Raw genomic sequence first — 69487 nt, 5'->3', positions numbered from 1 at the left:
GCAGGCAGGCAGGAAGACAGGATCGACTGCACAGTGGTCCACAGTGTTCTAAGAAGATGGATTCTGTGCTCTCTCTTGGCTCTCTCCAGGCATTCTTCCCTGTTGAATTGTACTCCTCTGGTCTTTGTGCATCTCCATGCTAGATTTCCAGCCGATGCCTTGGGGAATTGGTTATAGTCAGGCTGATCATCCTGGGCGGCTCCTGGAACACCTGCCCAGTCTAACGCACATCTCCGCTCTGTCTCCCATACTTACTCAGCCTTAAGTTCAGCCCTTGGCAGAGAAGACCACTTCAGAGACTTCTGTTATCATCATCATCATCATCACTATCCTTAAGTAGTTATACATGGAGTTTCAATCTAACATGTCAGTTTGTGAGTACGATGGGTTTTGGCCAACATCACTCCTTCTATCATTCTCCCCCATTTCCCCTTAAGTTCCCTGGCTCCATTTTCACATATGTGTGTTGAATATTATGACCGCATTCGCCCACCCTCCTCTCTCCATTTCTCTGCCCTCACCCCTGACCTCACCACCACCTACATCACACACATACACACACACACTCACACATTCCAGCTCTCTGGTGTTCATTTTGTTCGACTGTAAGCTAGTTGTTCAAAGGGCTTACACCATTGGAATCTGCTCCTGTGCATACCACACTTTAATTTGTGTATATGTGCACTCGACCCTTTGTAGGTATATATATATATATATATATATATATATATATATGTTTATAATTTGGAGGTAATTTCCACATAAGAGGCAAAATATGGTATACAATGGAATGCTACCTATCCATCAGGAAGAATAACAGTCCATCATTTGCTGGGAAATGGATGGACCTGGGCAGGAGGTGGGAATCATGCTAAGTGAAGTAAGTCAGGCTCAGAGGGACCAAGGGTGCATGTTTTTTTCATATGTGGAAGTTAGATACAAATTATAAATACATATGTATGTGTGGATACATAGCCAGCCAATGAGATTTTGGCCCCAGGATCTTACTTTGCAAGCTGGCAGAGCCTGTCTGGCTCACGAGGAGCTGGAATTCATCTCGTGTGTGCCAGAGGCCTCTGAGGTGGTGAAAACAAGGGCTGAGTCTAAGCACTGGGCACTGGACACTTTTTAAAACCATCACCACCTGGCTGAAAGGCCTGTCTACAGCAGTGGAGCACTTGCTAGCAAAGGTAAGGCCCTGGGTTCAAGCTCCGATAGAGCAAAGAACGAAACATGAAATCACCACCACATTGGTACACGGAGTGGTGCTCATACACCCTCACCCCTCTAGTCCTGGCAGGAAATGGGGGCTAACGGCCTTTCCTGATACTGGAACCTGGGTGGGAAAGTCCATGATTCGCTGATCTCCAATGAACCACCAAAAATCCCGAAGTGCAGCTGTGGCACAAGTGGAAGAGCACCAGCCTTGAACACAAAAGCTCACAAACAGGCATGTAGGCTTTGAGTTCAAGTCCCAGGACACACACACACACACACACGAGAAAAAGAAAAGAAATATGAACTTGGATCAACTCCTTAAGGTGAAGGGAAACGCTCCCTGGTGTGATGTCAAACATGCCACGTGGACCTGGGCACTGCTATCGAAGGCCTCAGTGCCTAGCCCTGTGCTGGGGGCAGGTCCTTTCCTCTTCTTGAATATTCCTCCTGGAAACCTACATGGCACAGGTCAGGCTTGGGGTGGAGGTGTGAAGGGAATGTTTTAAAAGATACATGCCCTGGCTCTCCTCTCCATCGACTAGCAGTGTACATTATTCAACAGAGCGATCTTGCCAGGGGAGATCCCATAGCCAGATAAACAGAGGGACTCAGCTCATTGCCCGGGGATCAGGGCTCAAAGACACCCAGGCCAAGGTGCCAACTTCTCCGGTGTCTGTTTCCAGATCATTAACTACTTAGCAGAGGGAGAGACTGTGTATGGTAAACCACTGCAGATGAACTATCTACCAGAAATTGTGATGGACCAAGTCAGAAATTGTTCATCTCCTTGGAAGGGCAGGTCTGTGTCTAACTCCATGGTTTATGGATTAAAACATAAATGTGGCCAGTCACCAGGGGCTTATACCTATAACGCTAGTTACTCTGGTTTAAGGATCAGAGTTCAAAGCCAGCACAAGCAGGAAAAAAGTCCAAAAGACTCTGACCTCCAATGAACCAGAGAAAATCCAGAAATGGAGCTATGGTTTAAGTGGAAGAGTGCCAGTCTTGAGTGAAAAAGCTCAGGGACAGTATCTAGGCCCTGAGTTCAAGTCCTAGGACTGCCACAAAAGAGGAGAGAAAGGAGAGGAGAGAAAGAAGAGGGAAAAAGAGGAGAGGACAGGAGAGCAGAGAAGAGGAGAAGAGAGGAGAGGGGAGAGGGCAAGGGAGGGGAGAGGAGAAGAGAAGAGAAGAGGAGAGAAGAGAAGAGAAGAGGAGGGAAAGGAAGGGAAGGGAAGGGAAATGGAGGGAAGGGGAGGGAGGTGGAGGGGAGGAGAGGAGAGAGGAGAAGAGAGGAGAAGAAACGAGGTGTAAATGGATCTATAATTTGGGGGCATGGGGAGTACTGGGATAGATAGGGAAGAATGATAAAGGGATGACATTGGTCAAGAGGCATTGGGCTCATAGACTCATTTGTTAAAACACTTCTGTACAACTACTGAATGATAATTTTTTTAAAGAAATCACAGAAAAAAACCTTGCCTAGATAGATGAAACATGCGTAAAGAGAAGGCCCTGGAGACCTGGGCATAGGTGCACGGGACAGGTACCTGCCACCTCCCATCTTACAGAGGGGAAACCTGATGGGTCTCCTCAGACTATGCTGGTGCCTGAGTCACAGGGGCCCTGGAGGGATGGTTAGACCTCAGGAGAGGATCTGGGACATCTAAGGCTGGTCCTGGCTCCAGGCAGAGTGCACCGTGCGATGGACAGCCATGCTTGCTTCTCCTCGACCTGCACGCAGTGGGGCTACATAGGTTCAAGTCCTCTTCTCTCCTGTGGCTTTCTGGGAGATTCCTGAGTGGTTAACCAGCGATTCCTACTGGTTAATATCCAGCGCATACTTTCTGTGCATTTTCTGTGTTTGAAGCTCCAGTTTTCATGACCCATACCATGTGATCATCATTGTCACCAGCAGATGACAAAATAGGGACCAGCAGGCACCCCATACACCGATCAGAGACCACTTGGGCTTGTATAGGCCAAGCAATCTGTCCAATACACCTGCACGGACATGTAAGTCCTAGCCTAGAACCCAGCCAGCTCACTCCAAAGCCCCCAAAATAGACCTCTGGGTGGAACCTTAGGTCCTCTTCTGGCTGCAGACCAGGTCCCAGGCCTCTCTATGCCCATAATCCCTCCCTCCTGCTCTGAAAATGAGGTGCCAGCCCTGTCTGCTTCATTTCAAGGATTGCTGCCTCTCCCCCAGAGGCCCCAGCATCAGAGGTTAACCGGTCCCTCAGGAAGGGCAAACTAAGCAGAGGCCAGATTGGAGATGTACAGTCCTGTGGCCCAGTCACTTTGGCACTTAATTGCGTATTATTTAATGGCTGTATTGGGGAACACAAATAGATCTACTGCAAATTTATTAACAGATTCCAGTTTTAAGGAAATAATTGTTGGATTCTCCCTGCCTGGGTTGAATAATTCCTTTCATGATGCTCAATGACATTAAGCATTTTTACCAGGGCCCCTAGCAGCTCTGTGATATGCAAATAAAGTGACTCTGTAATTACCAATAAAATGCTTACTGAAGTGACAAATTTTTACTCCACAGTGAGTTGGGGGGAGGTAGCTTCATTTGTTTTTAAGGCTCCTTTAACCTCTTTCATTGACATTGATTTCCATGCCGTTTTATGGTCATTTAAAAAGACAAGGAAGCCAGCAGGCCTCCCTAGTGGGAGCAGACCCTCCTGGGAAATCCCTCTTCCAACCAGTTTTGTGAAGGCACAGATGGGCCATTCAGGGTGCATGTGGATTCTGTGCATTCGGCAGTTTGGATCAGGAGTGCTCAGGGAGAGTTTTGCTAGATGGACCACTAGAGAATGAGTCAATACCAGCAGATCCCCCTGAAAGCCTGAATCTCACTGCTGCTTCTCTGTGCTCTAGGTCCACTTGTTCCTCTTGATCTCTTATAATCAGTCAGGGAATAATGTCTGCAGCTCCCTCTTCTCCGGGGTTACCTAGGCCTCTCCACAAACCTCAATTTCCTCATTGGTGAAACACTGTGAGAGTGAGGAAACAGAGCAGAAACAAATAGGTCCAAACTCTCATTGCTTAAACCGATCAAAATGCATGTCCCTGAATTCCTTGTCTAACATGACTCAGGGCAAAAAAAAAAAGCAGGTCGAAGAAGTAGCCATCTACTCAACTCTGCTGATCTGTCACTACATTACTCCCTCTCACAGGTCTTTGGCTAGCTCTGTTCACAAGTTACTCCCTCCCAGAAATCATTGGCCAGAACTATTCACAAGCCACTCCTTCTCACAGGTCATTGGCCAGAACTGTTCATAGGGCCACTCCCATTCATGATCATTGGCTAGAACTGTTTGCATGATCCTGCCCAATCATCTGGATATCAGGAAGTTAAATTCTACTTTGCACCTGGAAGATGGAGAACCAGGATTGTAAAATGGGGGTGCTGGGGATTACTAGAAACATGGGATTTAATGCAGGTTAAGAATAATACCCTTTGCCAGGATGTGGTGAAAGCTAGTCCTGTGCCTGCACACACTAGTTAGTGAGTTCTGCCCTGAGCAGGACCATTGTAGGATGCTAGTGGTGCTCAGTAGATGAACATCAATGTAACCCTGAGTAGCTTCAGTGCTCTGTCTTCGTCTTGATCCCTCTCCCTGCTGCTCTTGTTTTCTCTGGATCCCCTAAATCAGAGAAAGCATCAAAGACAGGGTAAAGATGGGGCCTAGTGTATGAAGTCAGGGGACCGCACTACAAAAGAGAGGATTGGGAGAAATTGAATCTAGGTGCATGTGGCTGTGGACTGCTCTATTGGGGACAGTGTTTGATTCAAGAGATGGGTCCCCACAGTGAAGGAGAAAAGGGGCTTCATTCTGCAGCAGTTTACCCATCCGGAAAATCCCTTAGTATGCCCTGAATGTAATTCTAGGTTCAAAAACACTGCTAAGAAGGAAGGCTCTAGAATAAAGTCAGCAGAAACCTTGATCTGAAATCCAGCTCCCCACTGAAGCCTGGGGACCTCCTGACTCCCAGCCCTGGAAAACCTCTTTTTCTTTTTCTTTCTTTTTTCTCCTCCTTGTTGCCACAGGTTCCATTTCTGGGGTGAGCACATTTGCTCTTGGGATAAGTCTTTTTTCCTTCTATTTGCATTTGTAACTGCTCAGAGTCCCACGAGGCCTTGGAAGGCGGCCAGCCACATCCTCTCACACTGGTCCAATTGTTTGTGGCAAAAGCCTGGCTTTTGAACTCTGGAACTTGTAGAGGAAAGGCTTTCAATGGGACAAACTGGGAACTCTCCCCGGCCTGCCATCTGGGCCTCTGGAACGGAATATCCAGAATCTGTGGCTCTTTTGAAGGATATCCATTCAGCTGGTGACTGTTCCTATTTAGCATTTCTGGGGCGGGGTGGCTTTTTCTTTTCATTCAACAAACAATTACTGATCTCCTGCTGTGACTTAGACCCTGAGTATGGGCCCAGAGGGGGAGGAGAGCATGGACTCAAAATGACTTGGAAGGTTCTAGCATGGTAACTCACACTTGCAATCCCACCTTCTCCAGAGGTAGATTGCAATTTGAGGCCAACCTGGACCAAAAGAGACCACATAAAGAATAACACGAGATAACTTCTTCAGTGTCCTTAAGTAGGGTAAGCAAGGGGCACCAAGGAGTCCTGGCTCTGAAATGCAGAGGTATTAGAATGGAAAAGGGGGCTCTCAAAGATGGTGTACTGATCTCGGCCTTTCTCTCTGGCTGCCTTTCAGATGAAGGAGCTGGACAGACAGAAGTCTGGTCATGGTCAGCTCAGAGACAGAGTGACCCATCGTTGTAAAGGAGATCTATTGGATTACCATTGTCAGAAGATGCCAAGGGCCCACAGAGGCAGATCAGCCGCCAAATAGCATAGAGGGTGGTGGTTCTCTGGGTGGAACTCCAATCCTGGGGGGGGGGATGAGAAGGGATACAGGAGGCCCTGTCCTCCTTCTGGAGCCTAACACGTCTCTCTACTTCCAGCCTTCCTAGATCCAATCCACCAGCAGCCCTTCCTCCCTCCCGCCCCCCCCCCCCCCCCCCCCCCCGCCGGCTCTACCTCTTACCTCCTAGGTTCCTGACCATTTGAAAGGGGCTTTGTCACCTCCTCTCCCACAGAGACTCAGGTGGTTGGTTGTCTGGGGCAGGACCCACACATTCAGGACTGTCTGCTTCTAGATTCTCTTTGTACTATCTTACTACGGTGGACAGGGCTCCTACCTGCTTTTTCAGCCACCCTAACAAGAAAGGAGAAGCCCAGGGCCTTGGTGTCCATGAGAAGAAGATTCTAGAACACAGGACTGTTCCATTTTCCCCCTCAGACTTTTGCTCAGCTTTGTACCCCTAAGAGAAGTCCTTAGTCTCTCCTGAATTCTCCCTTCCTAGCCTGAGAACACTTGTCTCCATCACCCTGGGCAGGAAAGGGGGCTAATTACCAGCTAGAGGAGGCTTTGAAGATCAAAGCAGCCTTCCAGCAGCTTGTTAACACTGGCAAGGCTGGGGGGTGGGGAGGGGGAGGATGCTCTGGGCTCCAGACTGGGAGGGGAGGGGGGACATGTCTGTAACAGGCAGTACTATAGGCGGATGGGGGGGGGGCTGCAGTTTCTATGCCCCAGGCCAGGCCGGCCCTAGGAAGACCTCATGAGGACTGGCTGAGAACACTGCTCAGGTCCCTGGGGGCAAGGGACCCTGAGGGCACACAGGGAAGGTGGGAGGGGCTCAGGACCCCATTTCTAGTCTAGTGCTGCCATTCCCACTGCTGGAAGGTCCCACCTTATCTGAAGAACTGACTTCCATGTCCGCCCTTCCCCACCCCAGACTGCCCCCCAGCTGTTCCTCGAGGCTGGAGCTTTACCCTCTCCACTATACCCGGAGTATCAGACATGTAGGACACATGTTAGAGACTAGGGACCAGGACTGCACAAGTGACAGGCTGATTTTCTGGACTTCCACAACTGGCCCGGGATTAGCTCCATTGGCAGAGCTCCTAGGGAGATTCCTGACTGGCTGAGGAAGCTGACACACAAGTGCATGCACGTGTGCGTGTGCACACACACACACCACATGCACACCGGTGCTCTGGCATGCACATACACACCTGTGGATACATGGCCACTGGTACCCACTGGCCAGGGTCTCCGGTGCATCCCCACTTCCCTACACCCCCAGCCCTGTGTGTATCCCCACTTCCCTGCACCCCTTGCCCTATATATCCCCCACTTCCCCTGCACCTCCTGGCGGGTCCCCCTCCTATGTGGTGAGGTTCTTGGGAGCCAGGAACAGCCCTTCTTTTGCCTCTGGGTTTCCAGTGCCTGCCACAGGGCAAAGTCAAGCTCAGACACCAACCCTGAGGTTAAACATGCCAAGAAGACACAATGGGATTGAACTGGCCACATTTATAGATGAAGGGGAGTTGGAAAAGACCCATCCAAAGCTAACCCCTAGGTCAGGCAGGTGCTGGTGGCTCACCCCTGTAATCCCAGCTACTTAAGAGGTCCAAAGCAAGAAAGTAGGTGAGACTTATCTCCAATCAATCACCAATACCAGTTCTCCCTTCTTCTTTCCCTCCCCCCCACCTCTCTGTCTCTGTCTCTCTCTGTCTCTCTCTCTCTCTCTCTCACACACACACACACCATCTCTGCCACCTGGACAGGTTCTCCTGTGTGTGTGTGTGTGTCTGTTTCCTCACCTGAACAATTGGGCCAGGACAGGAGGGGGAGGGCGAGGGGGGGTAGGGAGAGAGGAGGGGATCTCAGGATTTCATTCCCAGCAGATCCCACCATTCCCCACAGCACTTAGCAGAAAGAACTTTCCTTATTGTTACTTATTTGGTTAGCCTGTTACTTTTATTAGCTGGTTGTTTCTCCCCTGGCTTTTCTTTGCAGCCGCCTGGGGCTCTTTTGACCCCTCACCCACAGAGGAGAGAGGCCGGTTGCCTTTCACAGTCACTAAGACTCCTGGCACTGGGCAGATGCCAGGCCGCCTACCAGAGGGCTGGAAACTCACAGGGATGATGCAGTTGGGGGGGGAAGGAGGAGGGGTGCACAGAGGACAGTGACAGGTGCAAAGGGCCAGGAGAGGCCATGACCCAGCTGGGCAGGGCCTGCGGATGGATTTCCACGTGGTTGAGCAATCACTGAGCCTTAGTCCCAGATCTGCTCCCATAGCTGGTCAGGTCAATGGCACAGGGCTGGTAGCTTCCTACAGTGATCCCCCCAAACTGAACCTCACCACCACCCCTCCCTCATCACCCAAGCCTGCCATTTCAGCTACTGAGGAGGCAGGGAACACTAGATGATACTAGAGCCAGCAGTGGAGAGGTGGGGGTGGGTGGGGAGGGGCACGGAGGAGGGGAGGATCTGGAGATCAGGCAGGAGCTGCTTTAGCAGCAGCTGGAGACCAGTGAGCCAAGTCACTTGATCTGGAAGAATGGATGGGATTTCACCAGCACAAGTAGAGGAGAGGGGGTCATTCAGGTGCAGGCAAGCAGGTGTGTGAGGGGGCTGGGCCCTGGCTACCTGAAGCTACTGAAGGGTTGGAGGGGATGTAAGGAAAGTGGGACCCCCAATTTGTTCTGGGGGGAGGTGGTAACCTGGCCCAGGAGGCAGGAACGGCCAGGCTCAGCCACACAGAACTCTCTTAGGACAGCGGCAAGTGAGAGGAGGAGAGGCAAGATGGATGAGGGAGGCTGGGGGGGGGCGGGGTCAGGCCAGGCTGGGCCAGCTGGCTGCCACCTCCCTCTCCCCCCCTCCCCCGTCCCCCAGGGGCCCCCTCTGCCCTGATGCCCCCAGCCCCTGGGAGCCCAGAGACCTGTTTGTTTTCCATGTAGAAAAGGAGCCATCCCCTTTGTGGGATTTCTGCTGGATAGGACGAGATGTCTACTTGTGCTTGCCGCCTGGATTTCCAGCTATTGACACAGACTCTGACAATGAAAGCAAAGGCCAGGAGAGGCCGAGTCTAGGAGGCTGATTAAAACGTTGGGGGGTGGGGAAGGGGGGGGAAAATGTTCAAGCCAGCCACAGAGACTGGTTGGAAAACCCGGACTGGAGCCAGGTCCTCCAGGGCTCAGAGTTACTTACGAAGGAGACCTCTGATTAGCCTGAATGTCTAGTGTTCAGGCTTCTGAGTGTTTATTGGGCTTTCTTTCATCCCAGTCCGTTTATTGGCTGAAATGGGATCTTGCTAGTTTTTGTTTTTGTTACCCAGGCTGGCTTCAAACTGTGATCTTCCTGATCTCTGCCTCCCGAGTAGCTGGGATTACAGGCATCAGTCACAAGGCCAGGCCTGTATTTTCTTTTTCTGTTTATGCCCTAACCAAGGGGGGAGAGGGGGGTGCTGCTTCCTCATGCTGCTGAATAATACTTCAGTAAACTGTGGCTGTGCGGGGCCAAGCTCTTCTGCGATTCTGCTTTCAGTTCCTTTGGGAAAAGGCAATTCTATTTTTACCACTTTTGAGGACCTGCCCTGTTCTCTCACATCTCCACCAGCGGTTGGGGGTGGAGGGCCCCCCCTCCATGTTCTCCACATCTTCACCAGCTTTCCTTACTGTTTTTTCCCATAGCCTTTCTCCCTGTGGGTAGGGGCAGAGCCTCTTTGCAGCTGTGACTGAGGGCAAACACCTTATTTACATGCTTTTATGGCCATTTTGGTATCTCCTTTGAGAAATCTTCCCAGCCCTCTGCCTATTCCTCCCCCTCCTCCACCCCCCTCCCCCCAAATCATAGGGCTCCAACTCAGGGGCCCAGGAACTGCCCCTGAGCTTTTATGCTCAAGGCTAGTGCCCTACCACATTGAGCCACAGCTCTACTTCTGGTTTTCCGGTGGTTCATCGGACATAAGTCTCATGGACTTTCCTGTTCCATGCTGGCTTCAAAGCATGATCCTCAGATCTCAGTCTCCTGAGTAGCTAGGATGACAGGCATGATCCACCAGTGCCCTGTTTCTTTGACTATTTTTACAGTGAGTTAAAAGTCTGACTGGTTTGTGCAGTCTGATGCTAGTGACTCACACCTATCATCCTAGCTACTCAGGAGGCTGAGAAATGAGCACCACAGTGTTCAAAGCCAGTCTGGGCAGAAAACCTAGTGGAGATTCTAATTTCCAATTTAACCACCGAAAGAATCCGAAGTGGAGGTTTGCTTGCTCAAGTGGTAGAGTGCTGGCCTTGAGTGGAAAGCTAAGTGGAACATGAGGCCCTGAGTTCAAGCCCCACTTCTGGCCCCCAAATAAACACACACACACACACACACACAAACAGAAGGAAGACATGTTTAGTTGTTACACCCTGCTCCTGTCTCCATAGGTTTTATGGGTAGACCAGTTGTCAATAGTAAACCTGGCCTCCATGTTTCCTATATGAATTTTTCCTATTTGGTTTTTTTATTTTTTTTTGCAATCTTGCTCCAGTATCAAAATCTGTCATCATCTGTAAGTCCTATGTCCCACCTGCTTACAAAACGGAAGCCCTCAGACATCTTTTCTTCCTCCATTTCTTTGTCCCCTCATCCTTGGGGTTTACAGAAGCTAAACCTTCCAAGTCCACATCACCCTCTGCCTAGGTACCCTACATCCCTGCCCCAGTGCAGAGCCCCACTCTCCTTCTAATCTGAATCAGGGCGGCAAAAAAGAGCTGCCCACCAGGCCCCTCTCTCTTACCACTCCTCACTCAACTTTCTCCACTGTCACCTCCCACGTGACCTCAGAATGAGGCCCTTGTTGCTCCAGCCTCTCCCTTGGGTGACTCAGACCCTGGTGGGCCCAGACCTGTTGTCCCCGCCTGTAGGAATCCAAGGGGACCCAAGTTGCCTAGAACCAGCCCTTTGCACAGAGATTTTATGATGAAGTTGATGAGTTAAAATGCTAGAACTCTGAGCATACGAGGATCCTAGGAGGGCCATTGAGAACAGAGGAAAGAATGAGCTTTGGGGGCCAAGGGTTCTGGGGCCAGTATCCTGCTCCTTCTCCACCTGTGATTGCTTTTTGTGTTTCAGTTGATTCATTGGTAATAGGACCTAGAGAATTACCCACCGGTATGTGGTGTAGAGTGTGCGTGTGCATGTGTATATGTGCAGGTGTGGGTATGTGTGTGCATGCCAATACTGGGGCTTGAACTCAGGGCCTGGGTGCTGTCCCTTAGCATTGTCACTCAAGGCTAGTGCTCTACCACCACTTGAGCCACAGGCTCCACTTATGGCATTTTGGTAGGAGATAAGAATCACATGGGCTTTCCTGCCTGGGCTGGCTTTGAACTATGATCCTCAGATCTCAGCCTCCTGAGTAGCTAGGACGAGCTGCCAGGCCCCGCACTCTGGATTGTTAAGGTTAGATGAGGTGACACGTGGTGTGGGCATTCCTCAGATTGTATTTGGGGGCAGATACATCTGTGGCAGGGCTCCTCTGGGCAATGCAGGACTGTTAGAGGTGCTTCTGACTATAACCCACTGCAGTACCTTATTTATGAATTGTAACAACCAGAAATGTCTACAAATATTGCCCAATCCCGTGCCCTCGTGGGGGGGGGGGCAAAGTAAACCTCAGCTGACAAGCACTGATATGTTGAACACAACTGAAAAACAATCAAACTCTGGCTGTGTGAGTGTATGTATGTGTGTATGAGAGAGAGAGCGCCCCATCTATAAATTCATTTAATAGGAAGGTAGGAAGCTGAGAGCAACTACCTTCCTCTTCTCATTTCTGTCATGACAACACAGATTCACCATCAAATAACTAGGCAGACAAGGCCAGCCCTGCTCACCCCTTTACCGGGGGCTCCAGGTTGACCACTCTCAGCTCAGCCCTCCCACCCTACCAGCCTGGCCTGGCTAATTCTTTTGTGTAGTGAAGGTTTTCAGCCTCTTGAAGTTGGATGTATTAATACTAGCAAACTATTTCTTAATCTCCTAAGCCTCCGCTTTGAATCCTTACAAAAGAAAGAAAGAATCAGGGGCAAATCTCTTAATTAGGAAGCCCAATCACTTCGATAAATATTTACCGGGTTCCAGCAGGAGGCGTGGAAACCCTCGGCCATTGTCAATACAGTTCAGCTAGGAGCACCTTGGAATCTGGTCTGTTATTCTGCCTGACTTTGGAGGGGCATCAAGAGAATACCTTCTATCTCCTGTGCCTGCTACTGGCAGGTAAACAAACACTTGGCACCCCCAAAGCAAGGGAGGGGGAACACCACCAGGGTATCCTTGTAAATCATCACAGGTATTCTGGCTGCCAGAGAGGGAGTGCTTTCCTCTACCTGTTGGGTCACCAGGCAAATAGAATGTCTCCAGGCCTCTGGGGTGTCCTAGCTGAATGGTGGGCTGGAAGCTCTCTTCTCTCCTCTCCTCCCAGCCACACCTAGGGTGGGATGCTGCAGGCTGCTTCCCAGACTCTCCCTCCCCACCCCCAGGTCTCCTAAGGACCAGAGGAAGGAATGGGCACTACAGAGAAGGACAGAGAGAAGGCACCAATGACCCTGGAAGTCTCATTGAGTCTGGGTAACTCCATCTGGGCTTGGATAGAGATGTAGAGAGTAAGTTTGGGGTGATCACTTGGTTTATGGCCGCTAGAGCTGGAAAGAGGCCTTGTGTCTCTCCAGGCACTCAGACAACTTGGGAAGAGGCCATTCTTCAGCTAGCTCTATGACCACACCATCATCATCATCATCATCATCATCATCATCATCATCATCATCATCATCACCATCCATAACCACCATCATCACTGCCATCATCATCATCACCATCATTGTGATAGCTGTTATTGATCACTTAAAGGGGCCACTTTATACTCAGCACATACACGCACTGTCTCTAGGGACCTCAGAACAATCTCTGAGGTGGGCCGGTGGCTTTCTCGGCATCACAGATGAGACTGAGTAAGAAGATACCTCAAGTTCCTGTTGCTGGGGCCAGGCAGAGTGTTGGGAGGGTTGGGAGACCTAGGAAGTCTTCCTACCTCCAAGAGCCTGTCCTCCTTCCCTGAAATGAAGTGGCCCCCAGTGTAGCTCCAGAAGGGTTCCCTCTGTGGCCCTTGAGGGCTCTTTAGATTCTGGAGGTTCATCCTGCAGCCCTGTCCACATTACCAGGAAAGCCAGGTCCACTGAGACAGTATGTGTGTGTGTGTGTGTGTGTGTGTGTGTGTGTGTGTACTCTGCAGCTCAATGGACTCTGTTTAATTCATCTCAAGCTGACCTGGCCTTGAGCAAGTCATCCAATCAATGTGAGTCCTCTTTGGTAAAATGGTCAGGACATTAATGGTGCCCACTTTGTTCTTTGGGAAAAGATGAAACGTGTTCGATTTGTGTCCACCAAGTGTTCTGAACACTAGGAAAGTTTGTTAAACAAATACAAATCCCCCTTGAGGGTGGCTCCATGCTACGAAGACTGGTGAAGGAAGGACTGGGATGATGAGTGGATGGAGGATGGGGCAAAATCATTCCAGGGATGAAAACAAAAGCCTCCAAATCAGAGAAACCTTGATAGAACCAACCAGAGGGAGGTGGGGAGTGAGGCTGGCGACGAAAATTTCTTCTTTCCTCTTCAGGGTTTGGGCAGTTCCAGCCAGAGGCTTTGGGTAGTGGGGGGAATCAAAGTCAAGGAAGAAGTTGGTTTAAGGTTTACACCCCACCCAAGACACTGCATCGGTCAGTTCCTCAAATAGCTAGCCACAGCCTGGTGGCTGACCAGAGGCTAGACCCTTTAATTCTCAAGAAAAGGGAGATAAACATACACTCACCTAAACTGCCTGCCACTTATTTATTTTTTTAAAAAAGAATCCAGAGGGTTGGCTCTTGGCAGAAGCTGCTCCCTCATCATCCGGAACCCCCAAATGAGGGATTTGGGGGGGAACCTCCATTCTGGAAATCCAGTCCATACTTTCTGTCTCACCCTGGTGACTTTTTTTTTTTTAATGTGCCAGGAATTCCTCTCCCACGTGGGGTGGACTCCGAGGTACTCAATTAAGCAGCCAATGAAAAGTCAGCTCTCCGGTAGCAAATGACCCTGACACTTCTTGTAACATAAACAGTTGAAACGTTTCCAATTAGAACTGGAGACAGAGACGTTTGAACTCTTTCTCTCCTCTCCTCTCTCCTCTCTCCCCTCCTCCTTTTAAAATAATTGTCAAGCGCTTTGGACAGGGTGTTGTGGACCATGTTTTTCAAATTTTTCTTTTCCTCTTTCTGGAAGCATAAAAGAAATACTTTTTTTTCTTCTTCTCCTCCTCCTTGTTTTTCTTAATTTGTGGGCTGGCATAGGGGTGGGGGTTGGCTCAGGCCCGCTTGGAGTTAAAGAGGTGCTGGCTTGGTTCCTCACTTCGCCCCTCGGATAGGGGAGGGGGATTCCCCCCACCCCAACAAGAGGGAGGGCTGGGGAAATGCATGAATGAATGAGTGAATGGATGAATGCATGCAGGCTTGCGGGGCTGGGAATGAAGGACTGCTTTCGCAAACGTCCCCGCAGACAGCCCGCCCGGTGCGGGGCGCAAAGCTGCGTGTGAAGGTTGGCAGCGGAGCCGGTTGCTCTGGATTCCGGTTCTGACCTCACTGCCCAAGCTCAGAGCTCGCCCGGCCCGGCCTTTTCTACGGGGTTATAACACGGGCCACCATCCAGGCCTCCCCCCCACCCCGCCAGCCCCCCCTCCCCAGGCGGGGAGGGCGCCGAGCCTGGCCCCGGAGGTGGGGATGGTGCGGGGGGGGGGGTCGGAGCTCCAGGGCTGAGTGAACTGGATGTGGGGTCGTCGGGATCGTGGGGATCCCCGGTGCCCCGCAATCGGGGCATCGAAGGAGGAGGGGAAGGAGGGCAGGACCCAAGGCATCCCCGAGGAGCCAAGGAGCCGGTGAGGGGGGGGGGGAAGGGGAGGGGAAGGAGGGAGGGAGGCCGGGGCCGCCCAGTCCCCAGCATCTTGAAGGCATTGTGTTTAATAAATCTGGACGAAACGCACACCCGCTCTCTCTCCCCTCGGCTCCCAAATCGAGACCTGCTGTGGGACCCCCAGTTTAAGGGGTCTTCCCGTCCCCCCCCTGCACTTTGATTAGCAGCTTCAAAGAGATCCCGTCGGGGGCCCGTCCTCACCCCACTCCTCCCCTGCACTGCAGCCAGGCCCCACGAGGACCACAAAACACCCAAAGCGGGGCTCAAGCGGGCCGGGGGAGGGTGGGGGGGAAGTCTTCAGACTCCCTCCAGAAAGTGATCCGGAGAATTTACCTATTTTCAGGCTTGCGAAGGAGTCGGGATGCGGTGGAGTTTGGGTTTTCTTTTCCTTTCTTTTCTTCTTCTCTTTTTCTTCTTCTTTTTTTTTTTAGTTTTTCATCTTTCTCTTTTTCTTCTCTTTTTCATTCTTTTAATCCCCCCCCCACCCCGCTCGGGTTTGTGTGTGTTTTTACCTTTTATTATTTAAATTGATACGTTTCATTACTAGGGAGAAAAATAAAATATTCCTTTGATACACAAAATCAAATTGATATTTAGCCTCTGCTTACTTTTTTATGCACGGCTCCTTTCTACCACATGGTAGTGACAGATTGTTTGAGCTGGAAGGAAAAGCCATTCAAAGCTAATTAAGCAGCCATTCCAAGCACTATTTGCAAGCGGGAGGCTCTGAAGCCGCGGCATTTGTCAGCGCTCCCCCATCCCGCGTGGTTTTGACTGACAGCTCTGGCCCAGGACTGACAGCTCCCGGCCCCTTCGCCAATCAGTAGCGAGTAGCTCTTCTGCTTACCTGTGATTGGTCCTGTGGGCTTGCTGATGGGCGTGGCCCGCGTTTCCCACGTGGGGGGCCAAGGGGAGAAGGGGGCGGGGCGTCTGGGATGCGGGTGCGCCCTCCCGTGACGTCAGGGGAGGGCGGTGAAGGGGGCGGGGACAAGGAAGCTCCGGAGAGGAGCCATTTTGTGTCTAATGAATGCCGAGGCCAGATGCTCGCATCTGTCGAGCTGGGCTTTTCCCTAACCCTCCCCCCACCTTCCCCTTTACCGTGCGCGCCGCACACGATTTATGTTTTTATTTGGGGGGAGTAAACAAAAAGGGGAGCAGGGTCGGCGGCCGGAGCGGGGCCTCCCGCGCTCGGGCCTCCGAGCTCCGGCTCCTCATTAAGATGCAAACGCGAACCTCGGGCTCCTAATGGGGGCGTGGGGGGGGGGGAGAATGCAGATCGCCGGGCGCGCGGCCGCGTGCGCGCGCTGGCCGCCGCCTAGGGGCGCGCGCGGGCCGGGGAGGGGACGGGGAGGGCCGGGGACCCCTGATCCCTGCCGTCGGTGTCCTGATCTGACCCGGGTCGCCCGGGAACCGCGCTGTCCGCTGTGGGCAAACGGGCCCCGGGGTCAGTGCGTCCGCGCAGGGGGCCTACGGGGTGCACGCGGGGGCCTGAAGCATCCGCGGAGACGGGCGGCCCGCGTGGGGCTGCGGCAGCCTGGGGCCGGCCCAGTAAACCCTGTCGGAACTCTGAGCTCCCGGGTCGCGGTCGGCTAGGCCCTGACCCCGTTCTGCTCTCCAGTCCCTCGGGCCAGGAGCGCAGCCAGGAGCCCTTCCGGCCGGGCTGCGGCCGGGACGTCGCGGTCACCGACGGGGAAGGAGCCCCGAGTGAGGGCCGGCGGTGTTCGGAGCCTGGGCGGGCGGGCAGCCGGGCCTCCATCTGTGCTGCCCGCCCAGCCAGACCTCAGCTTCCCCTCTCAGGCAGCCGCTGTTTACTTGGCTTTCGGTGAAGAAAGGCGAATGAACAAAGGAGCAGAGCTGGGGGCTGGAAGAGGGGGGCAGGGAAGGGGCGAAGAAAGGGACCCCCACCCCCAGTTCGAAGCAAGGTGGGAGGCAACTTTGAGGAACCACCATTTTATCGGTCCTAAATCTTCTGAAGTGAAAACAAAGTGACAAAGTGATTCTGTTTGTTTTATAGTACCTAATTGGGCCGCTTTGCAGACCTAATGAGATTAGAGGGAGAACGGTTCGCCTGCACGGCACAACAAACTGATACATTACTACCAGCCACAGGTTTTGAGGATTGTACAGCTTGTCTTTTTTTTTTTTCTTCTTTTTCTTTTGTTGTTATTCCTCTGTCTTCTCTTTCTGCCTCCCGCCAAATAATTATTTGCTAGCAGATCGTGGGAAAAAAAGTAGAGGGGAGGAAACAAAAAAAAACACAAACCTCTAGCAGTCCAGGCCTATAATATATATCTATTTATTATATGTCTTTCGGTTAATTCCTGATCTGAGGAGCGCTGTTTTTCACTCCCCTGCGAAAGTCACCAGCGGGTAGGGCCTGATTGCTACTTTTCATGCATAGTTTTAGACACAAGAGGGCATTGTGACGTCGCGCCCGGCAGCATCCAATCCCCGGCCGTCTCTCGCGGCCCCACGTGGGATCCTCGAGCTCCCATTGGCCAGCTCCAGGAGAAGCTGCCACATTATTTTGTTACTTTTTAGTCCCTATTTGGAACTGCTCTCGCGGCAGTTCGGACCTCGTGCTCGTCCCCCGCGCCTGTCTGTGTGTGGTATCCGCAAGTCCAGGCCACTTTCCCCCCCCCACCCCCCTCTCTGGTGTGTGTGTGCTGGGGGCTCGTCGGGCCGCGTTTAGAAGAGTGCCGGGCCGAAGGGAAGGAAGAAGGAAGGAGAAGGAAGGAAGAAGCCACAGAGCTCCGGGTCTCGGCTGCGTCTCTTCCCCGCCCGCGGTCTCCAAGCCCTGCTCGCTCCGAGGCAGCCGCGGCGGTGGCTTCGGGCGTCCCTCGCCGGGGACGCGGCACTCGAGCCGGGCGCAGCGAAGATCCCCGTTGGCCGAGGCCTCCCGTGCCCGCTTGGAGTTAGGATGCCCGGGTGGTGGATTTGCACCCGCTGAGCCCAGAGTTGCTCCTCGGCCCTGGGAAGAAGGGCTGGCGGCGGCCGGAACCGCAGGCGCTCGTCTTCGAGGGAAGAGGGGTGTCGGGGCGTCCTCGCCGGGCTTTGGGCCTCACCCCCGCTCCCCTGCGGCTCCGCGCCGCCGCCGCCCCAGAGCCCGTCCGCTTCCTTCTCTGGCCACCCGGCCCCGGCCCCCGCCGCCTCTGGGGTCGGACCCGCGCTCCCCGGATGCCCGGGGTGGTCTTGGATACCTCCGCGCCCTGAGCGGCCTCGGACCCCGCACCGGACTCATCGGAGAGCCCACGATGTCCGCGCAGCCCAGGGCCCTGACGCCGTCCACGCAGCCGGGGAAGGGCGGCCGGCCGCAGCCCGCCGAGCCCTAGGAGCACAAAGCCCGCGCCTGCCGCGGGCCTCGGCGCCAGCCGGCGACTTTGCCGCCCGTTCCGCGGCTCTTTGTCTGCACTTGGGGCGGGCGCCCGGCTGTGGGATTTCCCAGTGAGAGCGGGCTGGGGGGGCCGGGGCCGAGCTCCCGGTTCCCCGGCCGGCCCCCGCTCGGGCTCGGCTCCCCGCTCCCCCGCGCCTCCCCGGCGCGGGCTCCCGGCGCCTCCCCGCCCTCGGAACCGCGACCCCTCCCTGCCATGTATCCGCAAGGCCGACATCCGGTAAGCACCGCACAGTGGGGTGAGCCCGGCCGGGCTGTGCGCCGCGGCCCCGCTCCTCCGGCTGCTCGGTGCCTGTACGGGCGCCGCGCGTTCGTGTGCGTGTAGTTGTTGGTGTGTGTGCTCGTGTGTGTGTGTGTATGTACTTGGGTGCGTGGTTGTGTGCCTGGGCGCGCGCGCGCGTGTGCGTGTGTATACGTGTGCGTGTGTATACGTGTGCGCAGTGCGCGCGCACACACAAAGGGGCGGCTCGGGGGGCGCCGTGGAGAGCCGGGGTAGTTGCGCCCGAGGGGTTGGGGCGGCCTTTGCGGCGGGGTGTGGGAGGGGAGGTGCGCCCCCCTCTCCCGAGCCTCCCCGCCCCCTCCGGCTTGGGAACTGGAGCCCCGGCCGCGGCGGGGTCACGGGGGTCGGGAGGACCTGTGGAGGGTAGGAGAAACTTGCCGGGAAGGGGTCGGGGCTGCGGGGTGGCATTTCCGGGGGGCTCGGGCCGGGGAGTGCGTCTAATATCCCGGCCCTCTCTGTCTGCTCCCCCCGGGCTCCAGGCTCCCCATCAACCCGGGCAGCCCGGATTTAAATTCACGGTGGCCGAGTCTTGTGACCGGATCAAAGACGAGTTCCAGTTCCTGCAAGCTCAGTATCACAGGTGAGGGGCGGGGGGTGTCCCCAGTCCCTGCGAAGCGTAGTATCCTAGGTGGAGGTGCCTCATCTCCTGTAGCCCGGCCTGAGGGAAGTTGTTTAAAATCCCCCCTGGTCTTGGGATAACGAGGTCCCCCTGGGGAGGGGACGGGCCCCTTGCTGTGCGGGCCCCAGGCCTGAGCGGGCCTCCTCTTGCCCTCACAGCCTCAAAGTGGAGTACGACAAGCTGGCCAACGAGAAGACCGAGATGCAGCGCCATTATGTGATGGTGAGGAGGCCCGGAGGGCAGGATGGGCAGGGTGGGGGTCCTTGGGACTTGGCCACAGGGTAGCTGGGTCAGTGGGGCACCCTCAGCCCTCTTCCCTTCTCCATCCCCGGCACCCGCATCCAGGCCGCCCAAGGCCTCTCTGCTCTACCTCGTAGGCCTGTCATTTGTGTTTTGCAGATTTGGGGGTAGGAGGTGGGGGTGGGGAAGCAGCCGGCTCTACTGTGGCTGGGGTGGTGGGTAGGACCTGTAGGCAGGGAATGATGAGCTCCTGGACCTCCTGGGACAATGTTGGGAAACTTTTCTCTGCCTGGGATCTAGCCAGCAGGGATGAGGCATCCTCCTCCCCCCCGGGTGTCTGACCAGTCAGTACTAGGGCCTTCTGAAAGCCCTGAGCTTTTTCCTCTCCTCCCTAAGGGGTTGAGATTTCACTCAACCTTAAACCTCTCAGGGGGTTGACCTGAAACTTCAATATCATAAAACTATAATTGGTCCAAAAACTTCTCCAGAAAGAAAGAAAAAAAAAACCCAACAGATTTTGAAAAACCGAGTGGATTTCTGTGTTTGTTTATGGCTCTTCTTTTTTGCTTTTAGTATTATGAGATGTCCTACGGCTTGAATATTGAAATGCACAAACAGGTAAGTGCTTTTCTCTTTAAGGAATGCATTTCCCAGGGGATGCTCTATGTTTCTCCCCTGCCCCCCATTCTTCTGTTTCTTCTGCTGCTTGAGGGCCCAAATGGTTCCAGTCCTTGAAGCACGCAGGTGCTGAGATTTTGCTGGTTGCTAGGACTGTGGAGGTTTTGAGCTTGTGGAGTTCAGTCCTGGTCTTGGATCTTGGTGGCAGATAAAAGATCAAAAGAGAAAGTTGTACCTCAGGATCTGCTTTACAAACTAGAATCTAGAGTGGCAGGCTGCTTTCATCTGTGCTAATGTAAAATTCTCAAGAGGAAATGCTGGAGGGGTCTCTCTCCCTGTCTTTGACTTGGTGTCTCTCTGTCTCTGCCTCTCAATCTCTCAGTGTTTCTGTCTCTGCCTGTCTCTCACTGCTTTTCTCTCTCTCTCTCTCTCTCTCTGCAAAAATATGATGTCCTGCCTTGATAAGATTAAACTCGGAGGAACTTAAAAGCCAGGCTGAGCTGTCGAAATGTAAGGGAATGAAGTCACTAACGGCTTAATAACATAAGAAGCCAGAGTGGAGGGTAGCTAGCCAGTGTCACTTTGTACATAGGAGACAGCTTTCTCATCTCTTCCTAATTGAAGGTCGTGGTGTCCCCATTTCACAGAAGGAAGCTGAAGCTCCCTGCCCTGGCCTGGCCTGGCCTGGCCTGGCCTGGGGACAGCTTAGCCAAGGAAGCCTTGGAGGCTGAGCTGGCTGGGATTGAGCTCAGCTTTGAAATCCTGAAGTCAAACCAGTTTAGCTAGCTAGTGTGGTGCGCTCTGATGGATATGTAAACTCCCTCCCATTGTCACTCTTGTAATAACAGTCTACCTCAAACCGAGCAAATACAAACACCCTTTATCTGGGTGCCTATCAGTAACCAGTCCAGTGCCGGGCTAGGCTGTGGGAGAGGCCTGTTTGTGTATTTGTGTTCTGAGGAGAGGCTGCCTATAATTTGGCTTGGCCATGATTAGCGGTGACTTGGCACGGATAAATGGCACAGGCTGGCTGTTCTTTTTAACAATTGGTGTTCTTGAAATCTCAGAAGGCTGTTGACTCATTCTAGCCTTTGGTGACCGTGACTTGAATGGATTTTCTGCTCTAAATTAACAAGTCATTTACAAGGTTTAAGTTTTGCTTTTTAAAGTGGGGGGGGGAGAAGGGGACCTGTGGCTGGTGAGGTGGGCAGGTGTCCCTCCCTGCCGCACCTTCCCCTCTGCCCAGGGAAGGAGAAACAGATTCCTGCTTGCTCCAGTGACTTTGGACAGAGCCTTTTTGAATCTGTAGTTTTTGTGTTCCTCTGGGATGGGGGGGTGGGGGCGCCTTGGCCATTGGCTGTTGGGTGAAGGATAGCCAGAAAGGGGCTTGAGTTTATTGGGAAGCCAGCTTGTGACTTTCCGGCTGATTAGTTCTCTAGGAAGGCACAGGAGGGCGGCCATGGTTCTGCTGCTCCTGTCCCCAGGAATAATAAATAGATATTGCTTTGGATGTAAAGTTTCTCCTGGGAGAATATTAGATGGAGGTAGTTTTGACCTCATGCTGGACAGAACTGACCAGGTTTGACTAGCCACAGGGAGAAATATGGGTGATGAAACCTGAGGGGGGGGTGTCCCACGTGTTTTAGGAACCTTGGGGTGTTACGCAAGGTTGCCACTTCCTCCTCTCCCTGCCCCTGCTTAGTATCTTGGGTGTGTTTAGAGAGGATAATTGCACCCAGGTTTAAAATTTATAGCAGCAGTTATTCTAAGAGCTTTGTAATGAAGGTGTAATATGTCTTTGCATGTTGAGGTCTGTGTGGGCGGGGTCCTTCAAGTCTGGGGGTGTGGATCGCTCTTGGCCGCAGGAGGAAGCTACCTCAGCCGGCTGGCCTATGTTCCGCGCTCTCAGAAGGGTTAAACGTCCTAGCACGGTTGGCAGGGTAGTTTGTGTACCCAGAAACGGAGCAGCTGTGTGCGTCTGGGATTTGTGGCCATTCTCCAGAACATCCTCTTAGGAGGAGCATGCCTGGGTTTGGCCACTTTGGACTCCATCCTCTTCAGCCTCCAAGTGATTGGGGAGGGATTCCAGGTCTTCTTTTGACTGGCAGAGAAACTGAGGCACCAGGGAAGCTGAGCCTGGACTCAGATTCCAGCCCCAGCCTCCTGAAAGCAGCCTCACCTTTTTCCTCCAGTCCCTTCCTGGCCCACTTGAGTGTTCCGGGGCTGGGTGAGAAGAGCCTGTGGTAGGGAGAGGAGTGGGGGTGGAGGAAGCCTGACCTAATGGCTTTGGCCACTCCCTAGGTGTGTGAGGTTCTGCAGGCAGAAAACCCCACCACTAATTGTAGTGTGGGCCCTGAGTGCATCTGGGGGGGGGGAGAGGGTGGTTAGGCCTGAGCAAACAAGTTTTATCAGCTGACCTGTTTAGCGGTTGACTTGGTGTTTTATCTGCAGGCACAATCAAGTGACTCGAGTGCTTGAATTATTCATGCAGTGTCCTGCCCTCTAGACTTGACTGTTCGTGTGGTGTGATTAGATCTGCCTGGAACAAACAGGCTGGATGCTTCATCTCTGAGCACAGGGTGGGGGCGGGGGACGGGACAGCCTGTACTAGAGAAGTGTGTGGTGGTCCTGAGCTCAGATTTATAGGAAATGACGATTAGCTGGGAGTCTCCATTCTACCAGACAAGCCCCCAAGTATTAACCAAGGTGCCTCAGGCCAGTTGTGCTGGAAGTTGACACTAAACTGTCTGTGTCTCTCTGTCTCCCTCTCTCCTTTTTCCCCCCGCCCCCCTAAGCTGTTAAACCCCAGAGGAGTAATAAGTGGTTTCTCCTTCTACTCTTCTGCCTCCCTCCTTAATTATGGCACAGCAGAGATTATAGAATCACAGGCCTGGCCTGGAACTTCCAGAGGTCACCGTCTCTTCCAGGCTAGGCCTTTCAGGCCAGGGTGTTTCAGCCATGGGGTAGGGAGGCCGGGGAGGGCTGGGGTAGGGCCAAAAGGGCTGACCTGTTGCTGTCATTTTCTGCCCTGTTCCTACGGTAACTGCCCAGACAACAAGACCAGCTTAAAAAAAAACCCAGCCATGGAGGTACCTGGGCAGTGCCTTGGTGCTGATGCTGCTGGAAGAGTCTGCCAGTCTGACCTTACTCTCTGTTGGCAAGCACCAACGTGTGCAAAGCATGCTGAGGTGTGGGGATCTGGGGGGGGGGTGCCATGCACACTAGGTGCCCACATTTACCTGCTCACCATGCAGTCTTGCTTTCCTTCCCTGTCTGGAAGCTTGATCAGCCCTTTGGCTTCTCATCTGCACTTTTCAACTCACAAGTAGGGAAACTGAGGCATGGGAAGGGGGAAGAGAAGGCCTTCCAGTCCCAGAGCTCTTTTTAGCAAGACTCCAGAAGCCCGATCCCAACTTATATATGGAGGTTCGCACTCCTGCCTGCCCGCCTACCTGATCGCTCCTCCTCTGATCTTTCGCTGGGTGCCAGCCTTCTCTAGCTCAGGACTACTGAGCCCATCCTGTCCTGTCCACCTGGGGAGAGGCCACCACCTCTCAAGACCACCTGCCCCCCCTTTCAGCCACCCCTGTGGGCTCCTTTTGTTCAGCTGATGGTAGACACCCACAGTGTGTGTTTCTTTGTTTCCTGGGCATTGGCTTCTCTAGATGACCCTGGCTATGGGGCAGATGAACCCTTTCCACTTTACAGAGGGAGAGAACAGGCAGTACTAGGACTCAGAACCTTGCATTCTTGATTGCGTTTGTTGTTGTTGTGGTTGTTTTGTTTTTCCCACTCTAGGCTGGTGGTTTACTATGTTGGCTACACTTCCACTCTTGGCTTTTTGCTGGTTCATTGGATATGAGTGTTTTGGATTTGCCTGCCCAGGCTGGAGGCTGGCTTTGAATTGTGATCCTCAGATCTCAGCCTCCTGATGAATAGCCAGGATTACAGGCATGAGTTGTGGTGTGTGTGTGTGTGTGTGTGTGTGTGTGTGTGTGTTGAACCTAGGACCCTGTGCTCTTGTTTAGCTTTTTTGCTGTAGGCTGGCACTTTTCTTCCCCATCCCATGAGGTGTTGAAAGGGGCAATTTCCTGAGTCCTTTTTTGTTTTTGTCCAGCTTGGGAGTTGAACTCTAGGTCTGGGCCCTGTCCTTGAGCTTTTGCTAAAGGCTAGCACTCTACCACTTGAGCCACAGCTCCACTTTTGGCTTTTTGGTGGTTAATTGGAGATAAAAGTCTCTTGGACTGGCTTTGAATCTCAATCCTCAGATGGCAGCCTCCTGAGTAGCTGGGATTACAGGCATGAGCCAACGGTGTCTAGGGCTTTTTCCCCCCCATTTTGTTGAAAGAAGGGAGGCATTCATGGAACAAATTCCTTTTTTAGTATGCAAGGATGTTTTTCTGTGTCTGTACGAAATAAATCCTGGGCCACTGGGAGCTGAAAGGTAACCGAGAACACTTTAACCTGCCTGGCCTCTGAGCGCCTGGTCTCGGTACTCTCCTCTGGTTGGGTGGCAGGGGCAGAAGCTGGTGCTTTGTGTGGCCAGGGGGCCTGGCCACAGCAAGCACTGGGTTCCCCACTCAGAGATAGCAGGCGGTTGAGCCCCAGTTCTGAGGTAGGAAGTGGGGTTTTCATCAGATGCGGCAGACTGCTGGTCTGCACACTGTTTTCTGCCTCCAGTGTCCTCATCAGTGAAATGTTGGGGTGGGGGGCTTGGATTCGTTTCCCCAAATGGCTATTGGAGGGCCTTGGGTGGGGGGTGGGTCACCCAGAGAAATAGGCAGAATAAGTTGCCTGGGATGGGGGAAGGGGGCCGTGGTAGAGAATGATGACCTTCAACCTGCCTGCTTCTCTCCAACTGGGAAAGGGGCGGGGTCTCAGTCCTGTTAAAGTGGGGGATCAGGCCCTCAAGCTGGGGAAGCCACCATGTTCTCTAAAGTGGCCCGAGGCAGGGAACGGAGTGAGGTGGTGACATTTTGAAGCCCCAGCTGTCTCTGAGGCCTCTGTCCACACTTCTACCTTTCACCACGCCACCCTGCTGGGGGGCGGGGTAGGGGGGGCTCCCGCTGTTTGTGGCTCTCCAGGGCTGGCCCCAGTCCATCTGCTGCAGGCTGGGGTGGGGGACACCCCAGGCGGGCATCTGTGGCTCCCCCCCTTCCCCCCCCCCTGGTAATGTGCCGGCTTGAGAGTGGCCTCGTCTCTCCGTCTCATCCTGGTAATTCCCTAATGACTGGGTCTGGCCGGCCCTTCCCCCAGGTTTAATTCCCATCCGCCCGGGCTCTCCACTTCACTATTAATGATAGCAGCCAGCAAAATAGCTTTCAACACGCCATTGACAGCCTGGCTTAAGAGCTCACTTGAAGCGGTGCTAGACGGCTAGAAGCACCCATAATTGTGTGCAGAGCAGGGCCTGCTCAAGGGCCTTGTTTTTATATGCTTAAAGGCACAATATGGTGTTTTCAACAAATGCTCTCCCAGACACTTCCAAGGGGCTTTCTTCCTTTCTCCCTTTCCTCTTCCCGCTTGGCTTTTTTGTCTCTTTCTCTTGTCTTTCGAAGGCAGTGTTCCCCTGGGGTTGGATCTTGGGGACCGCCCTGCCTCCACCTGTCTGATTGGCTGGTTGCTCTGATTTGTTGTGCGCGTGTGTGTGTTCATGTGCCAGTCCTGGCGCTTGAACTCGGCGCCCGGGGGGGAGCTGATCCTGAGATTTATTTTTTATTTTTATTTTTGGCTCCAGGCTGGTGCTCTCGCATTTGAATTACTTCCAGCTTTTTTGGTGCCCCAACTTCACTGCCTGGGCTGGCTTTGACCATAATCCTGAGATCTCAGCCTCCTGAGTAGCTGGGATTACAGGTGTGGGCCACCAGTGGCAGGTTTTGAGGCACACCCCCTGTGCAGTAATGGAGAATGCTCTGTTCTCACCAACCCTAATTTTGAGCTTTTTGTCCGCTGAAGATATTACTCAGTGAGCCAAGAGGGCTGGGGTCTGGGTTGTGGGGCTGCCTGGTGATGGGACATGGGGGCGGGGGTGAAGGGGGTCAGGTCTGTGTGTTAGATTCCCATGGGCACCAGGCCCTATCCTGGTCAGCGTCCAAGAAGAAGAGTTTGTTCTGCAGACACTGAGCCTCCTGCCTGGAAACCATGAGGGTAGGTGGGGCAGGGTTTGTGTCTGTCAGTGGGGTCCTGCCAGGCTTGGAGATGTTGAGGGCTGTATCCTGGAACTGGGGGCTCCCTTCTCTTTTCCCAAGCTGGGCATCATTATGGGGTCCCTTTGGCCAATGGAAGCAGAATCAACCTGTGAGAAGGGTGGAGTGAGGCCAGAGAACCTTGGAAGCCAGCTGCTCCGGCAGGGGGTTGGAACCTGGGTCGGCCTGGTATCCCCCCCCTGCCCCCTATGTGAGTGATGGACCCATGTGACGTGTGAGTGATCGACTTCACCTTCCTGTAATCCCATGGGAGCTTTTACCGAGAAGGAAGTGGCTGGAAAATGTGACCTTGCAAACACACTGCACTGTAAAAATATCCATCACATGCAATCCTTGACACCCGCCCCCCCATCCTGAATCCTGGGAGTGGAGTTCTTGGGTACCCAGCCTGTGGAGCACTGGCTTCTCAATTTGGGTGTGGGAGAGGGGTAGAAAGGGTCAGGCTGATCCCTGCAGACCACTAGGGGCCCTGGTACTGCTGTGTTCATTGGGTCCTTGGGGATGATGGGTGGGGTGTAACGGGGCAGTTTCTGGCCCTTCCTGACTGCAGGTAGCATTTGTGTACTCTTATGTAGAAGGCTGCAGAAGTTGTGATTGCGGGAAGGGCAGCTGATGCGTCTGTGCCTTTGTTTGGAAAGTGCCTTTCATGTATCAGAGCGTTTGTTTTTCCTTTTTTGTCCCACATGCTTGTAGACAGTTTCAAGTGCAAAGGGGACTGGGATAAGATGGAGGGGGAGGGGCCAGGACTGAGGAGGAGAAGGTGAGCTGGGCCTGGTGTAGGATTGGGGGGGGGGAAGGAAGGGGAGGAGCAGGAAGCTCCGCCCCCTGGGCTATGTGTCTGAGGCTCACATCTCACAGACAGCTGGTTCTCCCCATTGTGCTGTAAGGCACCTTGGGCAGGGCAGGGACCTCCCCATGCCCATCAGTCCATACAGGTGTGTGACTGTAGGGCTGGATAGGAGCTCATCCACCCAATCCTGCCCCAGAGAGAGTCCTCACTCCTCTGCTGACCGAGGCGGGAAGAGGAGGAAGATCAGCACACCACAGGTAGAGGGACAGTACCTCCACCATCCTGGCCTCTGTCCAGGAATGGGGCAGTCACAGACTTTAGAGCACCTGCAGGTGGCAGTGTGTTCTGGAAAGGGAGGGGGGCAGTCCTCCTATTTGCCCTAGGAGAGGCCTGTCCGTGCCTGCTGAGCCCCATTCATCAGTCCTGGGCATGTCAGAGGACCTAGGTGACAGTACTGCCTCAGAGGAACTAAGGTGACAGTACCCTGTCTCTGAGGAACTGAGGTGGCAGTACCCTGTCTCAGAGGAACTAAAGTGACAGTACCCTGTCTCTGAGGAACTGAGGTGACAGTACCCTGCCCTCATTGGGTTTTCTCAGGGTGCACCATGTTGCCTGAAGCCAGACTCTTGATGTTCACCCTGACTGTGGGTCACCCAGTACCTATGTATGTCTCCCTGGAGGAACCCTAAGGGGCTGTGTGGACCCCTCTACTTCCTACACGGGCCTGCTCCTCGCTATGTGGGCCCATCAGGGGACTTTGGCCTGACCCCATTTGTCATGTCCGTTAAAGGCACAGAGGCCCCTTCCAGGTCTGTGATGGGAAGGGGCAGTGGGTAACGGCTCTGGTAAGCACAGGCCCTCGTTCAAGTTCATCCCCAACAGGCAGTTCAGAGTCCTGGGTTCTGAAGTGCCAGGTTTTAGAGTTGCACAGACAAGGTTTTGTGTCGTAGATCTGCCCTGGGGTGACCTGAGCTTTGTAACGGCATAGTAATAATGGTTGTCACAGGAGTAGTAATAACAGTTGTTACAGGGATTGGGTAGTACTAGCCATGGGTCCCCTCAGTACTGGCAGGCTGTGGTCACAGGAGATGCAAACTGGGACAGACATTGAATGCTCAGTGATGCACAGGGGTTCAGACCCCCAAGCCACTCGGCATAGCCTCCACCCATGACTTGAAACCACCGGGGGCCAGGCTATCTTACAGTCAGGAAAGTTCCTGCTATACAGCATTCGTACTGCCCGCCAAAACTCAGAACTTTGTTGATGCCCTCTATCTCAAATACTGCCCATGTCTGGTTCATTTTTCCCACAGCACCGCCCAACTCCTAGCTAAAGAGCCACTGCCTTCCCATAAATCTCAGACTTCCACTTCGGCTGCATGACCCAGGGCAGCTTCTGGCCCTCTCTGGGCCTTGTATTCCATCTGTAAGAGGAGAGGTTGAATTGAAGGTGTTGGTCCTTTGAGCCGAGGTGGGCTGGAAGGGAGGGGAGAAGATGGCAGAAGACAGATTTCTAAATAATGAAGCTTGATTTCCATAGCTTCTGGAATGCCCCAACTTCTTCAGTTCTTATTTAGGGGAAGTGTATCCTCTCTGATCTGTGTGTGTGTGTGTGTGTACTGGGGCTTGAACTCAGGGCCCGGGCATTGTTTCTGCCAAGGCTGGTGCTCAACTACTTGAACCACAACTCCACTCCCAGCTTTTTTGTGGTTGATTGGAGAAAGGAGTCGCAGGGACTTTCCTGCTTGGGCTTGCGTCGAACTTGCTCCCATCCTGAGCAGCTGGGACTTACCAGCATGAGCGACTGGGGCCTGGCAAGCTCCCTTTTTTAAGCTGAAGGAGAGATGTGTTCTGTGGTTGTGATTGAGGGTGGCTGGACCCGTCAGTGTGTTCTCTGCTGGACTTCACCTAGTGTTCTCAAAGCGCCTTGTCCTCAGATGTCCTGTTCCTCCTTTCATTTGTAGCCCCGACCTGACCCCCAGAATTTAACGAGCAACCCCTGCGACTGTAATGTGACTCTCACAGCCTGTGGAGGGCCAGGGAGATTTGCATAATGCTCTGAGGGGGATTAGGGGAGGGGGGAGTTGCCATGGCAACCCCTCAGGGATGAATTGAGGATTTTTCTTCCTGGCAGGAGTTGGCCAGTAGAGTCTGGGAAGGTGGGGGAAAGAGGGAGGGGGTTTCTCAGAGGGGGGTTGGGTGGGAAGGTTGGGCAGGGGGGGGCACCTGGGATGAATGGCCAGTAGAAGGGGAAGGTGTCCTCTGAACAGCTTGCTCTGTTCCCTCCCTACAAGCAAGCTCTGTGAGAGCCACCCCCCTCCCCGCATGGGGGGCGGGAGCCAAGCTGAGTTTAATGTGTTTGGGAACCGAGAAATTAAAGTGAACAAATATTTAAAGATTATTGGATCTTGTTAACAGGGAGCCTGGTGGATGGAGACTGAGAATGTGAGAAATGAAAGTCTTAAGAGTCTCAGAGCAGCGGCGGGGGCCATGTGTGGGAAGGGGAGGGAATGTGGGCACCAGCCAGGCCTGGTCCCCCACCCCTTCCGGGGGAATGGGGTGTGCCTCCGCCATCCTGTAGGTGCCCCCAGGGCAGAGCACTCGGTGCCCACACCCCCTGTCTCCTCTCTGGGTCTGCCTTTCCCCATGTACCCATGCCAAAGCAGGCTCCGGCAAAAGGCACGGGGGTTGGCACACAGGGTGCCCATCCAGGCCAGCCTGAATCCCAGGAGACAGATGGCCAGGGTCAGCCTGAGGGCTGAGGCATGAAGAATTCAGCAGGCTTCCTCTGCAGGCATGCATCTTTAATGATGACGTCGTAGTCGTCTGTAATCTGACCAATATGTCAGTGCTGGAGACAGACCCATCAGCCAGCCCTGAAACTCAGCCTCTCCCCATCTGGGGCCTAGTCTCTAGGACTGCTAGCTGGTTATAGCGGCCAGTAGATGGGGCCTGGGAACCCCTCCCTGGCTTTTTGTTGGCTGTCTCCCCCTTGTCTCCCCTGGATTTTCTTTTCTGGGTTGATAAATAATTACTGGCTGGGTCCAGGGAGAAACTGGCAAAGAATATCATCTTAGTTGATCATTGACAAGCTATTGATTTAGAATCTCCTAGGAAATAACACTGGAATATTTTTTGAAGTTAAAATTGCCCAAACAACATTGTTCTGGAATCTTCCAATATTTGGTGCCTGGTTGATGGTAGTGCCTGGAAACAGGAGAGGGAGCTTCTTATAAAGCCCCAAAACCTCAATCCTTCCTGCACCTCTGATTTTAGTTCAAAATGAAGTAGATTCTCTAGGTGCCAGTGACTCACGTGTAATTCTAGCTACTAAGATCTGGAAGATCGCAGTTCAAAGCTAGCCACAGGCAGAAAAAAAAAAACATCCTTGTGACTCTACCTCTGTAATAACCAGCAAAAAGCAGAGCTGGAGGCTTGGCTCAAGTGGTAGAGTGTGAACAGAGCAGGCCCCGAGTTTAAAGCCCAGTACTCCCCCACCCAGTACTCCCCCACCCAGTACTCCCTTCCCAGTGCTCCCCTCCCCCCATCCAGAATGAAGCAGATGTACTTCCACACTGGAGTTGTTAGGGGATGAGGTAAAAATCCAGTTTCAGATCTCTGCCTCCCAGACACACAGGATTCTAGATCTTGAGGCACAGAGCCCAGGGCCTATTTTCCAAGGCTCTTGGCATGTTAGATAGAACTGGGATGGGAACCCTGTCTGCCCTATGGCTGCAAAGAGACAAGGATCATCTCATGCTTTTCCCTTCTTCCTCATCCATCCTCATTTAGAACTGGAGCCTCTTAGCAAGGGGCATGGGGTGCCCCTTGCCCCCAGCCTGACACGGAAGTGCTTCCAGGTAAGAGAAGCTTGGTGAATGCAGGGTCCTCATCTCCATGTGTCTCGCTGAGTCTGCCCATGTCACGTGCAGCTTTGCTGTTGGACAGATTAGAGTAGTCCATGCCCTGAATCCAGACCCTTGGGCCTGGCTCAAGGGTGGTGCTCTACTGCTCGAGCTATACCTCTACTTCTGGCTTTTTGCTGAGTCTTTGGACTTACATGAAAATGTCATGGACTTTTCTGCCCAGACTGGCTTTGAACTGGGATCTTCTTCAGATCTCAGCTCCTGAGTAGCCGGGATTACAGGCATGAGTCACCAGTGCCCATCCCTGTGGTTCTTTTAAATTCCCATCATGGCTGTTTTATGGAGCTGGATGGAGGGAGCTGGTGGTAGTTTCTCAGAGCAAGTCAACAAGCAGTCCATGAAATGGGGGAGGAAGGGATGTTCTGGAGCTAGGATTTAGACTGAATACATTACTGGCCTGGTCCCTTTTGCGTGTATTAGAAGCCCACAGGAGAGAAGTGATTTGCTTGTGGTCTCCATTGCCACACATCCATGTAGAAGCTGAGCTGGGAACAGAAGCCAGGTCTTGTGTGTGGCTTTGGACTGTAAGACGCACTTTACCACTATGAGCCACAGCTCCACTTCTGGTTTTCTGGTGGTTCATTGGAGATAAGAGTCTCACGGACTTTCCTGCCCGGGCTGGTTTTGAACCTCAATCCTCAGATCTCAGCCTCCTGAGTAGCTATGATTACAGCTGTGAGCCACTATCAACCTGTTGTAGGATGCTCTTTACAGTGACAGGATTTCCTCTCGCCTGGTTTAGGTTTGGCTGAGATTAAAAGGAGTGTGTGCTCAGAGTCCTCAGGTGCTGGGTGAATTAGGTCATACAGGTGCAGCACCCCAGGTATTGGTCAAAGTGGCTGTAAAGTGTGTTATGTTGCAGGAAGAAGTAGGTAAAAACTGGGTAGGGGGGAGCTGTGACTCAGCCTGTAATCCTACCTATCAGGAGGCTGAAACCCAAGGATCAAAGATGAAGGAAGGGCCAGCAGCAAGCAGTATTTGGGGGTGAGGACCAGGGACAAGCTGTCCACATGACTCCAGGATGGCCAGAAGTCAGCCACAGCGCAGGGGGATCCTTACCGTATGGGAGGCGTCTGCATTCAGAAAGTTCCAGTAACCCAGGCTGAGGGTGTGATGGTCAGAGGGGAGTAGAATGAGGTGATCCACAGACAGGTCACACTTCCTTTGGGGAGATTATGGCTTGCCCCCACATCTAGGTCTCAAATGCCATTATTTTCCCCCCACCATCTCTATGGCAACACAGGGCAGGTAACATTCTCTGCCCATCTCCTCAGAACTGCTTCCTCCCAGCCCTGTGTATGAGTTACTCCTGACAACGGCGCTGCCTTTGAACCATGCTTCAAAAGCATCTCTGAAAGGCCTCAGCAGGAGGCCAGACTCTCCTCCTGTCACCCCTGGGGGCTTCAGAAGTCCTGCCTTGTAGCCTGGGTGGAGGGGTGTGTGGAGGAGGGTCTCCTGCACCTCCATGTCCAGGCTGATTAACCGATTTCTGCTCCGTGGACAAGAGTTTTCCCCGCATGCCTTCATCCAGTTCCAGTTTGTGATGTGTGACCTGCCTCCCTGTGCAAATCACTTTGCCTTGATTCTTTTTTTTTTTTTTTTCCTGCTCTTCCTTCTTGTTTGGAGCTGATGCTTTGAGGCTGTTTGAGTTGGACTCAACACTGTTTGGGCAGCTGGTCTAATCAGAAGTGCTTGTCGATCATTAACCTCGACAGTCATTTGTCTTTCAAAAAGATATTTTTCTCTGAGCTCTCTCAAAACACCCCAAATTGGCTGGGAGTCATTGAATGGAGTTGCCTAATGAGTTGTTGAGCCTCAGTTTCCCCCACTTAAGACATAGAGATTGTAATGGGTGTGTGTTTTCAGGAGTTTTCTGTTACCTGTCTTGATGATTGTTCTTCATTTTGGGGGGGGGCTGGTCCTGGTGCTTGAACTTAGGGCCTGCACACCATCCTTCATTTTTCTTGCTTAAGGCTGGTGCTCTACCACTTTTGGCTTTTCGGTGGGACTTTCTGGCCATCCTCTTATCCAACCTCCTGAGTAGCTGGGATTACAGGAATTACAGATACCATTCTTGTTAAGCAGTAATTCTCTCTGGCCACCTTCTATGATCAGTTTTCCTCTCTGTCTGCCACCACCCTCAAAAAAAAAAGTCATTCATTCTTTGGCTTTCAGAGTAAGCAGAGCCCCCCCACCTCAGGGGCTTAGTTCTTGTGTTTTGGGGGAGACCAAGAAAGGATTATTCACAACACCACACGAAGACAGACTTAAAACCGGCCAGATGGGGTTTGCATGCATTTGCTGTATCCCACTCCACGCTCAAGACCTAAGGACAGGAAAGTTCCCGTTATTATAAAGATGGCATGTAACCCTGGCTCCCCACCTGCTGGTCGCAGCTCCTGCGATCTTGAGCATCAGGTGTGTCTCACTTGGGCACAAGAGAGGAGGTACTCAGGCCACCTTCCCCATTGTCTGGTTGTTCCTGTTTCTTGTGGCCATTGGCAGTGTCTGAATCAGGCCGTGAGCTGCCCACAGGGCTTCTGAGCAATTCAACCATAGTCACTTTGTGGCCTGGGTATCCAGCCTTGGACCACCAGGCCAGACCCTGTGTGTGTGTGTGTGTGTGTGTGTGTGTGTGTGTGTGTGTGTTTTGGAGAGAAGGGGGGGTCAGCTCCCTTTTGTTTGCTTCTAAGGTTGAGACCCTGACCTATGACCCGTTGCCTAGAGGAAATAGATACCCTGACCTCTGACGTATCACCTAGAGGAGAAGTAGACCAGGATCCAGCAGGCCAGGATCCCTTGCTTACCTCCAGCGTAGGAGGTAGAGGGTTCAGGCCCTCCCCTCAGGGCCACAGCCACAGGACGCAGGGTGATGAGCAAAGTCTTTCAGGTTCCTCAGTTCAAGGCCTGCTCCCTCACTGTCTCTGTTTCTCTCTTAGTGCTGGTCCTGGGGCTTGACCTCAACCAGGGCCTGGATACTGTCCCTGAGCTGCTTTTGCTCAAAGGTGGCCCTCTACCACTTGAACCATAGCACCACTTACAGCTTTTTTTTTTTGAGTAGTTTATTGGAGATAAGAGTCTCTCTGATTTTCCTGCACGAGCTACCTTTGAGCCAAGATCCTCAGCTCTCAGCCTCCTGAGTGGGTAGGATTACAATTGTGAGCCACCAGTGCCCAGCCTGCTCTTATCTTCCCTCCTTCCTTCCCTCTCCCTCCCACCCCTCTGCTTCCCTCCATACTTCTTCCTTCCTTCCCTCCCTCCTCCTCTTCCCTCTAATTCAGAAGCATCATCTTTCCTGGCCGGGGTGGAGGGGAGTTGGCCCTGAGAACTTTCCCTGAGGCCCAGACCAATTAGATGACACTATCGTATTATAAGTGCACCGGGCTGGATTTCCCATCCAGGATGACTGGGTGCACACTCAGCGCAGATTGCTGCAAGGCCTTTGGCCTGTTGTCATGGTTTTGTCTAGCAAAGATCGCCCCGCGTGCTGAGGGCAGCTTTGATGCCCATTCTGACACGCAGCCCGGCCTTTCCCATGGTGCTGGGCCCTTCTCTCTGCACTCAGTGAACCATGTCTCATACTCGAGACCTGAGAGCTGGGTTTGCAGAGAGCTCTGGTTTTCTCCAGAGTGGCCTAGGAAGGCTCCATATATGTGCAGGGTTATTTAGAGAGCTTTAAGACCGGATGTTGCTCTTGCAGGATGGGTAGCATGTGTATGGGAGGGACAGGCAACATGGAGGCAGAGAGGGAGGTATTGAAAAGGAGGAAGCCTCCTGTCACGGGAAGGCCCTGGAGGCCATGAATCACTTTCCACGTGTGAGGCTTGCTCAAGGCTACCCTTCCCTGTGCTGTGCAAGGTGTTCACCCACTCTGGTCAGGTGGAGCCCCATGCCTTGCTACCAGTCTGCTTTTCCCTCGTGCCAAAAGGGCTTTTCTGGAATACGGGGTGGTTTTGTTTTGCTTTGTCTGGATTTAATGGCGAGGGAGACGGGGTTCCCCCCCATCCATGGATAATCTGAATCAAAAGGGGAAGACCCCTGAAAGGTGGTACGCGTGGTGGCTGGGGAGTTGGCCGAGCTCACTCCAAGCCGTGGCTTTGGTTAAGACTGGAGAGGGGAGGGGTCATGCAGTCCCTCAGCTCACGCTTGAACTTGCGACTTCGATGTGTTACCTATGACCTACGTCACCCTCACGGGGACTTTTTTTTTTTAATTTCCCCTTCTGCAGACAGAGATCGCGAAGAGACTGAACACCATTTTAGCCCAGATCATGCCTTTCCTGTCACAAGAGGTGAGGAGTCTTCTCTCATAGTCTACCCCCTCCCATGGCAGTCCCCCCTCCCCGCCCCCCATGGATGTGTCTAACCCAACCCCCCCCATCCGTTTCCCCAGCACCAGCAGCAGGTGGCTCAGGCGGTGGAACGCGCCAAGCAGGTTACCATGACGGAGCTGAACGCCATCATCGGGGTACGTGGACTCCCCAGTCTTCCATTCACCGTGTGTATAGCCCTTTAATTCCTCTCATGTACTGAAGCAGAGATAGACCCTGACTTTGGCTGGCCTCAAAGAATGGCATTCTCCTCCCCCCCTTCCCCACCCCACCCCCGCCCCACAACTTCCTAAACATCCTGGGAGATTGTATCTATTTGGGAGGTCTCCCCAGTAGCACCCCCAATTGCTTCCTAGTCCCCAGTGTAAGTCCTGCCATTGAGGAGTGGGGGTGCTGGGATCACCCCAGCCCAGGCCAGCTGGGCCTCCTCAGCCTCCCACCTTCTCCAGGCCTCCTGCTCCCTCCCACCAGTGGTCTGCCCTTCTTTGGCTGCCGAGATCAGAGCTGTCTCTGTTCACTGTGTGCACTGTGCTGCGGAGTTGTGGGTTTGGGTCTTGCTGTCCCACGCGCCAGGCTGCATGGCTTTCTCACCTACCTTTGTGAATTCCAGAGGGGGCCCCCTAGACATCACCCCAGCCTTCCAGAAGTCCCATTCCAGCCAGACACGGGACAGACGGTGCTTTGCAAGGCCCATGGCCACCTCATCAACTCATCAGCAGAGACTGGGCCCCATGGTGGCCCCTCTGTGTGTGTTTTGCTTTGCTTTGTTGAGACAGGGTCTCACTTGCATAGCCCAGGCTGTGATCCCCAGCCCTCCCCTGTGCTGGGATTGTAGAAGTGTGCCATCATACCTGGTAAACTTGGGTATTTAGACAGACCCATTGTTGTGCTGTGAAGCAAAGAATATTGTTGATATTTTCTTTGTGACTTTGGGGCTGTAGCTGTCTACCTTTTGTTCCTAAAATGAGTCTGGTAGGAAGGATCCATTACAGCTACCTGAAGGAGCCCATGAATACTCAGCTCTGTTCCTTAGGCCAGGCAGTGGGACTCAGGGTCTGCTCCAGAGGCCAGGAGGCGGGGTTCAGGGTCTGCTCCAGAGGCCAGGAGGCGGGGTTCAGGGTCTGCTCCAGAGGCCAGGAGGCGGGGCTCAGGGTCTGCTCCAGAGGCCAGGAGGCGGGGCTCAGGGTCTGCTCCAGAGGCCAGGAGGCGGGGCTCAGGGTCTGCTCCATAGGCCGGGAGGTGAGGCTCAGGGTCTGCTCCATATGGGGCTCAGTTTTCCAGGTTGGCTGAGGCCCCACCCACACTCATACATATGGTGATACTGGTGTCTTTGTATCCTTTGGTTCTCTATAAGGCTATTGGAAGGAGCAACTGAAGTCTGCCTCCTGCTCACAAACCAGGACTCAGACCCCTGTCATAGCTGTGGGACTTTACAGAGGGCCCCTTCATCCCCAGACCCCACTCTGTAGCTGTGAAAGGAGACTGGGGACCAGACAGAGTCACAGGACACTGGTGGATTCCTCCCTCTGACCCACTGTGGGAACCCAGGATGGTCACTGCCTGGGAAGGCTTCTAAGGCTGCTGTGAGGGGTGGAAACAAGTCACGCCGGGCCTTGGTGGGGTGAGGAAGGGGGACCTTGCCTACCCTGTGGGGTGGGAGCAGGAGAAAGTTGGTGTGTGTGTGTGTGTGTGTGTGTGTGTGTATGCACGCACTGCTTCTAGGGCTTGAACTCAGGGTCTGGTTCTCTCCCTGAGCTTTTTGGCTCAAGGCTGGTGCTCTACCACCCCTTGAGCTGCAGCTCTACTTGTTATTTTTGATGGTTAACAAGCATCTTATGGCTTTCCTGCCTGGGCTAACAGTGATCCTAGATCTCAACTTCCTGCGTAGCTGAGATTATAAGCCTGAGCCGCTGGTGCTGGGCTACAAGGAAGGGTCTGGTGCTGGAGAGGAGAGTCCATTCTACTGTAATGCTGAGCATCCCCAGCCCGCATCTAGCCAGGGTTCTTCGCCTGTTTCACTGGAGACTTGGGACCAGACAGCTCTTTGCTACCTTATGTACTGAAGGATATAGTAGCATTCCTTGCCTGACCCCACTGGCTGTCAGCACCCCCATGCACACACATGACACCCCACAGAAGCTGATTTGAGTTTGGATCTAGCCCAGGGCCCTTGGTTTGGAGATGTGTTCAGTTACCAAACCGACCAGATTCCCAAGGCTATCCTGCCTGCTCCTTACCTTCCAAGGTGTGGCTTGTGTCCCAGTACTCTGTGGCATTGTGGTGGCGGACTCAGGTGTAAGTGGGCACACGTGCCGCTGAGTTCTCTTCCAAAATCCTTTCTCCGCAACCCCTTGCCTGCACCCCTCCAGGTCCCCCTTAATATCACCGGGATGAATTCTTCACCCCTGTGGTGGCTACAGGTGGGGTCCCTGCCCCCTCTCCCTGCCCAGCCTTCCCTTTTGTAATTAAAAATCCTCTAATGGAAATCATTTTCATCTCAGTGGTAAGAAGGAAGTAAAATTGGGGCGGAAGGGCCGCTTTTCCTCTGGGGATTATTTAGGGAAGTTACAGGTGTGGCCAGGGCAGCCTCTCAGCGATGCAGTGCTGGAATTCAATTAAAGCTGGCCAGTGTGGTCCGCCTCCCTCACTGTCAAGGTAATTGCTTCTTGACTCCAAGGGAAGGTGGCGGTCACCTTTGCCCCGCTGGGCTCTGCTGGGCTGCTTGAGGGAGAGGCGGCCGCCCTAGCCAAGGGCCTTGCTTATCTCCCATAAAAGGTAGAGAAAAGCAGGACAGGCCTTGGTTTCCCCATTTGTGAAGGATCGGGGAGGACCAGCCAGGTTTTGTTCAGCATGGTCTGCTCCAGTTCATTTGTTTTGGGGGAGCAGTGGAGGAGAGAGTCTCTTAGAATACACACTGCTGGAACCTAGTCAGTCAGCCATGCCTACCGCATGGAAGCAGATTTCCATGGGGAAGGCAGACCCGAAGAGTCTCTTCCTTGGGGGCGACGAGCCCTCAGCTGCTGGGAACCACATTATTGGAGGGGCCTTATTGAGAATTCCAAGCTTCCTGAGTCCCAAAAGGGGCCATCCAGCTTGCAGGAGGCATTAATGAAGACCCTGGGAGTTGACCACTGGCCTGCGGTGGTCAGGAGTGGGGGATGGGGTGGACGGAGAGTGGAGATCTGCTTCCCTTGTCCACTGATGATCAGGTCTTCGTTCCCTGAGAACTGTTGGCAGATAAGATGGTGTAAGGCCATTGGTTTGATCTTTTTCTCTGGAGCGGGAGGGAGAAGAAGAGAGAGAGTGATAGCATCACAAACTAAAGGTTCATGGCAGTTGTAAGTCTGGTGTTCACTCTAGGGGTGGATGAGCTGTCTGATCGCAGTGGTTGGATTTCCCATGATGATGGTACAGAGGCTGCCGCCACCAGGCAGCGGTGGTGCAGAGGTGGTGCTGGAGTCCGGTCCTGGCTCTGGTGGCCACTGGATTTTTCCAGCCCTTAGAACCTGTTCTCTATCTCTGAATGGAGGTAACAAGGGTGGTGGTGAGCAGTACAAGCTATTATTAAGCCCAGAAAAAGCTTAGATCTGTGTAGAGCCCTGGGGACCACTGAACTGTGTGAAAAGAAATAATTGGAGCCCTGAGCTGGCTCCATGCCCGGGGGAGGATGTGTTTGTCATGAATTGTGTGGGGACCCTTGTCTTTGCTTGCTGCTTATGGGAGCTCAGAGCCAGGAGTTCGAGGTTAACCCAAATAAATCATCGGGAGCCTTGGAAACGAAGCATTCTCTCTGCTGCTTCTTGTGAGTGGACGCATTATCTCCTGGGCTCCAGGGCTGAGGATGAGGACCTGCATGTGCCCCAGAGGACCTATCGGCGATGTGTTTGTGTTCTGACATGAAGAGCTCAGGAAGAAGAAGCAAAAAGATATGAAGGGCTTAAGTTCCAGACTCCCTGCACACACGCACACACGCACGCACTCACCCCAGCCTCCACTTTTGGAGGTTAAGGGAAGCCTGTGGACTTCCTTTAAGATCATGGATGGAGAAAGGCCTGTCCCGGGAGAAATCCAGGAAGGTGGAGACAGCTGGCTTCAGATTGTTTATAGGTGGCCATTCCTGCTCCTCAGAGAAAGCCCCCCAGTCAGGGGAAGAAAACAAACCTGTCTTCCTCCCACTGGGACCTGGGCTGAGTTGGAGTCCCTCATGCCCTAAAGACAGGATGTATGGCAGGGGAGAGAGAAACAGCTTGAAGGTAACTGTGACAGGCTTCTCCCTCCTAGGGCTGGAACATGGATGGATTAACAGTCACTGCAGGCTGACCCTAGCCAGTAGGGCCAGTGTTATCAGAGCCTGGCCATACACAGAGGCAGAAGAGAGACTTGTCTGCATGGAAGATCTACCTGTCTTCGATACTAAGGCAGAGGTTTATCCTGCCAGTCTTGGAAGCCATTGTTTGCTGAGCAGCTACTGCGGCTGCTTCTGCCCCAGGATTCTGATGCTGGCTCGTGTCCTGGGGGTGCTGAGCTGGCTCCTTCCTTTGCTGATGAGTCCTATTCCCAGGAACCCATCTAGCCGCCTCTCTGCTCGGGCCTCAGAGATCAGCGATCATCAGTTACCTTTGTGCAGGGCTCTCTGTGGATTTATTTTCCCTGCTTGGCATTTATACACTTCTCCAGCATTTTGTGTGTTCATCCAGAAAATGGGTACAGGAAACATGCCAGGTGCTGGCACGGTCAAGCAAGACAGGGGCTCCGTCTTTCTGGAACTCACAAGTTGCCAAGCCTGCATGAATGGCTTTAAGGAGCATCCATTTCTCGCGGTGTGACCCTGGGATGGCCGGATGACAGTCAGTAACTCCAGTCTCCTGGAGAGGTCATCTGACCTGCCGGGGGACTCATGGTGGATACAGGCTAGAGCAGGAAGCCTCACCTCAAACTCTCTTGCTCCTCCAGAGTCTGAGTTGTTAGAACTCTTAGAAATGACAGACCCCACGTTCTGACCCGGAGGTGGACAGCATCCCCAGGAAGTGGCATTGGAGGTCTCCCTTGAGTACCAGCAGTCCGTGAACTCTGGGTTGAGACCCAGAATCATTCATGGGAAGAGCTTGCCTCGTCTGCCTCCAGCGGAGCTGAGTCTTGGGAGCCATCTTGCCCTTCTTCCTTCCGTGTCTTCCTTGAGGTCTTTTTTGGCTCTGCGTTGTGAAACTAGACTTTGTACTTTCGTCTTCGCTCTCTGGGGATTTTACTGGATCGTTGCCAGCAACAGAATCCAGGAGCTTCCTAGCAATGGGCTTAGAAGTAGAGTGGGACCCACGAGAGACTTGACTGCACCCGGAATCTGGATGAGGTCACGCAGTCCAACCACAACAGGAAATGCTAAGTGGCTCCTCAGGAAGACAAGTTGATTTCTTCAGAACATTTCTTTTAAGCCAGGTGCTTGTGGTTCACCCCTGTCATCCTGGCTACTCAGGTTGCTGAGATTGGAGGATTGTGGTTCAAAGCCAGTCTTGGCACGAAAGTCCATGAGAGTCTTTATCGCTAATAAACCAGCAAAGCCAGAAGTAAAGTTATAGCTCAAGTAGTCGAATGCTAGCCTTGAATGAAATAGCCAAGAGATAGTGCCTAGGCCCTGAGTTCAAGCCTTGATACTTGTGTGCGTGCATGCACGCACACATACCCACTTTTTAATGGTGAGCATGTATTTGTGCAAGAAGACATTTCTTAAGAGGAGAATTGCAATTAAGCCCCTAGTGAGCAGAGTCTGGGCTCCTTGGCCCAAAAGGTGCAGGGTACCTAGGGCTCTGGTAATGCCAGCTCCTGAAGCTACCATGGCTCAGCTTGGCCTTTTTTGGCAGATGAAGTCCATGCCCACCACCAGCCTCAGTGAGGTGCCTAGCAGTGGGTACCAGTGGCTCCCTGCTGGTCTTGAGTGCTCATCTCAGAGTGGAGAGATGGAGCCCTTTGGGACTGGGAGCCCCAAAGGGCTAACTTGGTGCGGGATGGGGGCAGGGCAGTCCCTCAGTCAGGATGGGGTCTTTGCTGTCTGTTACCCCATCAACTCCTCTTGCCTGGATTGCTTCTTAGGAACACCTACTTCAGGTGGGAATTGTCACATTTGAATCGGGATCCCAGTTCTTTGGCTGAGTAATCCATCTCTCCGGAAAGCAGGCAGGCATCCATTGAGTCTTGGATACCTTCTCTTGGTGCTGGTTAGGAAGAAGGTTGTGTGTAGAAGTGGGGACCAGCATGTCCCATGATGCCATGCTTCCAGGCACAGGCTTGGCCATCACTGGGGCATTCTGAGACAGTCTGATCCTAGAGGCTTAGGGGCCCTGAAGCCTGTGGAGGGAAGGGATGTCAGATTGTTAGAACAGCTGGGAACCCTTGGTAACCTCCAAAGAGTCTAGCCACCATCCTGAGAGTGAGCGCTCCTTTGTCAAATTCCTCTGCTGTCAGTGTTTAAGGCTCAGGAGGCTGATTTGTACCAGCCCAAGGCCACCTGGCCAATAAGAACCAGAGCTGGGACTCAGCCCCTGTTCTTTCTGGTCCCAAAGGGTCTGCTCTTCCCGATGCCCCGTTTTCCACTCTGACTGGCCCTGGGCTCATCTTGCTTCTGACATTTTCCTGCTAATGGCTTGCCCTGCCCCAACTCTTCAAGCCAACCCTGGGGTTGGGGACATCTGTTCTGGCTGGAGGGCAGGTGGGTGGGGTGCTTGAAGACACAAATCCTGTGTCTGAATTGCACTCTGCCCTTGGACTTCTTTGAGCAAGCCGTGCCTGTGGGCTGAGCTGGGGGCATGGTCTGGGGGTGCATTTCCCCCTGCTTCTGCCCTGCTCCCTGATGGAGGGGGAGGGGAGGGAGGGGTCACCTTTGTCCTCACCACCACCTTCACCACAGCAGCAGCAGCTCCAGGCCCAGCATCTGTCCCACGCCACGCACGGCCCCCCGGTCCAGCTGCCACCCCATCCGTCAGGCCTCCAGCCTCCTGGGATACCCCCGGTGACCGGGGGCAGTGCCGGGCTGCTGGCCCTGGGCGCCCTGGGCAGCCAGGCCCATCTTGCTGTGAAGGATGAGAAGAGCCATCATGAACTGGACCACAGAGGTGAGGCTCAGGGTGGGGCAGGGCTGGGAGGGGGTTTAGGAGGCCAGGGTGGGCAGTGTGCTGTCACCTGTGCAGCAGGGGAACAAAGTACATGCTGCTGCCAGAAGTTAGCTAGAGACTGGGAGCCATTTACTGATCTGGGGATCGCAGTTCAAAGCCAGCCCAGGCTCCAGTTCACCACCAAAAAGCTGGAAGTGGCGCTGTGGCTCACGTGGTAGAGTAGTACCAGCCTTGAGCAAAGAAGTTTAGGGACAGGGCCTAGGCCCGGAGTTCAAGCCCCAGGACCAGCACACATGCGAGCACAAACGCATGCGCATGCACACAAGCACACACACACACCACACACACACATACACACACATGGGAGGAGTCAAGACAATACTCAATGCCAGCCTCTCAAGTCCTGCCCTCTAGAAAATGCCTTCACCCATCTTGAAGATCAGGTTTTTCTAAGTATGTAGTTCTCACCAGCATAGAAAGGGCACACACAAGTCAGCAGGCAAGTTAGCAGTTTCTGCCTTTGGTTTGAGGTGCCTTGTGCATGCTGGCATGCTTGTGACAGCGATGAGCTAACCCTCCCATGGGGCCCAGGACACCATAGGAGTTCAGATTGGGGTGGGGGGCTGCTGCATGTAGAAGACAGAGGACCTGGCTCACTGCAAGACTGCACAGGCTGACACCTGTGGAGCCCTGGGCAAGAGGGTTGGGGCGGAGCCCGCCTGCCCTGAGCAGGAGCTGGTGGGCAAGCTTTGTGTCCCATGGTGTCCCTGGGCCACGGGCGAGGTGTGGGCTCGTGTGTAGTTGAGCAGATAATCAGAGATTCCAGCTTCTGGGGGCTTCTTGGCAAAGAAACAGAATGCTGGTAATTCAGAAGAGGAAAACAAAATCTACCCCCAAATTCTGTCCCTTTTTTGGGGGGGGCAGGTAGGAGCAAGAATGTTCTTAACTCCTAGTTCTCACTCTGGGCACTGGAATGGAGGCTATGCTGGAATCTAGGGGAGTGCTAGAACCAAGGTGCACTACAACTGGGGTGGTTAAGATCTATAGAGAGCCGTTGTCACCTGGTAGCGCCAGAGACATTGCCTTCTGCCCCATTGACATGTTAGCCAATCACAAAACCAGCTGTGCTAAAACTGACCTCTGACCTCTGCCTGTTCTTTCTCTTTTTCCCCTGGGGATCGGACCCTCCTGCTGCTCTCTTCGCTTCTTTCCCCAAAGAGAGAGACTCGAGCGCGGTGAGTGTGTGGTTCTGGGCCCTGTGGGGTGGGCTTGGGCGCAGGTTGAGATCTGGCTCTCAGCTGTGGGCTGGTATCAGCCTGTGGGTCCACAGCCAGCCTCAGGGTCAATAGGGTGGAGACTGGTCCTCTGTTCTGCTCTGTGGATCGAAGCTGAACTCTGTGATGTTGGTTTATGTCTTCTCAGAACTACCTCGCTTCTCTGTTGGCCGTGGTGGGAGGGGGCTGGTTATGGTCACCTGTTGAGCATGGCCCTGTATTATGGAAGTGCTCTAGGCATTTGTCACAGGAAGAGCTTGGCTAAGTGATCCCAGATTCCGTGTCCTAGGAAATGACCAGCTGACCAGCCCTGCCTCTTCCAAAGGACTTTGTGGAACCATTGGGGCTGAGCCAGAGTTAAGGACCCCAGGTTCCCCCCACCCCTGGCTGCGGCTCTTCCCTACCCTGCATGGTGGATGCCTGACTACCTTCTGATCCTGAATCCTTTTCCTTCAGAGGCCCCAGGTTTCTTTCTCCCTGCTCTGAGCTTTTACTTGGCTTAAGAAAGTGCTCACCAGTAGGCATTAAAGCCAGGCCACCCATGTGTCTGCCAAGCTCTGAGATTTGTTGTAAATCTTTCTGATCGCATGGTGGCTCCAAGGTGGTTATGTACCAGCGCGGTGGAGTCCGGATAAGAAAATCCTCCAGCTATTAGCAGAGCTGTAGCAGAGCTGTTCTTCCTCGTTGCTGTCCTTGTATCTGGGGCCATCTAATCTGCTAGGATGGCTTTGCTTATTACCTCTGTGTTATGTGGGACTTGGAAGGTCAGTTAGCTAACCATCCAGACAGCAGCCTTCATCCTATTTGCCCTCCCTTCCCCGGCCGCCCTCCTCCCGGGCTAAGGTTTTAAATCTCCCCATTAGCAACAAGGCTGCTGTAACTCTTCACCCTGCCTATGGGATCAGAAATCCAGGTCTCTTGTTTGGACCCAGGAAGGGCTAGGTATTGAAGAACTGAGTAGGAAGCTGAGAAATCAATCATAAAGTGGCTTTTTAAAAAAATTTTTGGAGGCTTTAGAAAGGAAGTTTGTCCAGATCGCAGTGAATCTGATTTGGACTTTTAGCGTAGCTCTGGACCCAACTTTGCGAGATAGGTGGCTCTCTTGGCCTCTCTGTTTCTGTATGTGAACTGTGGGAATTAGCCCTGCCCAGCTGGCTTTGTTCAGATAGGACCCTACCATATCCCCCAAACAGGGCTCAGTCCCACAGGTGAGTGGGCATTTGAACTCCAGAAGCCTCTGTGTCTTTCACAGCATCCTCATTTCAGTTTGTTTTTGGCTTTGAGCCCTCGCTGATGAAGGCTAGAAGCCCCGTGGGGACCCCTAAGAGCTAAGTCACCAACATTCATGAAGGGCACAGCCCAGAGCAGAGGGGGACAACAAGAGAAGAGCTACTGGAGGATGAATAGGGATGAATCCGACCAACCTGAGGCCAGGGCCAGCAGGAAGGCTGGGCTGGGCCTTCAGGGTCTGGAGCTGGAGATTCTGTGGGGGTTGGAGCGGGAAGGGGGAGGTGATGGCGATGGTGGTGTTGGCTGGTGTAGACTGGAATAATCAGCCTTTGGAAATCAGGTTGTCAACAGATGAGCTGAGAGCAGGAAGGACAGAGCAGGAGGGAGACGGGTGGATGGGCTGGAAGCCATCCCAGAGGGGTGAGTCTGGAGTCCAATTAGAGGTGGCTTCATTCATATTTCCTTGCGTAGCCCAAGCAATAAAAAATACTTAGTTTTTTGGCCGCCTGCCAGCCAGAGGCGGGCTGGATCGATGCCGCTAAATGCCTGACATGGCTCTCCGGTAGCAGGGAGGGTTTTCAGCCTGACTGCATGAGAAGAAAGAGCTTACTGTGCCGCTGCTGCACACCCCTCCCCCTTTTCCCTGCCTTCCCCTCCCCTCCCGTCTCCCCACCCCCCTCTGCCTGCGAGGGGCAGGCAGCCTGGGGGCTGGAAGCATTTCTGCTAAGCATGAGGTGGCCACCCCCCGTTGGAGGAAATGAAATGAAATGACGGTGATTTTTCTGCGGGTGCTTGCAACAGCTAATTGAATTGCGGCTGTGTGCCATCCTCTCTCTCTCTCTCTCTCTCTCTCTCTCTCTCCTGTCTCTCTCTCTCTCTCATGCACAGCTTTGGGCAAGGTTGAGCTGTAGTCCCATTACCTCCATTTTTTCTTCAAGGCTTGATAACTCTGCCATTTTAATTTGCTGCGGGCAGAAACTTGGCAGGGAAGGGCTGCCCAGAAACGGGCTTAAGAAAGGAAATTAAGTTCTGTGGCTGGCTCCTGCCCCAGTCCCGTCCCCTCCCCTCCCCTCCCTCCCTCTCCCCCCCTACACCGCCCACTGGCTTGTCCAGCATGCTCCTTCCCTGAGCCACCTGTGTGGTAAAATGGGGGAAGGTGGGGGGGGGTGGGGGCAGTGACTTTGCCCTCAGCACTGTTCTCTTCTGAACCATTATTTCACCGTGCATCTCTGCTCTGCTAGGCCCAGGGACCCACTGGCCTTTTCCATCCCTGTAGCTAGACTCAAAGCTCATGGAGGGTAGGGACCAGGCCTTGTTCATTCCATTCCCCCTGGCATGCAGAACCCGGCCCAACTCAAGGCAGATGCTCTGGGAATGGAGGGCGTTGAGGAATTGATGGTCTCCTAGAGAGGAGACGAGTTGGCACCTAAGTGGCACTGTTGGTCAAGCTCACAGCCCTCTGCTCAGGGACAGTTGATGCCCAGTTCTCCTGGCCATAACGCTGGCCTCTGCCATTGGTCCATTGTCTCCTGTCCATCTCCCTCCCTCCCTCGCCCCGCCCCTCACTCCAGGCCTGACCCATTGAATCCTTTGGGCCTTTGACCCTGGTTTACATCAGTTGACTTCCCTTCCTTGGGCTTTCCTGTCTGAGTGGGAAAGACTCTGACTGCACGGTGGGGAAGCGGGGTGGGCATTGAAGGTCTCGTTGGCAGCAGCTGGTGCCCACTGTCCTGACTCTGAATTCCTGCACCGCTTAAGACCTGGGGCTCCAACCCATCTTTTATTTAAGATACTTGAACTCCCGCATCCTTGCTTTGAGCATAGAAGTGTGACAGTGTGCACACAGGCCATGCCCACTTGCGTCCATGCTGTGCCCCACGGGGGGCTGTGAAGCAGCCAGGACCCTGGGGTTATTCCATGGCAGCCTTCTTGCTAGAGAAGGCGGAGGGGGGGTGTGTGTGCTCTCTGGAAACCCCCCTCCCCCAGGGCCCAGGCTACAAAGCTAGGGAAGGGCTCCCCAGTGAGGCCATGAATGATGGGTCAGGCCTAAGTCCCAGGAGAGAGACCCCCCCCACCTCTTTGCTCCTCTGTGTTTTCAGGTTGCTTTGTCACGTGACCCCTCCGTGGGAAGTTTTGACCCCATATCCTCTGTTCGCTTTCAGAATAACTCGGTGTCGCCCTCAGAAAGTCTCCGGGCCAGCGAGAAGCACCGGGGCTCTGCTGACTACAGCATGGAAGCCAAGAAAAGGAAAGCCGAGGAGAAGGACAGCTTGAGCCGATACGTATGTCCGGCCTGGGCCACCTGGGCTGGGTAGGGTGACGTGGGGGCCCAAAGTGTGGCTGAGCTGTGGCCCTAGCTCTGAGGGTGGGGGGGCAGGGAAGAGTACGCCGTGGGCAGAGACTAAAGTTCGTATGGGCTGGGCCCCAGGGAGTTCACACTCACTGAGGAGAGGAGGTAGATGGGGTGTCCTGACCTCTGTCAGGTCTGGGGATCTTCCTTGGGATCTCCCAGAATCCCAGCCAGCTCCAAGAGAGCCCCAAGCACTCCCTAGGTTGCCCCAGACATCAGCCACTCAGCCCTGGGCTTTTTTATTTTTGGTGCTGATCCTGGGGCTTGAACTTAGGACCGGAGTGCTATTCCTGAGGGTGGGTTTGTTTGTTTGTTTCTGCCCGTGGCTAGGGCACTACCACTTAAACCACAGCTCCTCTGCCCCATTTTGGGTGGTTTATTGGAGATAAGGAGTCCCACTGACTTTCCTGCCCTGAGTGGCTTGAAATCTCTATCAGATCTTAGCCTCCCTAGTAACTAGGATTATAGGCATGAGCCACCAGTGCTTGACTGAATGTGCACGGGATGCATGTTAAATACTTAGGTGTGTGTGCTGACATTTACTGGAGCTTGAACTCAGGAAGGGCCTGGGCACTGCCCCTTAGCTTTCTCACTCATAGCTGGCATTTGACCACATGAGCCCCAGCTCTACCCAGCCACGGCCATGGTAATGTGATGTTCTAGCATGGGGGCTCTAGCAAGTCATGGCCTAGCTGAGTTAGAGGGACAGCTGTGCACTCAGGAGCCTGGCCCCAAGTCCCAGGGGCCACTTGACTGCCCCGTGGCCCTGGGCTCGGATGGAGTAGTGAGATTGCTTCGTGGTGGGTGGTGGGCAATAGAGACACAAAGGGGTGAGATGTGGGGGTACAGTGATAGGATGGGTGTCTGTAAGGCTGTCCAGTGAGCATGGGGGCAGGGAAAGTTCTAGATCTCTGGAAGTTGGGCTTAGAAGCAGCTTGAGGGCATGAGGGAGGCATTGGTGGGGAGGTCGGGGCCTCACTGGCCCGCTGGCTGCTCTCTTGGTTGCAGGACAGTGATGGGGACAAGAGTGACGATCTGGTGGTGGATGTCTCGAATGAGGTAAGATGTCCCTGGTGCTGGCTGCTGGTTGGGGTAGCCTGTGGTGGTTCCTTTTGGTACCGAGCAGGGCTTTGCCCCTGTGGTTGGTGAGTGTAGGTACTAGGAAAAGCTTGGTAGAGGTGTCTCTGTTCTGAAGCCCAGTCCCTCCCAGCCTGTTAGTCTTTGTGTTTGAACTTTGACCCCATCCTAGGCTCTTGGCCCCCTCTCATCTATCTGTCAGTCAAGCTTTTTCCCACCATCCATCCCTTCTCCATTCCTGTTCCTGGGGCAGAGGGGACTCAAACATGCCCTGGGCTTTCCGAACTTCCCTGTGTGGCTGTGTTTACAGGACCCTGCCACACCCCGGGTCAGCCCCGCACACTCTCCTCCCGAGAACGGCCTGGACAAGGCCCGGGGCCTAAAGAAGGACGCCCCTGCCAGCCCTGCCTCGGTGGCCTCCTCCAGCAGCACGCCGTCCTCCAAGACCAAAGAACTTGGTCATGTAGGTGGGGAGGGAGAGGAAGGGAAGGCATGGGGGGGACGTAGGGGAGAGGGGAGGGAAGGAAGAAAGAACAAGGCTGCAGGTACAGGCTGGGTGTAACTCCGGATCTGGGTGGATTCCACACTAGTTAGTGAACATTTCTTTTTTTCTTTTTTGGGGGGGTCAGTCATGGCGCTTGAACTCTGGGCCTGGGCGCTGTCCCTCAGCTCTTCTGCTCAAGGCTAGCTAGCTCTCTACTACTTGAGCTATAACACCACTTTGGGTTTTCTGAGCGGTTTCTTGGAGTTAAGAGTCTCACAGACTTTCCTACCCGGGCTGGCTTTGAACCATGATCCTCAGATCTCAGCCTCCCGAGTAGCTAGGATGACAGGTGTGAACCACAGGCGCTGGCTTAGTTAGTGAATATTTCTGAGCCTCAGTTGCTACGTCTAAAACTAGGAGTCTCTGCCAAACAGGAGCCACAAAAGGTCCTGAAGTGGGGCCAGCTCAGGCTGCCCGGGGGTCCGGGTTTCCTGGGGGGCCAGGTGGGATGGTATGCACCCCAGCCCTTGGAAGAAATGGTCCCTGTTGATCCCCTCCTCAGAGTGACAAGTCCTCCACTCCCGGGCTCAAGTCCAGTACGCCAACGCCAAGAAACGATGCCCCCACGCCAGGCACCAGCACGACCCCGGGGCTCCGGGCCATGCCCGGTAAACCTCCAGGCATGGACCCCATAGGTATAATGGGTAGGCACCACACGGCCGGGCTGACTTGGGTGGAGCGGGAAGGGAGAAGCCCAGTGCAGGCTAGAGCCGTAGGATTGGCCCAGGGCACGGGGGAGGACAGCCGAGCTGGGACCCTGGCAGGATGGAGAGGAGAGACATCATCAGAAGCCTCAGACAGGCCAGGCACCGCAGGCCATGGCTGTGAATAATCCACCCTGCTTTGCAGCCTGGGCTCCACGGGCAGGGACCCGGTGGGGAGGGGTGGGAGTCATTGCCTGAGAGAAGTAGCAGCCTTAGGGTATAGTTATGGGCCCCTTCCTCGCCCTCCCGCTGATTTCTCCCTTCCCCCCCCCAGCCTCTGCCCTGCGCGCCCCCATCTCCATCACCGGCTCCTACGCCGCCCCCTTTGCCATGATGAGCCACCACGAGATGAACGGCTCCCTCACCAGCCCCAGTGCCTACGCCAGCCTCCACAACATCCCACCCCAGATGAGTGCGGCCGCCGCTGCCGCCGCTGCCTATGGCCGGTCACCAATGGTGAGCTTTGGAGCTGTACGTAGACCTTTTGGCTCCTTTTTTGGAGGGGGGAGAGGGGATTGGTGGGGTTAGACGGGGGGTCTGTGGTGGGGTCAGATAGATGGTCCATGCATGTTGACAGGGTCCTTGGGAAGGTGGGCCAGATTGATATCCTTCTGGGAGGAGTTTTAACTGAGTCCAGACTTGGCCGAAAGGGCAGACAAGAGGGGATGGCCGTCCCGCATCCTCCTGCCGGTTTCTGGGGGTCCATGTGCAAGGCTGCCTCCCAGTGCCCCTCCTGCTTGGCCCTGCTTGGCAGAGTAACTGGATAAACATTAGAGTTGGGGCTGGTGGGAGGCCCCTTCCCAGGATAGTTTCTCCCCAAACTTTCTATTTCAAGGGGAGTCCCCACTCCTCACAGTGGACTCCAGGGTTGCTGGGCAGATACGAAGTCAGAGCTGGGGGTCTGGATTGCCCCCCCCAGTCCCTGCCACCATTTAGAGCAGGGGGCTTAGAGTATTCCAACCAGTGCTGTGCCACAGGCCCAGAGGGTGGGGATGGGATGGGCTACGCGGGGGCTTACTGAGGACCCCTTGACTTTCCTTGCAGGTTGGTTTCGACCCTCACCCCCCCATGCGGGCCACGGGCCTGCCTTCCAGCCTCGCCACTATTCCCGGAGGGAAACCGTAAGCCTGGCTTTCTTGTCTGTGGGGCAGCAGAGAGGAGCCTCCCCTCCCCCCCCCTGCCATTCCCCTCACCATGGGCTTCATCCCTTGGGACAGTGCCTGGCCCTGGAGGGGTGCAGTCATGATCAGCTCGGGGAGCCCCGAGTCCCTGCTCATTGGCTGCGGGAAGAAGGGGGGCCCAAAGTTGCTGCCTGTGGACAGACTCTGGACAGACCCACGGCTGTACAAGTCACAGCCCTTCCCTGCCCCCAGGGCCCAGGGCTCCCTGCAGAGGGAAAAGGTTGAACATGCAGGTGGTACTCAGATAGGCGTGGAGAATCTTGACTTCATGTGGAAACCCCACTGTATCCTGCCCACACACACACACACACATACACACTATGCTGTCCCCCACCCTGACAGCTGTCGGTGGGCTGGGCAGGCTGCCCTCCCTCACTCATTGGTTCCCAGGCAAGGAAGGGCGGGCACTTAGCTGGAGACTTGTCCAGGGCTAGCACGTGCATGTGTTTAGTATATGTAACGTCTATCTATACGTTTATTATAGATTATATAATTACATAAACATATGTATTTGTATATAACATGCCTATTATTTCTATACATATAAATGGAGTGACATTCAAGGCTGGGATGTGAAGCCGTCCTTGGATGGGCTTCCAGGATTTACAGGAGTTCCACAGTGAGGGCCGGAGGGTGGGGGAGGTGGGCAGGGCAGCTGTTCAGGGCCCTGTCTGGCGCTGGGTGCCGGGGGTGACCGCCTTCCCCTTTTCAGAGCGTACTCATTCCACGTGAGTGCTGATGGGCAGATCCAGCCGGTGCCCTTCCCCCACGATGCCCTGGCAGGCCCCGGCATCCCCAGGCACGCCCGGCAGATCAACACCCTGAGTCACGGGGAGGTGGTGTGCGCCGTGACCATCAGCAATCCCACCCGGCATGTCTACACGGGGGGCAAGGGCTGTGTGAAGATCTGGGACATCAGCCAGCCGGGCAGCAAGAGCCCCATCTCCCAGCTCGATTGCCTGGTGAGCGCCCCCACCCACAGCTGCAGGCAGAGCAGGGCGGGCAGCCTGCACCCCGTGAACTGGGACCATCTGGCACAGCTCTACGTGAGCTGGGTAGTGTTGGCCACCAGTGGCCAGAGTGGGCTGCGTTTAACTCCGCACGTCTCCCTCCAGAACAGGGACAACTACATCCGCTCATGCAAGCTGCTGCCGGACGGGCGCACACTCATCGTGGGCGGTGAAGCCAGCACGCTCACCATCTGGGACCTGGCCTCGCCCACGCCCCGCATCAAGGCCGAGCTGACCTCCTCCGCGCCCGCCTGCTATGCCCTGGCCATCAGCCCTGACGCCAAAGTCTGCTTCTCCTGCTGCAGCGACGGCAACATTGCTGTCTGGGACCTGCACAACCAGACGCTGGTCAGGTGAGGTGCGCGAGGAGGAGGTCCCCCGCCTTGTCCTGGCGGCCTGGCCCTTCTCCAGAACCGTGGCTCTGCTCGAGGAGGCCCTGGGCTCAGATTGGCTTGAGTGAGGGGATCCTATGAGAGAAAAGATGGCTTTGGTTCGAGGGGTCGTGGAGGCAGAGATTGGAGGTTGTTTCCAGGAGGCTGGGGGGGGAGAAGGCCAGAGCAAGAGAGGTATGGGGCCTCCTCCAGAGCACAGATGCTGGCTTGGCAGTGGGGGCTCCCTGGGGCTCACTCTCCCTCCCTCGTGGCCCTGTAGGCAGTTCCAGGGCCACACGGACGGGGCCAGCTGTATAGACATCTCCCACGATGGCACAAAGCTGTGGACAGGAGGCCTAGACAACACTGTGCGCTCCTGGGACTTGCGAGAGGGTCGACAGCTGCAGCAGCACGACTTCACCTCACAGGTGTGCACCCCAGGATATCTGTGCGCTCCCCGCCACACCGGGCCCTCACGGGGGTCCTCCACACCAGGCCCCCGTGGGGTCATCCCCTGGGCCAGTCTAGGAAGGCCTCCTGGAAGGGGCCACATTGCTGTGGAGGAAGCGAGGCCTGGAGTTGGGCTCTTGGCCTGTCTGTGTGTGAGGGGGGGACTTGACATCTGCTTTCCTTATGGTGGGATGGAGACTGAGGGCTCCTGCCCAGCTCTGGAGTGAGCACATTCTGCCAGCCTTGGCCCGGCCTGGACTTCAGTGAAGGCCAGGCGTCACCATTTGTTATTTTCATTTCTCACCTTTGTTTTAAGGAGGGATCGGGGTCACAGAGGCAGATGTGGTCTGGGGTCTTCTGACCTACCAGGGTGCCTGGATGATGGATGGGGAGGGCCTGAGCCGGGCACCTGAGCCTCGGGCCCCATTGCTGAGGACACTGAGCTGTGTATGTGCCCACAGATCTTCTCTCTGGGGTACTGCCCCACCGGGGAGTGGCTGGCTGTGGGCATGGAGAGCAGCAATGTGGAAGTGCTGCACCACACCAAGCCAGACAAGTACCAGCTGCACCTGCACGAGAGCTGCGTGCTGTCCCTCAAGTTTGCCTGCTGTGGTGAGCCAGTGGGACCTGGTATGGGGAGTGGGCCGGGACCCCCTGGTAGCAGTGTAGTGAGGAATCAGGAGTGATTGGCCCCGTGGATCTTGTGCATGTGTGTACACACACACGCCTATCACCCCAGGGGCACTGGGCTCTCAGGACACTGACTAGAGCCCATCCTGGGTAACTGGGAGCAGGGGGCGGGCAGGGGGCTGGAGGGCTCAGGGCCGCAGGTCTTGCCATCTGGCAGCCTGCTCCCCTTCTACCACCTTTAAAGGCACAAGCGTGGCTCTCCCTCCCTGAATCCCAGTAGGTTTTTCTCTGTTGCTGAGAAGAGCACCCACTGGGGCCCTTCACGTGGTTTGGGGGAGGGAGGCGCTGGCCTGGTAACCCAGGGCCCTGCCGCGCACCCCCACCTGGAGGAAAGGTGTCTGCCCATTACCGTCCCCAGCTGGGATGCGCCATTTCTGATGTTGCCAGCTGGGAGTGTGAAGTGCAGGTCTTGTCTTTTCCCATCCCGGCCCTTCTGCACCTCCCCTGTATGGGAGACAAAAGCATTCTCTTGAGTGTCCACCTGTCTCACTGGTAAAAAGCAAGTGGAGCACCACAGTAAGCCCCACAGCCAGCCTCAGGCATTTGTGGCAGCCGAGTCTAGGGCCTGTACTGCTGTAGAGGGCCAGGGCCGAGGCCTAAGCGGGCTCTGCTCTGTCTGCAGGCAAATGGTTCGTGAGCACTGGGAAAGACAACCTCCTCAACGCCTGGCGGACACCGTACGGGGCCAGCATCTTCCAGGTGCGCCGGCACCCCGTCCACCTGCCACCCTGCTCCCCACCCACCTGTCATCACGCACCCCACTTCCTTTAGGATGTAGTCCCTGGGGTTAGGGCTGGAGAGCAGACCTGCCTGGACCCCTTCTCTGCTTACATGATGGAGGCCAAGAATGGGTCATCCAGGGAGGGCTTTGCGGGGGGAGGGGGGAGGGCTGTAGCATGACATGCTGTATTTTGCTGATGGCCTCTGACCCCTAAGAGCCTCAGGAAAGCAAGGGCAAGGTCACACAAGGGCTCTTTAGGCCCTGTGGAAGGTAGGCCTGGCACCTAAGTGTCCAGAGAGGCTTCACTGCCAGGCCGCATGTTCTGATTGGTGGTTCAGAGTGAGGACGAACAGGAGGGGGCGTGGCTACTGACATGATTGGCGGGGTGGGGGAGCATATACCACTGTTTCCTCTCATATACATACACTGACACACATGTACACGCATGCTCATCCAGGAGCTCCTTAGCACTGACATGTCGGGTGTCCTGTATGTCACACATGTCCCTTTCTGAGCCCGGGTATCCGTCCTGACTTACAAGGCTGACATGGAGCACCTGATGCTGCTATAGCTCAGACTGTAGCTTCTTGTTTGTAAATGGGGCCTGGCGAGGAACTATTTTCTGTTGAAATCAACCTTTTTTTCAGGGGAGCTTGAACTACAATCCCCCCTTTCCCCTCTCGTCCCTAGTTGGTTTGGTGGGGGCGGGGCCCCAGGACTGAGCTGCTGCTGGGCCGTGGAGGACATGGAGAATGAATTTCTCCTCTCTCTCTGTCTCCCTCCAACAGTCGAAAGAATCCTCCTCCGTGTTGAGCTGTGACATTTCGGCAGATGACAAATACATTGTAACAGGCTCTGGTGACAAGAAGGCCACAGTTTATGAGGTCATCTACTGAACAAGGACTCTGACTCTGGGAGACACAAGCGTGGCTCTGGCAGGGACTGAAGATGCCGTGAGCGGCAAGTTTGGGGTGCGCCGGCAGGCAGAGAGGCATGCACCCCACGTGGGCCTGGGCGCCTGGCTGCAGGATTTTCTCCTCTTCCCCTTAACAGTGCTGGCAGATGCTACAAATAGATTTATTTTGGAGGCCTTGGCTCCAGTTCCCCACAGACACCCTCATGCGTCTCTGTCTCTTCCTCCCCCTTTCTACTGACCCTGGGGTCCAGGACACTGGAGCTGACCACAGTGCTGTGGGGGGAGGGAGGAAGGGGAGGATCTTGTTCCCCACTGTACAGAGCACAGGCTTGTGAAAATGTAAATAACAGACACAGACTCCTAGTGCCGCGTGGCCGGGGGAGGGGGGGCCCCGCCAGAAGCTCGTGCCTCTGTTGCCTGCTGTATTTGTAGCCCACTCTCATGGTGGCTTTTCTTCTCTCTCTCTCTCTCTCTTCTTTCTCTTTTAAAAACAGAAGTTCCCATCTCAGAAAGGTAGTTGGGGCCGGAGAGCAACAGGCAGAGGGAGGCAGTAGGGAGAAAAGTCCTGAGTCTGGGGGGCAGCCTGCCTTGATATGACTCATGGCATCCACGCATGTCCGGATGAGTGATTGACAGACAGTGCTGAGATGGGCGGGCCTGGCCGCAGCTGGGCTTCTCCTTAACATCTGTGTGCTGTCCACCTCCAGCCTTTCCGGCCTGTCTTTGTCTCTCTGTCTCCTCCCTCCCCCCGCCCTTACTCTCTTTCTCTTTGTCTCCCCCCCCCCACCTCTCTGTCCTGGGTCCATATTTCTCTTTGGTGCATATCCAGTCATTGTGGTAAGAGAGATGGTTCTAACAGGGCAGCCTGAAAAAGGACCACAGGAGAGAGAGAAACTTCTAGTAACTCAGCTCAGGGAGCTGCCAGAGGAAACTGCAACTGGTGCGGGTGCTTTCTTGTTTCGTTGTTGTTTTTTTTTTTTCTTTTACTTTTTGAATAAAAAACAAAAAGAATTAGAAGTGATGTCCTTTTACAAAATGCCTTCTCCCCTTGCCTGCCTTTGCTATCCCTTGAGGAGGAGAAACCCCTGGATTGTGGGTCTTCAAGATGACCGCGCCCCCTCTCCCCCACCCCCGCCCATCACCTCTTAGGCTGCAATGTGGGGGACACAGCCTGGACCCTTGCAGCTTTCATCTCTCTCGTGGTCACAGGCAGGTGACACCAGATGCCAGTACCGCTTGGTAACACCGAATGTGAAGTGTTGGGATTCTGTTGGTTTGTGTTTGGGTCTGGTTTTGTTTTGTTTTCTTAAGAGAAGTTAAAGGGTGTGTTTGTCCCAATGGTGGGTCTCCACGGATGTAGCATATGGAAGAGAATTTTTATACCGCATTTTTATGGATTGTTTTATAGTGGGGGTTTGGTCTGGCGAGAAGGAAGAAAGGGCATCTGGGAACCTGCCCTGCCCACCTGTGGTGCTCAGGGCTGAGCCGCTGTGCCCAGCAGGCAGCACCGAGACTCAGTGCGGACTGGAGCCAGCCTGGGTGAGGAGGGCGTGGGGCATCCGGACTCTGCCATGCTGTCACCCTGGATCCCTTGTGAAGACTCTAGAAGGAAGGGCGAGGGTAGGAGAACATTATTCCTGAAAAGAAAAAAAAAAAAGTCGTTGTAATGAGCTGTTTTTATATTTTTAAAAGTTGCTATTTAAAAGGTTGTCTTGGTGGTTGTGTTTTAATTGCCTTTCTCTCCTTGCCCCCCCCACCCCGCCCCTTTCCCAGCCTGGTATCAGGGAGCCCCAAAGCCTCCCTCTCTCACCATGGCCATGAGACAAGTTCTTCCCTGCCAAGCCCCATGGTGCAGGGCTGAGGAGGGGAGGGCAGGGCTTCCCGGGCCTGAGCTAGCCCACAGTACCTGTCCAGTCCAATCACCGTGCAGCAGGGAGTGGGGTGGGGGGAGGGGGGAAGTTTGGAGGTCGCAGAAACTTGGGGCTGGCTCCCCTGCTCTGGCACTTTGCCCCTGGTGATGCCTTCCACCCCCTTGTCTATACTGGTCATCCCAAGCAGTTGCCTTGACAGGAAACAATGAGAATTGAAACACAGCCTTCATGCTGGTCTTGGGGCAGCTGTTGGCTCAGAGAGTCCTTTAAGGTGGCGAGGGGACCAGACTTGGGAGGACACCCACCTGAGGCCACAGCCTTTGGCCTCCCCATTCTCCAGCCAGGGCTATAGGCCAGTGTGCCAGGGCTGGGGCTGCCCATTAGGGCAGTGGCTTGTTGAAGTTGGGGCTCCTGGGTTCCCAGTGGGTGGGGAAGGGGTGAACACACCCCTGCGGTTGTGTCCTGCATGTTCACAAGGTCATGGGGGGGGTGAGGACTCTTGCAGGTGCGTCTGAGTTCACAAGGCTGCAGTCTCTCCCCATGTCTGCGGCAGCACCTCAGAAGCTGGAGAGCAAGAACCTCGCAGGGGGCACAGGTCCTATTGTCCTCACCCAAGCTCACCAGGCCTCTGGCACAGGCGCCTCGCAGTGCCTTCCCCCAATCTCCCTGCCCCAACCACTGCCAGCCATGGTCCCCCTCCTCCCCGCCCTCAGCATCCTCTGACGGGGAAGTCAAGAGCTTGAAAATGCTGATTGCCCAATGTCAGTCCTGAGGCTTTAACTCGGCCTGATCACTGTCTCTAGGCTCCTTTTGCTCAAGGCTAGCATTCCACCACTTAAGCGACAGCCCCACTTCCGGCTCTTTCTGTGATTAATTGGAAGTAAGAGTCTTTTGGATTTTCCTGCCCAGGCTGGCTTTGAACCATGATCCTCAGATCCTCAGCCTCCTAAGTAGCTAGGTGCCACCAGCACCCAGCTTCTTTTCTGGGCCAGTCTTGGAACTTGAACTCGAGGCCTAGGCACTGTCCCTGAGCTTTTTAATTCGGGCCTAGAGTTCTACCACTTGCACCACAGCTCCACTTCGGGCTTTTTTTTTGGGGGGGGATAGTTTATTAAAGATAAAAGCCTCATGGACTTTTCCTGCCCAGGCTGGCTTTGAACTGTGATCCTCAGAATAGCTAGGATGACAGGCATGTGAGCCACTAGCACCGGCCTGGGAAATCTTCATAAAGATTTTGAGGAAAAGAAAAGCAAGCCAGCACGATTAAGACTCAATCAGGAGTCCCTCTACTGGGATTCTTTGAGACAAAAGTGGGTAGGAGGTGACAAGCCCAATGGCAAAGAACAAGACTCACCAACCACGGCTTTACCTGAGCCATGGCACCACCTGGGCCATGCATGCCACAGGACCTCCCCAAATCCAGTCCTGGCTCTTCCCACCCCTACAAATAGGATGCAGTTGCTCAGGAAATGAGAGCCAATGGCAAATGGGATTGCATTGTATCAAACAGCTTCTATGCATCCAAGAAAAGACACAGCCCAAAGAATAAGAGAAAACCTTTGCCAGCCATTCATCAAACAAGATTAATATGCAAAGTATACAAAGAGCTTACACACACAAAAAAAAAGAACCAAGAACCAATGAATAAGTGGGCAAATGGAACAACTAGTTCTTTGAAGAACTACAAATGGCAGATAACTATAGGAGAAAATGTTCCTCCATCCTTAGGCTTAAAGGAAGTGCAGACCAGAACTCTGGAATGGCCATCAACAAGAGGACAACAGCAGATCTGGCAGGACAGGTGGGGAAGGCCCTCATGTTGTTGGTGGGAATGTGAATGACTCATTCGCAGTGGACACTGGTGTAGGGCTGGGCAGTGGCGTGCTTGGGCCCACATCCAAAATGGATATTGTGAATGGGAGTTGTGCACAATAGAGATGCTTGCACACCCATGTTCACTGCAGCACAAAACACAGCCCAACTGGAATCAGCCTAGGTGCCCCAAACTAATGACTGGATAAAACAAACAAACAATGCAGTGCATTTGCACAATAGAATATCCTTTAGAAGTAAAGGATGAGTGTCATTAGTAAGAAAATGAACAGAACTAAAGATCGTTATATTGTGTGACATTGACAAGTGTGTTTGCTAAAATGTAGAACCTCGTCCAAAAAAGAAATGATAAGGTGACATGAGCCAAACTGATGGTTCATTCTGTAATCCCAGCTTCTCAGGGGCCTGAGATCTGAAGATTCTGGTTCAAAGTGAGTCCAGGCAGGAAAGCCTGTGAGACTCTTTAATTAACCACCAAAAAAGCTGGTAAGGTAGCTGTGGCCCAAGAGAGTGCTGGCCTTGAGCAAAAAAAAAAAACTTAGGGATGGTGCCCAGACCCTGAGTTCACAAAGAAAGAGAGGGAGAGAGGGAAAGAGAGAGGGAAGGAAGGAAGGATAGTAGGAAGGGAGGGGGAGAGGGAGGAAGGGAGGGAGGGAGGGAGGGAAAGCTGGAAGTAGAGCTGTATGTAGTTCAACCCACAGGGGCTCAATCTAAAAAGTCTGCTCAAATTCATTTTTGTTTGTTTTTGTCATGGGGCTTGACCTCAGGGCTGGCCTAGGTGCTATCCCTGAGCTCTTTTGCTCAAGGCTAGTGCTCTACCACCTTGAACCACAGTGCCAATTCCAGTTTTCTGGTAGTTGATTAGAGAGAAGAATCTCATGGACTTTCCTACTTGGGCTGGCTTTGAACCATGATCCTCAGCCTCCTGAGTAGCTAGGATTATAGGTATGAGCCATCAGTACCCAACTGCTTGTTTTTTTGTTTTGTGTGTGTGTGTGTGTGTGTGTGTGTGTGTGTGTGTGTGTGTTGAGGGGAGAGGTTTGTCTCACAAGTGGTAAGTAGAGGACTATCCTTGAGCAAAAGAAACTCTGAGGGTCCAGGACCTCAGTTCAAGCTCTAGGACCAGCACAAAAAAGGAAGGGAGGGAGGGAGGTTGAATTTGGTCAAAGTACTTATATACGTGTATAGAAAATGGCAGCTAAACTCTGGTACATTTAATTGTCCCTAATAAAGACCAAAAGAGAAGGTGGAAAGCTGAGCCTTCCCGGGTGTCTTGAGGCTGAGGTTGGACTGCAGGGGGCTGAGACCCCACACAGAGACAGCATGGTTAGATGTGTTTAGCTTTTCATTGTGAAAAATGCTAAACAGATCCAAGGCAGACAGATCAGGGTGATGAATTCCCCTTGGCAGCTGCCTTCACCACTTGTCAGTCCAGAGGTGGGGAGTCTTGTATTACCTCCTCTTGCCCGGTCCATAGATTCTAGACATTTCATTACGGGGTTAGTCAATACTTTACTATGACCAAAAGGTAAACTCTCCCTTGAAAATACAACCCTAACACCATGAAACCACTGAACACCAATTTCTAATATCCTCATGTATCCAATCTATAGTCTTAAGTTTTCTAACTTTCCCTCTTGTCCCATTAAAAAAAAGAAAGTTTATTTGAATTAGAAGCCAAGTAAGGTCTATTCAGAGCAATGAAGCTGATATGTTCTCATAGCGTCTCTTTCTCTTTTCCTCTATTTTTGTCTCTCCCTCCCTTTCTCTCTCTCTTTCTCTCCCTCCCTTCTTCCACTCTCCCTCCCTCTCCCTCTCTCTCTCTTTCTCTCATCCACACACACATCCACACACACACCACATTTATTTATTGAAGAAACCAAATTATACATCCTTAGAGCTCCACATAACCTGAATTCAGCTGATTGCTAAATTGTGGTTAGATCCTAGAGCTTGATTAGATCCAGGCTTGATTTGGGGGGCTGGCAAGAATACACCCTCGATTCATTAGGAAGCACACAGTATTAAATGTTTCTCCTTTTGTCTGTTAGAGGTCACTGATCATCATTATGCAGATTCCTTCAACCATTCGTTCAACTCAGGGGCTGCTAGGGTCCCCAGCAAACTAGATCTGGCCAATTGCTCCCAAAATAAAGCGGAAAAAGTAATGGTGGGAAGGCAGAAAAGGATTTTGTTTTTGGCAGTACTGGGGTTTGAACTCAGGGCCTCATGCTTGCTGAGCTAGGCCTCCAGCCCTGATATCTTGTTTTTAGCATAGGGTCTCACCTCCCACCCAGGCATGCTCCTGAGCCTATTTTAGACCTCCTATACCATTGCTGGGGTTACAGGAGTACATCACCACACCCATCTTCCCTGGGATAATGTGGTTTCATAGACTTTTCTATCCATGCAGGACACATACAAGTGCCTCAGAAGGCAGGAGGGGGAGTGTTAATTGTTTAATCATTGTCATTGTTGGAAAGATGGGGACCAGGCATCTCGGCCCATTTCCCTGATTTTTGACACAAGAATTCCTACTGCAAGGTAAGAGACAAACACAGCCAACCATTCAGGGGCCACTTTTCTTGTAGGTTATACTGAATTGTAATACCGTATTATCTTTTCCCTAGCTATGATTAGATCCGTCATTGAGAACCCTCACCACAGGGCTTCCTAATGCAATTACAAACTGCATCTCCCATTGTTAGATGCATTCCAATGGACCTTTCCCAGACACCCTGGCTTTCAACATACCTTGCATGTCTTACTATTTGGTGCCACAGTTGCTGCGAAATTTCAAAATTCCCCCATCTAAAGCAAATGGGATAAGCCCAGAAGAGCCCAGAAGATTTCAAACAGCCAAGAAATAAGAATGAGGTCTAATGCACCTTATTGGAGACAGACTCACAGGGGCTCAAGATCTACAAAGTCTGTAAGTTCAATTTTTCTCTCTCTCTCTCTCTCCCCCCCCCAAGAGTCTCAGACTTTCCTGCTGGCTTCGAACTGTGATCCTCAGATCTCAGCTTCCTGAGTAGCTAGGATTATAAGCATGAGCCACCAGTGCCCATCTGCCTTTTTTTTTGGCCTCATTAGTGGTAAATAGTAGCCAATAATGGCCCAGATCTGAGAGCTAAGAAAACGCTCCTGGAATGAGTCATTCCACATTGTTCAGTCTTTCTTCTAGGGTCTAACTTGCTGTAAGTGGCTGACAGTCACAAAGTGTGCTTTCTCCTAGCTGGTTTCCCAGTGTTTATTACCAAGAGGCAAAGCCCCAGGTCCCAGGGGCCTTGGGGGATGGGACAAGGCCATCCAGTCCAGTATGCCAATCAAAGATGGGCGGAGGTCAGGGACAAACAAGGGAGCCTGAGCTGCTTCAGTCATCTTGGTGAAAAGCAGAGCTTCAGGAGCCCCAGATTTGTGGTTTGTAAGAGTTTGTATGAAGGAGAAACAGTGGTTGGGGTTGGAGGTTTGCCTGGCTGACACAGCAGGTCAGATGACCAGGCCAGGGGTCACATTGGTCATGGTCTCCAGGGGAGCAGTCTGCTTCCCAAGATGCACTCTGGTCCCCAGGAGGGATTTGTTCTGTCATAAAGATGTTTATCGGTCACTCTTGCCATTTCTGGAATCCAGGGTAACTGCAGAAGAGAGTGACTCAGGAGGGAATAAAGATCAAAAAGGCAAATGAGAGCCAGAGACAGACAACGCTGGAGTTCGGCCAGTGGCTGAACTCATTGGGATGACAAAACAAGAAGCTGATGTCTGTGCTATTTCTTTTCCATCGACTTTCTGTGGAGATTCTGTTCCCCTCTGCCCTGGTGGCCTTGAAGAGGCCTGGGTGGGAAGGACACAATATATGCTTGAATTATTTATTATTTGCTGTATTCGCCAGAGTTAAAGACAATAAGTGAGTTCCTTAGTACCTTCAAGAGTGGACCAGCAAGACTTTCCTTAAGACATAATTTTGAACATGCAGATTTACATGGATCCCCTAAGGGTCAGTTGAGTGTCTTTCTCAACTTACTGGGGAGCCTTGATATGACCCTCAAATCTTTTGAAATGCCCCCTTGTCACCTTGGCTAACATCATTGCTTTCTGTTGAAAGATCACCGCAGGTCTTCTGTAAGGACCTTGGTCGGCCATTTTGCCTCTGCATCCTAGATCCTTTTAATCTGGGAAAGGAGTTAGAGACCCTAATCTGGGTACTAGGAGTGCTTAATGCTAATGGAATTGTCCTTGCTTCCTGCAAGCTAGCAGCAAAGCTAAGGTGTGTATGAGGGGTGTGTGTGTGTGCGTGCACGCGCTTGTGTATCCACACATGGGGTTGCATTTATATTAATAACTTAAGAACTGCTGATACTTCAAATTTGGAATGCAGGTTTTGACCATTTAATCTCACTGATCTAATCTGCATCAAAGCAGATTTCATTGTGAGTGCTTTCTGGCTAGATGAAGGTGAACTTCAAGTCCTTCTCTAGTTGCTGTCTGTTTGCTGCCTGTCTCCCCTCAGCTGGAACCTTTCTGAGGACAGAGACCCGGCTTGACTCATGGCCACCTCTGTCACGGCTTCCTGACCAAACACCTGCCACACCACACACACACACTGGCTAGGCAGTGACCGAGTCTCAAAGATGATGCTTTCAATGAACTTTCCGTTCCTTAAATAGCAACGTGGAATGACTAGAATCTGAAAAACAGCTCAGAACCTTAAGCCAAGCTTATCCACCTGTCAGGAAAACTCTTTTCTATCCTAGTGTGTTGCTTCAAACTTCCTGCTTTGGTCTGGTGACTTGGCTCTTGTTAAGGGAAAGAGCTACTTTGGGATCAGGAAGGATTTTTGAAATGTAAGGCTGTGTCTTAAACTGGTTTGAAGACCCTATTCAAACTAGCCAGTCACAAGCAGATTGTAAACTTGAACTCAGCCAATCCGAGCAGAGGGGCGGGGCCTGCTGCATTAAAGATAGCCTATGTTAATACATTCTACCCTATTCAAACCAGCCAATCATGTACAGATTATGAATGTGAGTTCAGCCAATCTGAGCAGAGGTGGGGGCGGGGAGACTGTTGCAATAGGGATAAATGGGGGAGCAGACTGCCTGTTCTGTGCACTGGCTTGCCAGAATTTTGGCCTATGATGCAACTTTTTGCAGAAGTGAATTTTGCCTTGCCGAGTTTCTTTCGAGCTGGTGTCCTAATTCCCACATGACACTCCAACATCCAGAGCTATTTCCAACAACCCATTCACTCATGCATTAATTCAGTAATACTGACAGAGCAGTTGGGGGGATGGGGCAGGAGATAAACGCTTTGAAACCCCCTAGGATGCATTTGCTTCAATAACCACAGAACAGTGCTGTTCGCAATTAGTGGAGGGGAAGCAGGTGATCCCCCAGAACGGGGAGAAGGAGAAGCACCAGGAAGGCTGTGCCGGGACCGCATTCAAGCTAGGAGTTGGGCACTGAGAAATAAGCATTTCCAGACACCCTCTTCCTGGAGTCCATGGCCCCTGCAGCCCTGAGCTAGTTTCTTCACAGACAGGCCCAAACCTTTGAAGATCCTCAGTGCTGAGCTGCTTGGGCTGCCCAGGTATGTGTGGATCAACAGACAGGCAGGGGAGAGGGAAGGAGAGAGCCCATTCAGGCCTGCTACTGCTCACCCTGCACAGAGAGGCTGGTTTCCCTCTTGCTGAGGGCCTTTATTCACCTGCTTCTGCTTCCCCCTGGGGCATGGGTGTTTGGGCATGGGTGTTTGGGGTCCCGTCCTCTCAACACGGGCACAGCCACCCAGCTGGTTTGTACAGAATCACAGTCACTTGCAGATCAACCTCGAATGGCATCTGCTCTGGTCTAGAACTCACCATCCATCAAGGGTTTTACTTAATGGCTTTTTTTTTCTTTAAATAACTTTCCTGTAGACAGAAAATATAAATATTTAAAAGGAAATGTTCTATCTGTTCCTAAATGAAAAGCGGGTAGCACTTAGCTTAACCGAGATGCCCTCTGGTAAAAACCCACGGAAGCAGTTGCCGCCAGCTGAGCCTTGAGTTCTTCTTTCGCTGACCGAGAGAGATAAGCCAGCGTGAGAGTGGTGGTGGTGGTGGTGGTGGTGGGGACTCCAGGGTTGGGCTTGATGAGAGCCACAGAGAACACCATTCCCACTCTGTGGACCCCTGGGGTTCCAAATATTCATTTCCTGGTGCCACACTGGGGACACCCAGAGTAAACCCAGGAGGAGAAACTGAGACACAGTGATTTGGAAGAAAAGCTCCATGGATGGGTATAGGCAGGAATCCAACAGCCTGAAATTGACCCCCTGTGTTCCCAGTACTTAGCACACTGAAAGGAATACCCAGCACCCAGCACCCAGCCTAGAGTCAAACCTGACACTGAACCCAGGGCTTTGAGCTACTTGGCCTCATCCCTGCTTGGCCTTGCTCCTGCACCTAGCCTCTTCTCTGCACCTGGTCTCATCCTTGGAAGGCCTCACCCCTGCACAGCTTCCACTTTCAGTTCTTCATGGGGAATTCCAGGCTCTGTGGCTGGGGCAGGGTGGGCTGCTCTAGCCTGCGACTACTGATTTCTGCCACGTCTCCCTGGGTCCCCAGCTGGTGCATTCCATGCCCAGGTGGGCTGAGCTATAAAGTGGAGATGAGAAGGTCATACCTCCCTCCTCTGACCTCAGGTTAATGCTCTCTCCTCTGCCCTGCACCTCCCAGCCTCAGCTACTCTGGGGCCCAGCCTGGACCATCAGGAGCCAGAGCCGATGGGTGCACACCACAGGATGTGAGCGCATCCTCTAAGGTGTCACAGTGGCTGTGGGAGAGCCGCCTGCCCACCCTTCTGCCCACCCCCACCTTCACAGGCAACCCTTCTGCCCCCACCTGTCCACCCTTGCTTTTGCAACTCTGCAATCCACGGGGACATTTCCTAAGACTCGCTCCACTCAGGCCCCAGACCAGTTTCCTCATCTGTGCCTGAGTTTCCACATCTGGGGAAACCCAAGTCTCAGAATCCCATGGTGGGCGCAGCCCAGACAGACCAGTCTCCCCTCAGCCCCATTCCAGATGTGGGGCATCCCAGCCCCCAGCTCCATAAGAACCATCAGGGCACTCCCCTTTCTTCTACCAAACATGGTGGGGGGGGGGTTCACCATGCGACGGGGCCCTAGGGCAGCCGCGGGAGCAGATGGCAGGGGAGGCGGCGCCTGTCAGCTGTTATCTCCCGCTGGTGACACGGAGTATAAATTTTTTGGCAACATCCCCTTCAGCCTCTGCATGCCACCAGCTTTAATCACTGTAATTGAGTTATAATGAATGATTGTGTGTTCGCTTTGTCTGAGCACTGCACAGCCGGAGCAAGCCAGCCTGCCGGGCTGCCCAGCCGGTTCCTTGCAGCTTAGGGAGGGGGCTGGAGGGAGGACTCCATCCCTCATTTCCCCCCCATACCGCAGGCTCTGATCCTCAGCTCTCTGCCCGCCTTCTCCCTTCCTCAGCGAGGAAGCCAGCCCTCACCCCCACTGTGGGCAATGACCTTGTTTTTTTTCCACTAAATTACCATCTTCAAATGACACAATGAATTCAAGAACACGTGGAGTATTGCAGGAATTCAGATAAGCAGGGAGAAAAGGGAGGAGAGCGACTGAAATCCTGCCCTGTGCATCCACCACCTTGGGAGAAAATTCAGACTGTGTGTGCATGTGCGCGCGCGTGTGCACATGCGCGTATGTACTGGTCCTGGGGCTTGAACTCAGGGCCTGGATGCTGAGCTATTTTGCTCAAGGTTAGTGCTCCACCACTTGAGTCACAGATCCCCTGCAGGCTTTTTACCAGTTAATTGGAGATACGTGTCTCAGGGACTTTCTGCCCAGGCTGGCTTTGAACCACAATCCTCAGATCTCAACCTCCTCAGTAGCTGGGATGACAGGTGTGAGTCACTGAATCCTGGCCTCCTTTCTCCCCTTTTGTGACTCTTGTGTCCCAAGCATTTGTAAAGCAATGCACAGCTCCCGAGTTGAAAGCCGCTCTCTGCAGGCCGGGCCCATCCAGCCCTGTGCCTCTCCCTCTGTGTGTCTGAATGAGCAGAGGTCTGAGTCCCTGTCTGGGAGACAGGCCTTAGGAGCTGGTGCCACAGGCTGCTCCTCCAGGAGTGGAGCCTTTCTCCGCCGAGCCGCCTCGAGTGCTCTCAGATCCGCTTGTCGGGAAAACAATGATTACTTTCTGGAGTGTTCTCAGACAGCCCCCCAGATGCAAGCTCTCCAGTGCCTTCAGCCTTTGCTTTGGATGAGGCCTTCCATTTCCTTTTCTGGATGGCTGGGGAAAGCATGGGGGAACATACACCAACCTTTTCCCAGCTCACAAATCCGTGGATCCCTCATTCCACATCCCCCAGACCGGCTGCTTTACAGGAGAGAAATCTGATGTCAGTGCTGTTGTGGGGTTTGTCCCAAAGGCTGAACCCAACCCTGTCTGTGCCCATTCTGGCCTTCAGTTCTAGGCCTCCTGATGTCTGGCCACCAGAAGAAAGCTCAAGAGCATTCTGCTGTGTGGGGGGGGGAGGTGATTGGGGGGGAGGTACTGGTTCTGGGGCTTGAGCTCAGAGCCTAGCGCTCTTGCTTGGCTTTTTCACTCAAGGCTGGTGCTCTACCCTTGAGCCATGCCATTAGTTCTGGACTTGTCTGCCCAGGCTGTCCTCAGATATCCTCCTGAGCAGCTTGGATTACAGGTGTGCACCACAGCACCCAGCTTTCTTTCACATGTTTCAAAAGCCAAACGCACAGGTTGCCTGCTGTGGCTACCTGTCAGAAGGGTGCACGGCCTCAGGATATATTCCTGGGAGCCCCCCCAGAAGCTGGATCTGGTCTCCCCTCCTTCGGGGTACATTCCAGGGAGAGGAGCACTGGGGAAGGAAGAGTCGTCCTGGAGACGGCTGGCGGGTGGCCAACTCGCCTTGTAAAAGGTCCCCAGTGCCTCTGGAGCTGAGATGAAATAATTCTTTGGAATTAACCGAGCTAATTTTGACGAGCAAACATTTTGCTACAATGAAAGTTTTTATTGTAGCACATAAAAGTCAAAACAACACCCAGTCCCTGTTGGGGGGGTGGGGGACGGGCAGATGGGAAGACTCGATCGAGATCGCACTGTGGGGCCCTAAATTACCAAGGAAATCAAAAGTGCAGAATTAAACAGGACTGAAGAGGGGAGAGGGGGGGCGCGGAGGGCAGCGGGGGGGGGGGCGGAGGGGGGAGCCCACATCCCAAACCCTTTAACCACAGGCCGTTATGTCCTAGGGAAGATGACGGCCAAAGGGAAGGATATGGCCAGTTTCTAGAACATTCTTGGTCTCCCTCCAGCTTTTCTAACAAACCCTGGACTCTGATTGCCCCAGTGAAGTGGCCCCACCATTATGTTGTACACAGAGCCAGACTCTGGGCTCTCCCTTACCAGGCACCGCTGTCGATGGTGGTTGAGTCCAGTCTGAAAGCTGTCCCAGTGGGGGCCCAGCCTGGGAGTCAGAAGACCAGCACTGTGGCCCAGCTCTGACCTTGACCAGCACAGCCACGTCACCAGAGTGGCCCAGACCTCTTGCCCTTGGGCTGTGGGTCTATCCAGCTAGTCAAGTGTTTAAAAGGCCCCGCCCAGACTTCAGTGACGTGGTGGGGACAGGCAGAGAAATGGGGAGGAGATGGGGCCTTTTGTTGTTGGTGGTTGTAAGACTTGGAACTCAGGGCCTAGGAAGTGTCTCTGAACTTTTGGGCTCCAGGCCAGCACTCTACCCCTTGATCCACAGCTCCACTTCTGGTTTTCTGGTCCGTCATTGGAGATAAGAGGCTCATGGGGACTTTCCTACCCAGGCTGGCTTCGAACTGCGATCCTTAGATGTCAGCCTCCTGAGATGACAGGCAGTGCCTGGCAGAATCAAGTGAGGACTTTATTCTAAGTGACTCCCCAGCTGTTTTGAATGTATTGTTGCATCTGGACGTCACAAGACGGAAAGGGGGAAGTGGAGGTCATGTGCGTCCTCTTCTTACCCCTGGGGAGCCGTGGGGGACAGGCTGGGCTGGGAATTGCCCCCACAGCCCCCGGCCTCCCCCCCCCACATCCCATGGAGAGTCATGAACAGTGTCTTGCTTGGCTGGCAGAGACAGCGGGAGCCCCTGGCTCTCCCTGGAGCTCAAGCCTCTGATCTCTGGGGCAACAGCCAGGCTCCGGGCCAGGCTCCCCCCGGCCTGGGGAGTGTAGCACATGTGAAGTCAGTAAGCTTCTAACAACACAGGTTCAAAGAAAGATAAAGATCAAAGGCACAGAGGTCAGAGGAACTGAGTCAGGCCACCCCCAGATTAAAGCAGAGCCCAGCGCCCCAGGCTCAGCCCCCAGGAGTTCTGTCTGGCTTCACTGAAGCCCTCCAGCTTGGCATTGAAACCTCTGTCGGCTGCTGCTGGGACCTGGAGGGGGGTCCCCAAGAGACAAGGTCACACACACAGCAGCTTCCACACCACAAGTACTGGGGGAGGGCCCACAGGGAGCGAGGGAGAGTGACAATGAGGGGGGGGGAGAGGAAGAGAGAGGGACAGAGAGAGAGAGTTAGAGACCCTGGAGTGCAAGCTGGCCATGATAAGACAGTGTGACCAGTGCCCAGGATCTGTCCGCCCTCCTCCCTTTCCCTCCACACAGAGGCCAGGGCAAAGCC

At 53.6% G+C, this 69487-nt stretch overlaps 1 protein-coding gene across 13 annotated transcripts; it reads left to right on the top strand.

The window, feature by feature from the left end:
* The first annotated feature begins 18294 nt into the window (after positions 1 to 18294).
* Positions 18295 to 56779, top strand: Tle3 (transducin-like enhancer of split 3). Of its 13 annotated transcripts, none has more exons than XM_013012102.1 (20): positions 18295 to 18691; positions 19231 to 19331; positions 19529 to 19592; positions 20184 to 20228; positions 35379 to 35441; positions 35543 to 35617; positions 42379 to 42583; positions 43802 to 43818; positions 47250 to 47369; positions 48446 to 48496; positions 48825 to 48977; positions 49561 to 49693; positions 50037 to 50218; positions 50807 to 50883; positions 51656 to 51905; positions 52059 to 52306; positions 52605 to 52752; positions 53236 to 53386; positions 54087 to 54163; positions 54974 to 56779. In XM_013012102.1, the coding sequence occupies exons 1-20, from the start codon at positions 18668 to 18670 to the stop codon at positions 55079 to 55081; spliced, it is 2292 nt and encodes a 763-aa protein (XP_012867556.1). In that variant the 5' UTR covers positions 18295 to 18667; the 3' UTR covers positions 55082 to 56779. The 13 variants fall into 13 exon arrangements, with proteins under 13 accessions (XP_012867556.1, XP_012867550.1, XP_012867545.1 ...); XM_013012096.1 differs by having other exon boundaries at positions 49561 to 49702; positions 50037 to 50233; XM_013012091.1 differs by having other exon boundaries at positions 35543 to 35647; positions 49561 to 49702; positions 50037 to 50233.
* Positions 56780 to 69487: the final 12708 nt, after the last annotated feature.

This window comes from Dipodomys ordii, unplaced genomic scaffold (genome assembly GCF_000151885.1).
Source record: "Dipodomys ordii isolate 6190 unplaced genomic scaffold, Dord_2.0 Scaffold15, whole genome shotgun sequence".
NCBI lineage: Eukaryota > Metazoa > Chordata > Mammalia > Rodentia > Heteromyidae > Dipodomys > Dipodomys ordii.
The sequence above is the reverse complement of the archived record's forward strand: the minus strand, read 5'-3'. Positions and strand labels throughout refer to the sequence as shown.

Bases quoted from the DNA above. Each gene is read 5' to 3' on its own strand.
- Tle3 (XM_013012091.1), top strand. From the start codon at position 18,668: ATGTATCCGCAAGGCCGACATCCG. The intron at 19,593-20,183 runs GTGAGGAGGCCC...TTTTGCTTTTAG, and splicing joins TGCAGCGCCATTATGTGATG to TATTATGAGATGTCCTACGG. The intron at 48,978-49,560 runs GTAGGTGGGGAG...TCCCCTCCTCAG, and splicing joins AGACCAAAGAACTTGGTCAT to AGTGACAAGTCCTCCACTCC.